General features: G+C 37.1%; 1 pseudogene; it reads left to right on the forward strand.

Moving 5' to 3' along the window:
• The first annotated feature begins 37,543 nt into the window (after positions 1 to 37,543).
• LOC111916211 (hexokinase-3-like) lies at positions 37,544 to 38,737 on the forward strand (annotated as a pseudogene).
• The last annotated feature ends 33,352 nt before the right edge of the window (positions 38,738 to 72,089 follow it).

The following is a 72,089-nucleotide window of genomic DNA, read 5'->3' on the forward strand; positions in this document are numbered from 1 at the left end:
CCAAATTTAGTCATATTAGTGAATAACTATTGAAGATTTTGGTTTTAAATTTTGTTGAAATATCACGGTCAAATGATCAAACTATTAGTAAAACTAACTTTTCCTCTTATTTTTTAGTTTTGTATATTTCTAGTTGTTTTATATGTGTAAGGGTTAAAGTAACAATATTGAATCCTAGAAGGGGATGTGTGAAATTCATGGTATATATAGAAGACATGGCTGCATATTGTTGTTTTAGTTTATCACTTTCATTTTAGGGTTTATATTCTCTCTAGAGAGTTTGTACATTATTTCATTTTGGGTTTGAGTTGTGTTTTGTAATATTAAGAGTAGGTTAGGAGTTCTTGTAGTGAGACAAAGTTTTAATGGTCCTTGAAAACGAACCGGTTTTATTTGAAATAAAGTTGTTCGTGTTGGAAATTATTCGTTCATTCAAATTATCAAAGTTTAGATGGTATCAGAGTATGGTTAGTGTTTGATCTCCTCGTTTCCATCTCTTTATGTCCAATCCATCGTGTTAAGGTTTTGGTCCGTTGTTTTTAGAACTGCTTCATCTTTCGTGTTAGGGTTTGAGAACTATTTTGGTTATGTTTTTTAGGGTCTGATATTGAAGATTTAGGTCAGATCTGGTCCTTTTGTCCATCATCTTCATCAGTTTTCTTATGTTGGTCTTCTATTCTAATTGTTTTATTGCATTGAATTAGGATTTCGAGTGGCGACTAGGGATTCATATGTTCAGCTAGGGTTTCGAGGTGGTTGTGATAGGGTTTCCTTTACACTATATCCTATGGACAATGTAGTATAACCGAGGTTTATTGCTTCACACTTATTTTTCCAGCGTCATCTCCTATGAATCAAACCTGAATATGAGGGTATCAAACCTCAAATCTCGAGTATGTCACCTTAGTTGTGGCTAAAACCATCTGAGTCGTTCAAACCTCGATCTGAGGGTATCAAACCTCGATCTTAATCTTGTCACCCCAACTTGAGGATAAAAGCCTTTCTGAGCCTGCGATCTCTAAAACTAACTATAGGACCTCAATGAGATTTTCTTCCCTTCTTTTCCTTCTTTACTTTGAAGGTATGCGGTTGTTCAAGCTTCATCTAATTGTAGGTGTTGTCTTGATCTCTTGAATGCCTTACCTTAATATTTTGAAGGATTGCGAGTATTTGAGTCTCACCCTACCCATGGTGTGTTCTTGATTATTCGATTGCCTTTTGCTTACTATTTTTTGAAGGTTTGCATTTTCATTGATTCTCACTGTCAATAGTGAGTAGTTGATTAATTCGTCTGCCTTCACTTGTTATACATTTCTGTGCTTATTTTCATAAGATTATCTACTTGTGTACTTGATTAATTTTCGGATTTCTATTATATGTTTAAATTTGTTATCTGATCTAGAGGTCTGTTTGGCTAAGTTTGGGACCCAACATATTGTGGTTCTATCTTATCTTGGTCCTTCCAATTTCTCTAGTTTAGATAGCACCTGAAACTCTGACTAGAGGTGGTACCAAGAATGAGAATGTGGAGTTTGATGATCCTTTTCATATCCACCCTTCTGATAATCTTGTAACCAGTGTTGCAGAAATTGGGGATTAATCGTTTGGCGGTGTAACAGCCCGGAAATTCAGATATTGATATAACTATGTTTTGGGGGTGATTTAAGAGGGGACTCGGCGAGTTGGAGTCTAGACTCGCCGAGTAGGATCGCAGACTTGGTCGCGGGTTCGCGACTGGACTCGACGAGTCCAGATATGGACTCGGCGAGTCGACGCTGTTCAGCAGAAACCCTAACCGTTCGGTTTTGGATCGTATATAACGCCCCTTAGGCCGTCATTGTCCGTCTTTTGGTTGATTGAGAAGAACCCTAATCGTTGTGGACGTCTAGGGCAAGGGAGAAAGCTATTGGAACTTGGAAGAACTTGTTAGGCAAGAAGAAGAAGAATTTTGGCCAAAGGAATATCAAGAGGATCGAGTTCTGAGGTTTGGAGACACAGAGAGGGTGTTATTCAGGTAATAATTCGAATTATCCTCTGCTATGTTGATGTGTTATGGAATTAGGGTTTATGAAACCCATTTGGTGATTTGATGGATTAGTATGTTGTTATACAAGAGTTTATACCCCAGTAATAAGATGTTTAGAAGTCCAGAAAGTCCCATTATTGTATATCTCGGGACCATTCGTAATTCAGGAAGCAGTTGCTCGTCTGCATGGCATGGACTCGCCGAGTTGTTCTTCAGACTCGGCGAGTAGCTTGAAGATTAACTGGGACTCGTCGAGTCGTTCTTCAGACTCGGCGAGTTGAGTCGGGGTGGCCCCACGATTCTTCCAGGAGGAACTCGTCGAGTAAAAAGGGGATACTCGACGTGTAGAAAGGGAATCTTAGGGAATCGGTGAGTCAAGGGCGAGTGGACTCAGAGTCATTGAACTCGGCGAGTCTTGGGGTGACTCGGCGAGTTAGTTCGCGGGTTAAGCGAAGTTCTGAGTATGGGGACTCGGCGAGTCATGGGGTTGACTCGGCGAGTAGGGTCAGTCAGGGGTTGACTTTGACCTTGTCCTTGACCAAGGATTTGACCAGTTGTCTTCCAGGGGTATTTTGGTAATCATGGGAGTTTATTGGGTTATTGTTGATTTCCAGTGGAGGAGTTGTGTCAGAGTTCGGAGCAGCGGGATCTTATCTTTTCAGCCGTCAGTTCGAGGTGAGTTATCCTCACTATATCAACAGGGTCTAAGGCACCAAGGCCGGCCCTTTATTGTATTGAGATTTAGTTACGTTTATCATGTTAGTGCTGGTTGTGTCTGCATCCTAGTAGTTAGGATGGTACATGCTAGGTGACCTTGTAAAGGTCAGTTCTCGATATGCTGAGTTATGCTATGCTAGTGATCGAATAGGGCGGTAGCCGGTTATGGTAATGATATGCTATGTGATCTGTTTACCCTGTTTGTTGATTATGACTGTTATATGACTGTATGTTTTGTGCACATGGTTGTTTGGACTAGAGATGGGTTGAGGCGGGTCCTGCTTCGTGCTGTAGGCCAAGATACCCAGGGCGGACCGGTTGTTCCGAAGGCCCAGCGAGCGGTCCGGATAGGCTGTAGGCCCCACGAGGGCGGACCAGACGTGCCGAGGCTCGGAGAGTGGACCAGGATGACTGAAGGCCCGATGCTGGCAGACCAGTCACACTGTAGACTCGGAGAGTGGACCAGGTGGGTTGAAGGCCCAATGCGGGCGGACCAACCCCACTGTAGACTCGGAGGACATGATTAGAACCGGAGGATGAATCCGACGGACTGAAGGCCTGATAAGGCGGACCAGTCACGATAGACCCGATATGCATGACTGTTCTATGATCTGTTTTGTTATGTATGATTTATATGTTTTGGACCGGAAGGTTATGGCCTGGAAAGGCGTATGCGTGGTTGGTATTTTGGGGGTATCTCACTAAGCTTTCGGGCTTACAGTTGTGGTTTAATGTTTTTCAGGTTCTTCAGGAGACTGTGGCAAGGCGAAGGCGCGATCGTACCGTTCCTCATGATTTTGTAACAACGTGATTCTGGGAATACTTAAATGAATTATATTGAAAACCTTTTTTGTGAACATTTTAATGAAAATCGGGTTGCTTTGAAAATTTTAAATTGGTTGTGTTTTTCGGATGTTACAAGTTGGTATCAGAGCCTTGGTTTGAGTGAATTGGAGGAACACTTGTGTGACTCCAGTCTCAAATCGAGGAGAGTTTTCAAAAAGAGAAATTAAAATGGTTTTCAAAACAAGTAAAGGAGGACGCGGAGGTACGATCAGCCGGAGCCAGTAAGTAACCCCAAAATATCATACATGACAATTGTTTTATTGAGCTTTGATAGAACAGCATGCTAGAGTTAGGCTAGGGATCTTCAGGATTTATTGATGAGTTGCCTGATTTATGATGCCTGCTAGCCTAGGGTTCCTTGCGAGAGATTTCTAGTGTTCCTCTAGTGGTGAGGATAGAGCGTTGTTATATGTGTCGCTAGGGTGTTGTGGGAGTACTTCATACAAATATGGGTTGGTGCGGAAGGTAGTATGGGCCCGTACTACTGAAAGCACGGACTCATACGCGTATCAGGGAAATCATGACCTCTAGGGTTGGGATGAGAGCTGGTTCCCGATTAGTGGAATATGTCTGAGATTGGTGTTTTATTTTCAGTATGGAGATTCCAGGGCACGCTGAGGGTGGATCCGGGTCAGGATCAGGAGCAGGAGAGGGAGCTCCAAGTGGGTCTGCACAGCCAGAGGATGTCAGTCAGATGAGTACGCACGAGTTGGATGCGAGGATTCGCGAGATTCTGCATGATGAGGTTGCCGCATTGATTCGGGCTGAGCTGCCAGAGTTGTTTGGGTCGATCAAGACCGCCATGGTGGAGTATTTTGATGAGCGTTATGCGGCTCTCACGGAGACGGCTGCCGCGGCGGCTACCGCAGCAGTAGCGGCGGCAGGAGGAGGAGCCAGTAGAGGTTTTCAGTATCGGGACTTCGATAATACGAAGCCTCCCACTTTTGATGGAGTTAAGGATCCGATCGTTGCTATGAGGTGGTTATCAGATGTGGAAGGATGTTTCTTCACTTGTTCATGCCCTGCTGATCAGAGGGTGAGGTGTGCTTTGAACCTGTTGAGGCTCGGAGCAAAGGATTGGTGGAGATTGACCACGGGATCGTATTCGGATGCGCAGAGGGCTGCGATTTCATGGGATCGGTTCAGGGAGATGTTCAGTACTCGCTATGTTCCACAGGTCGAGAGGGAGAGGTTGGCTCAGGAGTTCTTGGAGCTAAAGCAGGATTCGGAATCGGTGACGGAAATCACCAGGATGTTTACTGAGAGGGCGATGTTTTGTCCTGAGTTCGCTTCGGAGCAGGCTCAGATGTCCCGATATCTGAGTATGCTAAAGAGGGATATCAGACAGTTTGTGTCAGCGCAGAGGTGTGAGACTTTGCTGGAGTTGCAGGAGGCCGCCAGGCGGCGTGAGTTAGAGATTGAGTTACAGATGCGTGAGCTGAGGCAAGCTCCGGTTCAGTCGCAGCCGGCGACGAAACGGTCTAAGACCGTTGATTTCAGGATGGGAGATCAGGGTGGCCACGTCTGTGGTAAGTGTGGAAGGGGTCATGCCGGGGTTTGTCGGTCCGGTGGAGCATGCCGCAAGTGCGGGAAGGAGGGACACTATGCGAGGGATTGTCGGCAGTCGGTGCCGGTTCGGGATTTGAGGATATGCTATCATTGTCATCAGGTTGGACATTTGAAGGTCAACTGTCCACAGATTGCTGCAGGATCGGTGCAGGCTCCAGCACCGGCTACGCTGAGGATCACAGGTGGAGGTCAGGGTGGAGCGGAGCCCCCAAGGGCTTAGGGTCGTGTTTTTCAGCTTGCTGTTGCGGGTATGTTTCTTTCTGATGTTTTGATTATTCATGCTTGTTGTGGAGTATTGTTATCTGCTAGTTTCGTTGGTTGGCTATGGAAATTGCGTTTCGGGTTTCTTGTGGTATTCGTTGTTCCTTGAGGGATTGACGAGTTGTGATCGAAATTTTGGTTTTAGTATCTTGTGTCCCTTGAGGGATCGTTATGGTTTTGGGATTGTACTTCGAGCCATCATTGATTATCTTTGAGAAGATTGGTGGCGGATGCGGTGTTAGTATGGAGGCTAGTTGGATTCTGCAATCTGAGGATTGGAAAGATGAAGATTGAGTCGCTTTCGAGCGGGTTGTACGGCGTGGGAGCATGATTTGTATGAAAGTTGTCGATACTGGTGAAACGCACTTGGAGTGCATGTGCTGATTCCTACGAGGTGCTTTGGGAGATCGGTGATGGCGACCGGTGATTTTCTGTCAGCGTCTTAAGTGGGGGAGAATTGGAAATTCCCTGGATGGTCGTTGGGCATGGGAGGTTGTTTAGCCGCTTGGGAATTCAGCGGTATTTCTATCAGATGAGAGCAGGCTCGGATGGGTGAGTAGTAGGCGTGCGGGGCGAAATACAGACCTAGAGCAGTTGATTGAGGAAGGCATGGGTGCAGGCCGGGATCGAGTACGTATGATGGGGGTAGAGTTCGGAACCCCTAGAGGGCTAGAACGGTATGCACGGGAGGATTTCCCGAAGAAATAATTGGAATGATGAGTGATTGTGGAGCGGTCCGGATAGACTGAAGGCCGGTAGGCGTACCAGTCAGGCCGAAGGCTCGGAGGACGGTCCAGTCAGATTGGCTGAAGGTTCTGAGAGTGGTCCAGATTGGCTGAAGGCCCGGGGAGGCGGTCCAGTCATGCTGAAGACTCTGCGGGTAATATCGAATCGGTTAGAGGTTATGGGTTGCGTATGTCGCGATGGGATTACATTGGAAGGTCTGGCCCCGGCTAGCGATCTGGAGCAGTGAAGGTAGTGCATGGGCTTGAGAGTCTTTGTGCTAAGAGCCAGAGTAGCGGTAATGCATGGATATTGGGTACACCCTAAAGTGGTAATGTGGCGTAGGATGAGCACCATGGTGCCTGTCATGGTGGCTGGGCAGACAAGTGGGGTTTCACGGAGGTGAAAGCGGCAGTGCAGAGTTGTGATCGCAGTGGTCCGCCGATGATCTTTGAGTAGTGTGTTGCGGCGGCGGAATATGAGTTTATTCGACTCGATATGTTGCTTTGGGCGCAGAGTGAATATCGCGACGTGGAGTCAGGGAGAGGAGTTAGGAAGGGATGCAGAGCAAGAGTTTTGGACTCTCAGTGAGATCATGACCAGGGTTCTGGGTATGTATCAGTGGTTTATCCTGGAAGGATGTTGAGGATATCGTCTATACATCAGGTTATCCGCACCTGAGGGTGCTAGAGCTAGATTGGCATGTAGGTGTGATTGCGATAGGAGAACTCGGGGGAGTTGCTCCGAAATGGAAGAATGCGTCTTTCGGTCGTTATGGTAAGGGTAGGGTGGAATTTGGATCGGAAATCCGAGGGTGCGTGGCTTTATAGCCATGTGAGTCAAGTGGAAGATGAGAATAGGAGCAGTAAGGCATCATGGGGTAATTCTCGGTTATTGAGTGTGGATATCGGAGGGTACAGTGGGTGCCGGTTTGAGTAGGTGGTGGGAACACCGTATGGGATGAGAAAGTGAGCTTCTGGTTCTATGGTTGTACTTTGAGGGGCTTGGTTCGGTCAAAGTCAAGTGGCGCAGAGTGGGAAGTAGATTGAAGATGAGATGCCGAAGGCTTCGAGGGCGAAGCCTAATTTAAGTGGGGGAGAGTTGTAACAGCCCGGAAATTCAGATATTGATATAACTATGTTTTGGGGGTGATTTAAGAGGGGACTCGGCGAGTTGGAGTCTAGACTCGCCGAGTAGGATCGCAGACTTGGTCGCGGGTTCGCGACTGGACTCGACGAGTCCAGATATGGACTCGGCGAGTCGACGCTGTTCAGCAGAAACCCTAACCGTTCGGTTTTGGATCGTATATAACGCCCCTTAGGCCGTCATTGTCCGTCTTTTGGTTGATTGAGAAGAACCCTAATCGTTGTGGACGTCTAGGGCAAGGGAGAAAGCTATTGGAACTTGGAAGAACTTGTTAGGCAAGAAGAAGAAGAATTTTGGCCAAAGGAATATCAAGAGGATCGAGTTCTGAGGTTTGGAGACACAGAGAGGGTGTTATTCAGGTAATAATTCGAATTATCCTCTGCTATGTTGATGTGTTATGGAATTAGGGTTTATGAAACCCATTTGGTGATTTGATGGATTAGTATGTTGTTATACAAGAGTTTATACCCCAGTAATAAGATGTTTAGAAGTCCAGAAAGTCCCATTATTGTATATCTCGGGACCATTCGTAATTCAGGAAGCAGTTGCTCGTCTGCATGGCATGGACTCGCCGAGTTGTTCTTCAGACTCGGCGAGTAGCTTGAAGATTAACTGGGACTCGTCGAGTCGTTCTTCAGACTCGGCGAGTTGAGTCGGGGTGTCCCCACGATTCTTCCAGGAGGAACTCGTCGAGTAAAAAGGGGATACTCGACGTGTAGAAAGGGAATCTTAGGGAATCGGTGAGTCAAGGGCGAGTGGACTCAGAGTCATTGAACTCGGCGAGTCTTGGGGTGACTCGGCGAGTTAGTTTGCGGGTTAAGCGAAGTTCTGAGTATGGGGACTCGGCGAGTCATGGGGTTGACTCGGCGAGTAGGGTCAGTCAGGGGTTGACTTTGACCTTGTCCTTGACCAAGGATTTGACCAGTTGTCTTCCAGGGGTATTTTGGTAATCATGGGAGTTTATTGGGTTATTGTTGATTTCCAGTGGAGGAGTTGTGTCAGAGTTCGGAGCAGCGGGATCTTATCTTTTCAGCCGTCAGTTCGAGGTGAGTTATCCTCACTATATCAACAGGGTCTAAGGCACCAAGGCCGGCCCTTTATTGTATTGAGATTTAGTTACGTTTATCATGTTAGTGCTGGTTGTGTCTGCATCCTGGTAGTTAGGATGGTACATGCTAGGTGACCTTGTAAAGGTCAGTTCTCGATATGCTGAGTTATGCTATGCTAGTGATCGAATAGGGCGGTAGCCGGTTATGGTAATGATATGCTATGTGATCTGTTTACCCTGTTTGTTGATTATGACTGTTATATGACTGTATGTTTTGTGCACATGGTTGTTTGGACTAGAGATGGGTTGAGGCGGGTCCTGCTTCGTGTTGTAGGCCAAGATACCCAGGGCGGACCGGTTGTTCCGAAGGCCCAGCGAGCGGTCCGGATAGGCTGTAGGCCCCACGAGGGCGGACCAGACGTGCCGAGGCTCGGAGAGTGGACCAGGATGACTGAAGGCCCGATGCGGGCGGACCAGTCACACTGTAGACTCGGAGAGTGGACCAGGTGGGTTGAAGGCCCAATGCGGGCGGACCAACCCCACTGTAGACTCGGAGGACATGATTAGAACCGGAGGATGAATCCGACGGACTGAAGGCCTGATAAGGCGGACCAGTCACGATAGACCCGATATGCATGACTGTTCTATGATCTGTTTTGTTATGTATGATTTATATGTTTTGGACCGGAAGGTTATGGCCTGGAAAGGCGTATGCGTGGTTGGTATTTTGGGGGTATCTCACTAAGCTTTCGGGCTTACAGTTGTGGTTTAATGTTTTTCAGGTTCTTCAGGAGACTGTGGCAAGGCGAAGGCGCGATCGTACCGTTCCTCATGATTTTGTAACAACGTGATTCTGGGAATACTTAAATGAATTATATTGAAAACCTTTTTTGTGAACATTTTAATGAAAATCGGGTTGCTTTGAAAATTTTAAATTGGTTGTGTTTTTCGGATGTTACAGGCGGTCTACAATTGATTACAATTAGGGTGCTTGGCAGAAATTGGTCAATTTTGGTCAAATGCGAGCTAGACGGTCCTCAACGATTTGCGGCGGTCATAGGCGGGAAAATTTTTAAAAATTCAAATTTTCAAATATGACAACAAAATTTACAAAAATTTTAAATTTTTAAATATTCAAATATTATACCAAATAATTCAAAATTTAAAAATTTTATGTTTTCAAATGCTAATTTTCTTTAGATATATTAAGCTTTAAAATAGTTTTATTAGTAATTTAGGGTCCTTAATAAATCCCCGCCAAACTGATTAATCGATTAACCCCAATCAACATTCAAGCTATCGATGAACAATTTTTACAACCTTGGTTATAACTAGTATCATTAATTTTAAACTTATGGGAAAAAAATTATAGAGTGTGGTGTAGTTCTATGATAAGTGCTTTAAAAGCTCGTAACAAACTTGGATTTAATAATCATGCAAAATTAACGAAATTAATGCAATTTTTAAATGTTTTGGATGATTATTTTACCCAAGTTAGAAGGAACATTTTACTTATGGATCATCTCCCGAATGTTAAAATTGCCTTGTCTTTTGTTTCTAGGGAAAAGTCCAACCAAAAGCATTTCCCTCTTTCTAAGTCTAATAACAACTTTTGTTAGCAAGTTTCAAAATCAAAAGAATAACACTAAAGGAATAAATCATATCCCTCAATGAAAAAAATTGTGCTCTTAAAGGCCATTATATTGATAAGTGTTTCAAAATAATAGGTTATCCAAAAGACTATAAACCTAAACTTGATTCTAACAATCAGAATAACCAAAACAAAGTCTTTCTTGCTAATTCTTCCATTGTAAATCAAAATGAATCCATAACTTCCTCTTAAAACAATAATAATTTTGGGTTTCATTATCTTACTAGAGAACAATCTCTCAATTCCTTAATCTCGTCAGTGATAAGCAGGGAACAAATGAAGGATCTACGAGTGCAAATATGACAAGTATTTCATGTAACTCCATTTTCAACTATAATGTACAAAAGCGGGTCATTGATTTCAGAGCTAATCAAAATATGACAGCCTATGAATCTTGTCTTAACGACATTGTTGATGTTTCTAAACTAAACCTTAGAGTTGGACATCCTAATGACTCTTTAGATCAGATTTCTAAAATAGGGAACATGCAAGTGTCAAACAACTTAACATTGTTTGATGTATTTGTTGTTCTAGATTTTAATATCAATCTTTTATCTGTCCATAAACTATGTAAACATAGTAAGTGTGAGATTTTTTTAATGAACATCTAACGAACCAAAAATACTACGTACAAATTTCATTTCTCAAAAACCAAAATCATTCATTCATTCATCTATAAGTAATCATAGTATAAAAGTATTCAGTAAACATCAGTGTAAGATCATAAAACAGATACTGCGAAAAAACTCCAGGGGATGCAATATGATCAAGCCTGACCCTTCCTTTTGGAACTAGAAGTACTTGAAACATAAAAATATCAAAACTAAAGCACAAGGCTTAGTAAGTTCCCTAAAATACCACATACCATACATAAAAGTGGGCCCATCCCTAGGGATATATTTCAACCCATGTGAATGTTATCATCCAACCATAGTTTTACAATCACTTCTATTGTAGCATCCGAATTGCAGTCTTTCTGCCATGATCCAATCACAATCTTTCATATAAGTGATGTGATCCAACCACAGTCTTTCATACAAGTGTTGTGATCCAACCACAATCTTTCATGCAAGAGTTATAGAGATAGTCTAACATCCTATATAGTATAGTGAGAAGACTCACCTCATAAATGCAATCGAAAGTAACAAATCTCTCACTTACAGTAAAATGGTGCTACACACCATCTAATGAATCATTCGATGTCAAACCTTAGACCACCATCAAAAACTAATAAGTTGACCAAAAGTCAACCATGTCAAAAAGTCAACGGGTAACAATCACCATATTGTGGCCATCCACTAGCCACGTCGTGGCTATTCAACATAGTCGAGACCAACTCTGCCAGCATCTCATGAAAGCAATCCAATAAAAATTCATGATGCCCTCTTTCACCACATTGTAGTGAACATCTTTCCAGGTCATGGTTTCTGGCTGAAGACAACTTAATTAATTAAGCTCTTAATCTGATAAGCCCTTTGCTCAAACATTCCAATAAGCTTCTAAGGAACCTAAAGGTTCATAAAAATCTATATTTTATGGAAATTCATGACCCATACATGTCCTCCATTCAAACTAGGACATAAAGGGTAAGAAATGGAGTTTAAATCCATGTATTGCCCCAAAACTTCATAAGAGTTCAGATCTGGATCATATAAGGCATTTGAGACTCATAAGACCCATAAAGTTGCATTTGAGACTCATAAGACCCACAATTGATCTAGTGAAGTAATAAGCAAGATAGAAACTTTATACCTCCAAAAGATCACAAATGTGATGAAGATTATGGATCTAAGCTGGAACCAAACACCCAAGAAACAAGAGATGCTTCTTCTTCTCTTCAACCTTCATAAAATTGGATCACACACTCAAAACACACACAAGGAGGCTAGGGTTGATTTATGGACTTAGAGGGTGATGAAGAATGAGGGTGAATGAAACCCTAGACATCACATCCTTTAAATAGGGCCTTAAGCCCAGAAAATTAGGGTTTGAGCCTAAGATGCCTCCACGTTGTGGCCAAGACACTGTCACGTTGTGGCTACTTAAAATGTTCACAGACCAAAAGTGGTTTCCACGACGTGGTGACCTTCCCCACCATGTTGTGGCCACGAACTTCCATAAGATTTAAGCATCGGAAATTATACTCGAAATCCGATGTTATTGAACATAAGAGTTTGGTTTAGGATTCACAATCTAAAGGGATGGTTGAGAATGGTAGTTAATATGGTGGCCTCTATTATCTAAATAGTCTACCTAGAGGTGATTAAATTAATAATAGCAATGTTACTAAATGTAATATTTTAAATTTACTTGGCATAATAGAATTGGTCACCCTGTGAACCAAGCCTTGAATATCTTAAGAGACAAATTGAATTTTAGTAAAGATTCTTTGTCCCCTTGTGATATATACCATAAAGCAAAACAAAAAAGGGGATCTTTTCCTATAAGCCAATATAAATCTAACAAACTTGGAGATCTCGTTCACCTAGATGTTTGGGGCCTTATCGTGTGACTTATTTAACTGGTTTTAAATATTTATTGACCATTGTGGATGACTTTTCTTAAACAAATTGGGTTTATCTTCTAAATTCAAAATATGAAGTGTTTAATTGTTTTTTTAAAACTTTTTTTAGCATTTTGAAAAATAAGTTTGAAACTACTCTTAAAATTGTCATGTCTGATAACGGTACTGAGTTTGTTAATAATAAAATTAAAGTTTTTTTTGTAAAGATAATGGTGTTTCACCAAACTTCTTGTTTTCATAAACCACAAAAAATGGATTTGTGGAGAGAAAACACAAACATATTCTTAATGGATCACTTGTTTTACACTCTAGTCTTCCCTTGAGATATTGGGGAGATGCCATTTTAACTTTTTTTTAATAAACATATATGAGTTAGTTTATAAAAAGCCTCATAGTTTTAAAAATCTAAGAGTTTTTAGGTGTCTTTGTTTATTTTTTACAGAACTTAATATAACTGGTAAGTTTTCTGAAAGGGTTGAAAAGTGTGTTTTGTTAGGCTATTGTCTTGAAAAAAGAATATAAATTACTTAGTCTTTATTCTAATTCTATTTTTGTTTCCAGGGATGTCAAGTTCTATGAATCAGTGTTTCCTTTTAAAATGAGAATTGGTCAGTCTAATAAGTCTTATGATAGTTCTATCTCTTGGGAATCGTTTTTCTATGATAAGCCAACTCTACCTAGGCTAGTTAATGATGACTTAGGACCTGGTAGTGTGAGTGATGACCATCAGTCTGGTGGTGCTACTACAACTCATAGTAAAAATAAAAGAGATACTAATTGGACATATACTACTCACATTGAGGATGCATTTGTGCCACAACTTGATTGGACTAACTCCTATAAGCCTGACCTGATTGAGGAAATGAGTCAAGATAATATCAAACTCCTTGAAAGTCACTCGATAGGTCGTAGTAGATCTTGGAGAGAAACATGTGTTCCACTTAATTTTAATGATTATATTGTTGAAGACAAGTATAAACATGGAATTAAGAATAAGGTTAACTATTCACACAAAACAAAAGAAACTAATGTTTTGTAACTAATTTTGATAAAGCTTTAGAACCTCAATTCTACTATGAGGCTTCTCTTAATCTTGAATGGGTCAAATCCATAAACCAAGAAATGGAAGCCTTGTATAGAAATAGAACATAGGAAATAACAAAATTATCTAAAAATAGAAAACATATTGGTTGTTGTTGGATTTATAAAATTAAGTATAAATCCAATGGTGAAATTGAAGGTATAAGGCTCATTTAGTTGCCAAAGGCTACAATAAAAAGAAGTAATAGATTACGAATAAACTTTTTAACCAGTTCCAAAGATTGTCATTGTTAGAATCATAATAACTTTAGTTGTTAATATTAACTAGAATTTGTATTAATTTGATATAAACAATGCATTTCTGTATAGAGATCTTGAGGAACATGTCTGTATGACACTCCCTCAAGGTTACTATAACAGTAGGGATAAAAGAGTTAGTAAGTTGCTAAAATCTTTACATGGTTTAAAACAAACTCCTCGAAAATGGAACCAAAAGCTTTGTACATCTCTTTTTTCTTATGGTTTTAAACAAAGTCTTAATGATTATTCTATGGTTGTTTAAAATATAGACAGTTTTGTGGTTGTTCATTTGGTTTATGTGGATGACATTATTCTTATAGGTAATAATGAAGTTGAAATTTCTAAAGTGAATAGTTTACTTAAGTCTAAGTTTTCAATTAAAGATTTGGGAAAGATGAAATACTTTATAGGAATTGAAGTTGTTGATATTCATGGTGTCAGTTTGTCATTCACAAATAAAATATTGTATGAAATATTTGCATGGATTTGGTATGTTGGGGTGTAAATCTATCAAGGCTCCACTTGAAAACAATTCTTTTGTTGATCGTGTTTTTGATAAAACTACCGGCAGTTTTCTGGAAAAATATAATTGATTTTCAAAAGCTTATTGGGTAATTAATATATCTTACTATCACTAAACCTAATATCTCGTATTATGTTCAAGTTTTAATTCAGTTTATGTACAAACACATTAAATACCATTTAAATATTGCAATGAGATCGTTAAGATACTTAAAGAACAATCCACGAAAAGGTGTAAGTTTTGTAAAATCTAATTCTATTGATCTTAAAGGATTTCTTAATGCTGATTTGGCTAAATGTTTATTTTCAACAAAATTCGTTAGTTGATATCTTGTGTTTTTTTGGAAACCCTCTTATGTAACGCCCACCTTTCTGGCTAAGCATTATTATAATGATGTAATAGTTAGGATCAACAATTATAACCTATTTTGAAGTAATAAAGAAGAATTATTTGAGTATTATATGATTTATGTGCAACATATGTGCTTATAACGATATAATAAAATAATAATAAAAATATGCGTCAAAAATAAAATAATAGATAGACCAAATATCTATGAAGAAAGTTGAAGTAGTCGTAACAAGGATTTCGGGGATCTAAGGAACGCTGAAATCCCACTTATAACGAAGAAGTTATGGCTCGTCGAAGTTTTGCAACTAAATCGGCACAAAGTCACGTATCGTAAAAAGTAAAATTTTGATAAACTACGCTTTAGCCATAGCAATCTAAACAAAAGTCTTAGTATATATTAAACCAAGAACGGACATAAAAAGAACATCAAAATCTGACTTTGTTTGAGGAAGTTATGATTTTTCTAAGATTTAGCATAGCAGTGCACAGCCCATTAATCGAATTTTAGATCGATCAAATATTAGCCGACACAACCTAAACGAGAATTGAAGATCCCGTTAATAGGAGCTCAATGATATAAAGACAGTAAAAGACGGACGTCGGATGACAAAGTTATAAATTTTTAACGGACTTTAACTGTCTAAGTCTGTTAAAATAAAACTTTAATAAGACATTCAAAATTAACCGATTGAGTCTAAACAAAAGTTGCAGATCACATCGCTACTTACGCGTGGATATAAAGAACATAAAAAACGAAGCTCGTATGCGAAAGTTACGGATTGTAGAAAATAATTAGTTTTCTATTAAGTTTTAGAGGTGAAACGTGGCACCATCTCAGCCTAGTACGCCCATCGTACTGCATAACGCCCCACGTACATCAAAGTTACACCCAACGTAACCCGATCCTCCAACCTATAAATAGAGGCACAAATCACTCCATTTCTCACACAATTCTCATCCACTTCTCTCCGAAACACCCTAAACCTTCTAAGTTTTTACCTAGAACCTCCTAGGTGCTAGAAGTGAGTCCCAGAGCGCCAGAAGGCCCTGAGAAGAAGAGTATTTGGCTCACAAGTTATGCCCATGCAAAGCCCGCTTCCTCGCTAAAGCCCCCTGTAAGTGAGTTATGCTTAGCCTACTGTAAGTATAACTTATGTTTAAGTTCCTTATTGTTGTTAGGAACCTATAAACATGATTTATCGTTGATTCAAATTCGTTATACTGATTGATCTATTTACGGGGATGATGTCCAGGCTATGATTTAGTGAGGTGTTTAAAGTGCGATTTCCAAACAGTATACTTCGTATACTAAATGGACCCTACCTCTGATATGATCCTACCTGGTTGTTCCTTACTTGATAGATCATGAAAGTATACTTTGAGTTAATGATAAATCTAGACTAATAATTAGTCGCAATAAATATTAGACTAAAATCTAGTAATAATGATACTAGGTTTTGTCAAAGGAGAAGAAAATTTTTAGAAGCGAAGCGCTGCCTGAGTTTCGAGTAATCATTTTAACAAGGGAGTGCATAGTTACTTTCATCTTACACATAGATATGAAGTATTTAATATAAATTACGTGATATATGTGCATATTATTTGTGTTCTTGATATCTATGCTAGATAAATGATGTATACATGTTTTACTTGATTTAATCTGATATACATTTTATACCTATCAATATGTTGGGAAAAGATGGGTAGATGAAATAGATGATGAAAGATGAAATAAAATGATGAGAGACCTCGATGTTGAAAGCTGACCCAGTCATCTAGCAGAGTATGGATGAAGACCAAGGGTATTCTAGACAATCTAGTGGAACGCTAGCAGGCTCGCGACCTGTAGGTGTTTGTGAACGATGTGTTCACCAGGTGTACTCCATCCCCCTCGTGGTTGCCTTACTGACATATATTGCTGAGGAATACCCTAAGCAGTATTGTCAATCCCGATGAAAATCCTTAGGATGAAAGTCCTTAGGCTAGGTCCCTGAAAATTAGATGTTGTAGGGAAAGAAAGTGAGGATAATGAGAATGGGTAATCGGGTTGAATGATTTGATGAAATTAAAGAACATAATTATTGTGGGTTGAAAACCCTATGTGCTCACCAGGCTCCCAAGCCTGACCCACTCGGTTTCTTGTATTATAGATAGTGACAAAAGAGCATGAGTGTGATAATCTGATGAGAGATCAAGGGATTATAGGTCAGTATAATAATAGATGTTGTAAGGGCTATGTTATTTTTGATGGGTTTTGGTCATAAGAACATCCTATGTGCTCATACAAACCCTAATGCTTGGATCTAGGTTTCTCTATTGTACATGCAAGTTATCCAAGACTATAAACCCTAGATCTAGAATATGATAACCAATATAACATATAATTAGGGTTTAGATCATACCTTGATTGTTATATAGCAATAACAATCCCAATTCCTCCTTATATTGACTTTAAAAGCTTAGAGTCACAAATGTCACTCCTCTAATGGTTCACAAACACCAAGAGCAAAAGGATGAAGAGGAGAGAGGATGGAGGTTGCCCTAAAACGTGTGAAACCCTAGAAGAAGTCTTAGCCATGTTTTTTGGTCATAAGGGGTCTATATATATAGGAGGCCGTTAGGGTTATCTAATAAGGAAACCCTAATTTGGATGCTTAAGCCCTAAGCAACCCATGGATCCCTTTCCTTAAGGCCTTGGACGATTTCTTATGGGCTTCCCCAAATAATTCGTCCACTCCTTAATATAAGGCAATCCATAGCCCAGATTGCAATTATCTTATAATTAAAATTCAAGTCCCTTAAGTTTAATTAATCTCTTTTAGTCACAAAACTAATTACCAATTAATTATTGACTAATATTAATTAAACAATATGATTTCTTCTTTAATATATTATTCTCATAATATATTAATAAATCATATTTAATCCTTTCTCTCCATAATTCATCCTATCAAGTTGCTTTGGTGAAGGCAACCCAAAAGGACCATGCACCATCGGGTCAAGTACATACCAAAATAGTTATGGACTTAGACACTAATCCAACAGTCTCCCACTTGGATAAGTCTAATAACTATTATGCGTATGACTTCAGATCCTGATCTGCAATCGTAGCTTTCCAAAGCTGTTGTCAACTCTGATCCTATCAGATACGCGTGTCCTTTAGATAAGGGATCATATATTCCTCCATTCTAGATATCGTAAGACGTGATTTCAAATCAGTATCTTTGTACTATTTCTCGACTTCAGATTTATGAGGACTGACTAATTGAACAAATCAAATTATTCCTAGCCCGGCCGAGCATTTACGTTCGTCATCACTAAATCATCGAGGGGCCCAAAGATATCGCTTTTATCCTTCTTTGGATAAAAGGAACGGATAAACTTTGATTCAATGCTCGCTTGCACTCACGCACCGAATCACACACAACACTATGTTTTATAACACCAAGTTACTAGTGCGTTTACATATTATCAATGTGCAACCGATTCGCAAGATACAACTCACACATCTCGGTTTCAAGAATATAAGATGTTATCCTCTCACTAATCACTCGTGATACAATTCATAGAGTGATCCAAGTGAGCGTGGGTTTAATCCAATGCTCAAATCATATTCATAAGCACTCATGAACGTTGCAGCAAACATTTGCTTATGTCTAATACACTTTAGACAATCCACACACCAATTCACGACAGTCTTCTTTCATATCTACTTCCAACATATGAACGACTGTGGCCCGTTTGAATAATTTGACTGTTCTCAACCAATTAAATTATTCAAAAAGTCAAAACATGCAAAGTGAAACACAAGAATAATACTAATCCTATATGGCCTCAAACCTTTGAGTATAAATAAAACTCCTTTTATTTATCACCATATCGATTACTCATTATTTGTCGTTTCGGGTAATCAACTTCTTACTTGAATTATTACACTTGTCCCACGCTCCTAGCATGCACACAATGTTTACCTATGGTTCTTACTTTGTGAAATAGATCAAATTGAACACACTTCCAATCATTCTCATTTCACAACTCCAAATCCTTTTTCATAAGTGAAAGAACATCAAATTCTTGCTACTTATAGAATATGCTAGATTCTGACATTCTATGCAACGATCCTTTCGTAATGTCACTGCACCAAAGTCACAAAGACTATTGCCAATGATATTACAAAGTCTTCTATCGGAGATTGTTACAAGACAATTCCTTAGATATGATGTCTCTCACTCAAAGTACATTCCTTTGAACATCCTTTTGCATAAAAGTTTCTAATCTAGACATAGATTTTTTTTTTAATATTCAATTCCCAATATGGACACGTTTCCATATTTCCATATGATAACTCATTCTTAATAGAATCTTATCTATTCGTAATAATGTCGATATGGTCCATCCAATACTATACTTCCAACTACTCACAAGCGACCAATCCTCGGTGAACTTTGGATTGTCCTTTGATAGTTGTTTAATTATTTTAGTCAAAACCGATTCTAGTCCTTTTTCACTCTAAATGCGCTAAACATTTGGAAAATTTTAGAATGGTCAAATATTATAGCATTTGCAATCAATCCTATACCCGAAGCGTATGAGACACGATGCATAATGTCTTACACGAAGATTCGATACTTTATCAATCTTCTGCCATAATATTTTATGTGCTACGTTCTCAAAATTCGAACTATGAAGAGGAATGCCGTAATCATAATCGGATTTTTAAGAACGCACTATGTTTCCTTGACTAAATTATTAACATTCCACAACCTAAGCCTTTAGATTTGAAATGAAGCATAATATTCTCTCCCTTAATTATAGCAAAACAACTATTCCATCCTTACGACTTTGCAAAGAATGACTCTTGTTTTCTATAATTAATATTGCCAACTTGCAATACTTTCCATAATAATCATACAATCATAACTTTTATGCTCCCACTATCATGATGATTATTATAAACATAACACTTATGCTCCAACTAGCTTTGACATTTCTTTAGAAACATCTTAACTTTCAAACAAACAATACTTATTGAATTTCTTAAGTTCATGTTTCTAATACTTAGTGCTTTGATAATCTTTTATCAAGGCTTCTTGAACTTATACACCTTTGCCTTAGATAGTTTATTTGTGCGTCTAAACAATTAAGACTAATTGCCAAACCTCACAACTCAAATTATGGAAAGGGATACCGTAACCATAATCGAATTCGAGAATGCAATTTTACAATCACTATCTTCTTAAAAATTTTCTTAGTGAAAGCATTTCCTCACAATCATTTTCATGAAGGATGAAATCTTATGGCACTTAGATTTAAACGGCGTATGTGTTCCTATCCATGTGAATTTGTCAAAACCAAAGTTTACGACAAATTCAAACTCATATGGACCAAACTTCCTTAATCTTGATTTCTTGCCTTATGGTAGTACAGCTGCCCACCATGTCTTCCAAGTAGTTAAGAAACTCACCTTTTCCTATCAATGTACTTTTCATTGATCAAGGTCCTTGCCTTTTATACATTCAAATGAGAACTCATAGGACTCACATGCATAATTAACTCAATTGGAACATCATAGAAACAAAATAATGTCAACACGATAGGTTGTAAACCTCAACTCATGTGCTAGTGATGATCGATAAGGTTTATTTGATTTGTTCTTGTAACCTTTCAAGGCCATTAAGACTCCCACTGACTCCTTGACATATAAGATTCTCTTGTCAATAAACATTTCTTGACAAACAAATATTCAAGAGTTAGTGTAGCTTTTATCAAAACATTTCATAAATTGGTCCTAGTTGGTCTTTGTCTTATCCAAGACATCACAACTTTCCACATTTGATGAATGTTATAAACCTTCTTAATACTTATCCACTCAATGTCACAATCTTAACTCTAAGACTTGTTTTGGAACGAAGTATGATTTACTTCTTGATTTAACCATTTCTTCAATTCTTGATTCCTCTTCTTAGACATACAATTGTACTAAGACTCACTTAGAGGATCAATTGAAATATGGTTCTTAATCATTAAGACCTATCATAAAGCATAAAACTACTCTCCCTTCTTATTAGAATGGAGAAACTTTTATCTTTCTGCCTACTTGATTCTTCTTATTCGTTTTGCTATTGATTTAAACCCTTTTAATCAATTCACAATTACACTTAATCTTATAAGTGTAATCATATTTACTAAACCTTTAGTAAATTATGACGAATATCTTTGTTACTCTTGTGGTGGACTTAATTAACATGCAACTTTGTGTGCTCGATCTCCTAGTCCTTCACTTGACACTTTGTCAATGAATTAGTCTAATTTCCAAATATGAAATTTCTCATTCATCGTGCAACCAAGTTGCATGATTCCAAGTTTCTGTCCAAATGAAACTTGAGCGATGAGAAACTCTCCCTATTTGGTAAATTCTCGACATTTCCACAAACAACATAATTAAGAATCAAATCCATTATTGCTAATATTAGAAACATTCAACCATCAATTTTTCATACACGCCATTGCAAGGATAAATAAATAAATAAAATCAAAATTTATTTTATTGTGGAAAAAAATATGTCCTTACAATGCAATTCATTGAAAAACTATGCTAATACATATCTCTTAGCAATTCAATTCTAACTCTAAGTAGTAGCTCAAGAATCTAATCTTCAAGTAATGCGATCGAAATCCATTTCTTCACGGTTAGATTTCGCTCACTTCTTCCCTTAAGCTTCCTTTCTTTTCTTCGATCCTACAAAACATCAATTGTAATCTTATCACATTATGTATTAAGAATCTAGAATAGAAGCTTAAAAGAGTTAGTCAATGGATTTTACCTAAAGCAGAGCCATACGTTTCGACTCTCCCATCTCTTAGATCTCTTAGGTAAATAGGGCAGCTTCGTCTCCAATGCCCCTTCTCTTGGCAATAAAAGCAAATCGACTCTTTTGGAACAGCACATGGAACTACTTCAGACATTGCCTTTCTCTTATGATCAAACTTTTCGATCATAGCATGTCTTTCCTTGCCATTTCCTATATCCATAGAGGCCTGGAAGGCAGATTCACCAATCAACTTTGCTTCTCTAATGCGCCAAACCATTGCTGATTCAGCATCAATAAGCATATAGGTGAGATCTATAAGGGTCACGTCGCGGTTGATCATATAGTACTCTCTTATGAACTCACTATATGAGTTAGGAAGTGACTGAAGAACCCAATCAACATCCATCTCCTTACAGACAACGGATCCCAACATTCTTAGCCTATCAATGTGTGACTTCATCCCTAGGACGTGTGCACACACCGACTTTCCTTCTTTATGTTTACTTGCCAAAAGGGCTTGAGTGAGCTTGAACTTTTCAAGCCTTCGAACTTGTGGGTTAGGGAGAACAATTGGAGGAGGTGGAGGAAGTGAAGCATGATCTCTTGTTCCTCGATCGAATCGTGGAATATCATCTTCATGCGGAATGCTTGTTCCACGGGATTTGGGAAGACCATAGTTGTCGAACTTTGACATCTACAAAACGGGAGAAAACGAATTCAAGTTAGTTGATTGATTGAGTCTTTAGTAAATCACCCAAATGAGATACTAAGGCTAGGACCCAACACAATATTCTACAACTCGGGAGAGGGATGCCGTAACCCAAATTGCAGAACATTTGAAGGTAAATGAATGATGATTCACTAATTTCCACCATGAAAAACGAAAAAGAAATTTAAGTTTTAAATCTATGAAAACTCCTAGATCTTATGAGATTCATTGAACATTTCAATGGCATGTTTTAATCTCGATATGCCCCTCTTGTTTGTGACTGGGATGCCGAGGATCACAAAGCGGGTGTGAATAACCATGCAAACTACATGGTGCCCCCACATGTTACAGTCACCTATTCGATGTGCCGATAAACCACACACGCTCCACCGAACTATGACAAACATTGAGTCACCCTTTTCTACCTTTGCTTAGAACCATTTAGTGTGCCGGTAAACCACACACGCTCCACTAATGTCTTCGCAAGGGCACAAAGTGTAATTTCATGGAATTGCATCAATTCACTTTTGCCTAAGTAACTAAGATTGGGAATTTTTAAAAAAAATTTAGTTACTTTAGTAATTCATTATACTTATAATGGAAGGTTTCGTCCTATCCTACCCGTTCGGCTAACGACCCTCCACTAATTCAAGAGTGCGGTGGGTAAGAGTGGATACCCATTCAATCGCCATTTTATAGGCAATTTTCTTAAACACCCCTTATAGACCAGCTTCGTGAATGAGGCCTACTAACGGTAAGACTGACTTTTACTCATACATATATATAATGTTAGACTTTTAATGTTATATATAGTATAGGGTGTATTTTACAACTTTTAAAATACTAGGTGGTCAAATTTAATAATCATACCTTTAATTCAATTAAATTGTAAACCAAAACTTTATGGATTTATTAAACTTCTTTTAATTATACACCTTAATTAATTAATAAAACCATAAGGGTGTGATTTGAACTTTTCAAAACAATACTAGGGTTTTAGAATTTAACATTCCTAATTAAACCTTTAATCAACTTTTAAATTTCAAAACTTGAGGGCAAGTTTTGAAACATTTCAAAACATTAGGGTTTAGAATTTAAATATACATCAAAATTAAACTTTTAATCAAAATTTAAATTCCAAAACTTGAGGGCAAATTTTGAAACCTTTTTCAAAACAATAGGGTTTCAACTATTTAAATTTCAAAACAACAAAACTTTTGAGGTCAAATTTAAACTATAAAACCTAAAGGGGAAAATATGAAACATTTCATAACGTAAGGATCAAATAACAAATAATCTAAATTAACATTTAATCACATAATTATCCATATTTGATTTATTTAATGATTTCTTGCAAAAGAATTTACCAATTTAATCAAAATAATTAATCAATTATCACATAAGGAAACAAATATTTTATTAATTGATAAATATCTTCAATTAGATCAAGAATATAGTCATATATATCAAAAAGTCGGATTTACATTGATCTAATATGATAAGACAACTATCCTTAAGCAAAAACAGCAAGAAATCCCGGTTTTCCCTCCTTCTGACCAGCCGACTCGTCGAGTCAGGCATGGACTCGGCGAGTTCATCTAGAGACTCGGCGAGTTCAGCAAGCAGAATCACAAAAAATGAATTTTTTCAACATACAAGGCATCAATACAATAGAAACCAATCTAGGCTCTGATACCACTGATGGGTTTTGGTCATAAGAACATCCTATGTGCTCATACAAACCCTAATGCTTGGATCTAGGTTTCTCTATTGTACATGCAAGTTATCCAAGACTATAAACCCTAGATCTAGAATATGATAACCAATATAACATATAATTAGGGTTTAGATTATACCTTGATTGTTATATAGCAATAACAATCCCAATTCCTCCTTGTATTGACTTTAGAAAGCTTAGAGTCACAAATGTCACTCCTCTAATGGTTCACAAACACCAAGAGCAAAAGGATTAAGAGGAGAGAGGATGGAGGCTGCCCTAAAACGTGTGAAACCCTAGAAGAAGTCTTAGCCACGTTTTTGGGTCATAAGGGGTCTATATATATAGGAGGCTATTAGGGTTATCTAATAAGGAAACCCTAATTTGGATTCTTAAGCCCTAAGCAACCCATGGATCCCTTTCCTTAAGGCCTTGGACGATTTCTTATGGGCTTCCCCATAGAATTCGTCCACTCCTTAATATAAGGCAATCCATAGCCCAGATTGCAATTATCTTATAATTACAATTCCAGTCCCTTAAGTTTAATTAATCTCTTTTAGTCACAAAACTAATTACCAATTAATTATTGACTAATATTAATTAAACAATATGATTTCTTCTTTAATATATTATTCTCATAATATATTAATAAATCATATTTAATCCTTTCTCTCCATAATTCATCCTATCAAGTTGCTTTGGTGAAGGCAACCCAAAAGGACCATGCACCATCGGGTCAAGTACATAGAACAGTAAGAGAAAGGAAACTTTAGTCAGACTGTCAGTCAAGTTGAGCCACGTATGGTTATAAGAAACCAACACAATGGAGGTAATGACGGACGTGGATATAAATACAAGGATTTCATGGCATCCAAGCAACCGAGTCTTTCTGGAAGCGCAATGCCGGTAGAAGTCATGGATTGGATCTCCGAGATGGAGATGATGTTTGAAAATTGCGACTGCAACAACAAACTGAAGACCGCCCTCACAGTTACACTGTTGAAGACTGGGATATTAAGCTGGTGAAAGATACTAGCTGATACCATGCCCAAGGGAGAAGCTAGCAAGATGTCTTGGGAAGACTTTTTGGTGCAATTAAAAATCCAGTATTGCTCTGAGCAGGATCTACTGGAGATTAACAACGTATTTCAGAACCTAAAGTAGGAAAGAATGAGCATCACTGAGTATGCTACAAGTTTTACAGAGAAAATGAAGGTTGTTCCTTATTTAGTTCCAACTAAACTCTCCAAGGTCAACAAGTTTGTCAATGGATTACCAACAGACTTTGATCCAATGGTCAAACAAGCAACCACCTTGAAAGCCGCCAACTGGGCAGGTAATTGATTCTTCAAATCAAATTGCATATATATTGACATAATCTTTGGTTTCCACTCAGTATGAATTTTTTTTTGATAAAATGGGTATGATTGATCCTTTTTCGAAATATTGTTTTTGGATAAATGTTAGTTCGTGTGGGGGTGTTGAAATATCATTGTCAAATGATCGAACTGTTGGTCAAACTAACTTTGTCTCTTATTTGTTAGTTTTGTATATTTCTGGTTGTTTTATATGTGAAGGGGTTAAAGCACCAATATTGAATCTTGGAAGGGGCTATGTGAAATTCATGGTATATATACCGAAGACATGGCTGCATATTGTTGTCTTGGTTTTCATCTTTCATTTTAGGGTTTATATTCTCTCTAGAGACTTTGTACATTCTTCCATTTTGTGTTTGAGTTGTGTTATGTAATATTAAGAGTAGGTTAGGAGTTCTTGTACTGAGATAGAGTTGTAATAGTCCTTGAAAACGAATTGCTTTTATTTGAAATAAAGTCGTTCATGTTGTAAATTGTTTGTTCATTTAGATTTTCTAACTAGAAATTTAATTTTATAAACAAGTAATTAGTATTGAATTTCTCATTTTCCCGTAAATTTTTAGCAAATAACGAGAAGTTGTTTTGTAATATTGAATTTACATATTATCGATCTAAAATATTTTTACTGTTTTAACCTTCATCTCATTTTAATTGTTCTTAGATATAAATGTTAACATTCATCACATTTTAATTGTTTTGGGATATTAATGTTAAAATCTTGATAAAATACTCAAACTCTATAATATAACATTTTCTTAGCTTTTTGAAATAAGATAGAAGGGATTAAAAGCTTTATTTGGAAAGAAAATGACATATTTCAATAAAACAATTAAGTTTTTTTTTCTCAAAAAGTAGTCGATTAGGACATTTATCAAAATCGAGTTGATTTGTATCCAAAAGTTTTTTTTTTCTCTGTATACAACAATTTATGTTTTAAAATATTATAATGTACAATCTTATAAATTATAAATTGATGTGTATGAAAAAAACTGTTGTGTACGAATTAATTTCTTTACAAAAAAAATCATAATTTATTATAGTTACTGGCAGAGAAATGGGTCCTAAGGTCTTTGAAATTTGGCCTCCACAACACAACCCTTTTACTTAAAACAATTATTTTTTCAAATCTTCCACTTTCAATTTCGCAAAGCCTTACTATGAAAAACATGTCATGAGAAAATATGTTTTTATTTTCTTAAAGGCACAAGCGAAAATAACAAGATTATACTTGCGATACAGGTATTTTCGTAAGTACTTCTGTGAAAATATCTTTATCGTAGGTGCCATCTGCAAAGATAACATAATATCATCAAAATTAGTGCTATTTTTTTCCTTTGTTACAACATGTTATCAAGTATTTTTCATTGGTAAATGAACCCAAAGTGAGTTGTGGATCATGATTATGAAGATTTAAATTATTTACAAAAACATAGAGTAATATCAGAGATGACATGTTTAAGATATTGGAACTTTACTTATTCATGACTTGATGTTCTATTCGTTCAAGGCATGCCATGGTGTTGTAGGTGTATTGTTTTTGCCATTTTCTTTGTAAAGGAAGAAATGGTAGAAAGTAATAATAGAATGGTAATATTGTTACTTATCAAAAATAGAATTGCAAAAATCGATACAACAAGATTGAAATTTGGTTGGTTCCTATCATATTTGAATTTAATTTGAACTCAGATCTATATATTAAAAATCAAAATCCATTTAAATTTACTTGATTAAAAATGATCGTAAGTAGATCTGACAATGAAGTGGGTTTGGAGCGGATCGGTCTTGATCCAAACCTGTTAAGTGATTTTCAAATGATAATCCAAACCCGACCTGTAACCCGCAGCGTTTTGAATGCATAAATTCATACCCTTATCCACATGATCAACGGATTTCAACCCTTTTACCTGAATCATTTACAATATTAAGTTTATGCTATAATTATTCATTAAAACACACAAATGGAGTTGATTTTAAAGATTCTAGAGTTGATTATATTAGAATATTAGAAAACAAACTGGATTGTGGAATGTTGATAAGTCGATTACAACAGTTTTTTCTTGTTCTTGAATCTTGATTGAAACCCTTTTCTTCTTGCTTTTGAGTCTTGATTGTGGAGTATCGATTTCACAATCTATTTCCAAGATTATAGAGTCGATTATAGTGAGAGTCAACTGCAACCGGCTATTTAGATTAGAAACTAAACTGGGAGGTTGAAGTGGAACATCTAACAGTCTAACTCCTTGACTCATGTACGTGAAGATTGATAAATATATTATAACTTATTAATAATTATTTATATATCATAATTTTAGACTGGACGGATCATAAAAAGATCGGATCGATAGTGATCCATACCCAACCTTTTTAATAAAAGGGTTAACGGATATGGGTCGTTAACGGGTATAAAATATGATCCAACCCTATTAATTTTGCATAGGTTTGAAGTGGATCAGGGTCAAACCCCGCTCTATTATAAGGTCTAATCATAAGAATCGTTTAATTCTAATGAATACCCTTATTTGTAATTAATGTTCATTGTTTGTTAGGTGAGCTACATCTAGATAGTATAATTGCAAGGACAACGTCTATTTCTCTAAACAATGTAATACGAAATTTATTAGTGAAAAAATCTATTTTATTTTGTCTAAAATTTGCACCAAAAAGAAAAAAAAAACCTAGATGTTTTAGTTGGATTTTTCTTTCTCTTACTCAGGAGACATCTTATTTGTTATTTATGGGTAAAAAATGAGTTATGATATATAATCCCTAATCCCTTATCAAGTTTATATAATAAATTAAAGAATAAGAGGAATGATGTGTGGAAAGGGTTTTGACTACAATGTCCTCATGGCTGACTTCAGTGGGACCACCTCCCACCCTCTCCTCATAATCCTGAAATTAAATTCCAAATAACAAAAATAATTCAAAAAAAGATAAAATAAATATAAACCAATATTTCTTAATAATATTGATACAACTGCTTTTGTCTGTATATGTTTGGATCCGCTCACCAAATCTATTCCCCCTTGCAAAAATAGAATACTTATTCCAAGCTGTAACTATTATTTCTTTGAAGACTTTGAAAATTAGATAAAACTTAAGAGCATCTTTAATTATACTTTATTTTTGAAATTTATTTTAGAATGTAAAATAGTTTTTATAGTGGTTTATTTTCAATCAAATTCTAAACTGTATGTTATATATAATCTAAATATAAAGTATATGAGAAATGGTATAATTTACATTCCAAATTTAAACTATAACTACTCTTTTTCTTTTATTAAAAATTAAATATCTTCCTACTTGTTCTTATACACCCCCTATCATTTTTAAATGATAATGTCATCAAAATTTATTAATTTTATTAAATATTCTAAATATTGCAGCTTTAGATGTATAAGAAGATGGTAAGAGAATATATATATATATATATATATATATATATATATATATATATATATATATATATATATATATATATATATATATAATTTCTCTTTTTTATTTATAGAAAAAAATTAAATATTTTCTTACTTGTTCTTATACATCCCCTATCATTTTTAAATGATGACAAATGTCATCAAAAGTTATTAATTTTATTAAATATTATAAGTGTTGAAGTTTTAGATATATAAGAAGATGGTAAGAGAAAAAAAAATGATATTTGATTTCTCTTCTTTTATTTATAGAATGTACAATAAAATTGGGGCTTTTACATTCCAAATTTATGATGTAATTGTTCATTTCTCATGTTTATAAAATGCAAAATAGAGTTCGGTTTGAGCCTTGCTCTATTTTACACCTTAGATTAATGTCTATGCTTAGTGAGGAAACTTCGGAATGTTTGGACACTTGGATAATGATAGGCTTGGCTCCGGATGGTGTCTTCCTAGAAGTGTTATTTTGGAGAGAATTGTTCATTGCTCATTTGAGTGGTATACGTCTAGGATTAAAAAACATTCTCTAATTTGGACTTTGTGGTTACAAAAACATTGATCGTTTTATTAATCTTTTGTTGTTAAAAAAGAAAGGGTTTTGAGATGCTCAATAAGATGTATATCAGTAAATATACACAAAAGCATTATATCTGAATTTTGATCATGTATAATTAAGCAATTTGTTTCCTAAAACGCATGACAGTGACATTTTTATATGGGTACTGTCATAATAATAGCGAACTAAGATATTTACTTTTTTTTAAGAAACATAACGAGAAAGAAGCATCAGTGTGATATGGGGTTTTTCTTTGTCTAGTATTTATTTGGACTGAGTATAGTCATGCAACTTTTTTCATTTTAAATGAACTATTTGTGTTTGTACGTGTGGATGTCTATGAATGGTGGAAACTTTAGTAGTTTCTTGTGGATCATGATAGATGTGTTTGTCTTTTAACCTAATTTTATATTGTTTAAACTTTGATTGAGCAAATAAAAACCGATAAAATATAATGACTAAATACTTCAAATTTGTATTCTGAATAAACAAAATCCATGATAATGTAGTACGTAACGACGTAACGTTGTTAAGTTTAAAGCTAATTAAAGTAGAATAATTTAATTTATTTCACGTGCTAAATAAAGAAGATTATAAAGGTTATTTCATAACTAGGTAAGAACTCCATATAGATAAAATATAATGGATAGTCGTTTTACCAATGTTTTCAAAACCGGTTTTAACCGGCTGGTCGAACCAGTTACACCGGAAATCAAGGAAGAAAACGGTTCAATTATCACCGGTTTTATGTATATTTCTGAACCGGATCGAACCGGCCGGTTTTTACAACAATCCGGTTGAACTGGTTCAATTAAACTAGTTGAACCGGTTAAATTGAATAAAAACACATGAAATTGAAACATTTTACATAATAAACTTTAATAGTTTTTTTTACATTTATTAAAATTTTTCTAAATAAAAACATATGATAAATGTTACGAAGTTTTTTGATGCGTTTATATTCATCTAAGACTTTATTTTCTTTTTAATGCACGTGGATTGATGTAAAACTTATGGTTATGAACTATTTTAATATATTTAGATTGATCTATAACTTGTTTTCATATGTATTTTATTGTTTGAAATTGTGAACATCAAATTCTTGATTTGTGTATGTGTGTATCCGTATGAAAATACGAAAAAAAATGAAATTTATAGAAACCGGTTTACTCAGCGGTCGAACCTGTTAAACCGGAAACCAGTAAACACACCGGTTCAATTAAAAAAACCGGTTTTTAAAACATTGCGTTTTACATCAACACTAGCAATCATAACCTATTATATATATATATATATATATATATATATATATATATATATATATATATATATATATATATATATATATATGCTTAGGTTATTCTATTCTAACTAATTATTGTATGGATGTAAGATTGATTGTGAACCAACCATTTTAGTTATTTTAAGAAAAAAATTTCTTTCGGAAAAAGCATTATTAATTGTGATAGATTTTCAAAAAAAATTCTACTTAGGAGTTCAACAAAATAAGATAAGTACCTCGAACAAGAACTTCGGTATAACATGCAAAATAAACTTCTAAAAGACTGAAATAAAAAAAAATTGAAAACTGAACATAGTATTTAACATGGTTCGATCAATCTAGCCTACAACCAAGATATATATATATATATATATATATATATATATATATATATATATATATATATATATATATATATATATATATATATAGAGAGAGAGAGAGAGAGAGAGAGAGAGAGAGAGAGAGAGAGAGAGAGAAATAATTTTATTAAATTTCAAGAAAAAATATAGTCACTCACAAAGTTGCACATCACTTGAGTTTTCAAAACAAAAGAATCTCTCTCTTTTTTACAAACTGTTCCAAAAGATGTGTTCTCAACCTGAGAATTAGTGTTCTCTTGAATGTACTAAAAAAACTAGCATAAGGAATAATGAATGGGTGTGTACTATTTATAGGAAAGCATGAAATACACTAATATGGTGGGTCAGGAACATCTAGAATTAGCCTATAAAGGGGATGCACTAATTATCAACCATTCTCAGGACATCATATATATGTTTCTAGAACATTCAACCTTGATGGATATGTATGACCACATGCCATGTATATGGGAGTGTATCATGCCTGCCAACACTATGAGCGCTTTTAGCTATATCTTGAGCACATTCTAGGCTTCCAGAATTGTTGGAACACATTCTCCAAATGCCCCAACAGATTTAGGACTTAACTTATTTTCGCCAAGGGGAGCGTTATGAGCGCTTTTAGCTATATCTTGAGCACATTCTAGGCTTCCAGAATTGCTGGAACACATTCTCCAAATGCCCCAACAAATTTAGGACTTAACTTATTTTCGCCAAAGGGAGCGTTCTCTCACTAAGGTAGCACCTTTTCGCACCATGAGCACCTTTGCTGAAGTCTTCACATCCTAATAATCTTTAACATAAAGGCTTAAAAAATTAGTCTTCATCTGTCATTCAATTCTTCATCATTCCTCAATTACTCTATCTATTCATCCCTTTCTCTCTCTCTCTCTCTCTCTCTCTCTCTCTCCCTCCCTCTCTTTTGTCAACATTATTCCTTAAAGTCATGGAAGGGAAGTTAAATCCATGCATAACTTCAAATTCTTAATGGTAACAAACTTGGTACATTCATGTTTTGAGTTCATCATAAAGACTTTCATCAGTTTAGCAACCCCTTAGTTCACCATCTTGAACTCTCTAGAAAACTACATATTAAGTTAGTTGATCTTTTATGTGTCGAAGTCATCAATCAACATGACATTAACATTCAACATGAGGATGGTATAAAAGGAGCTGCACTTCATCACGTAAGAATAATGATCCACCTCATGTCTTCTGTACTAGCTCCTCTTCATAAAGTTATCGAACTTCAAGTACCACTGCTTTGAAGCTTGCTTCATGATATACATAATTTTCTTCTTCTTTGACACCAACTTTTTTTACCAACCATAAGAGAACTCTCTAGATGTCCCTTGTAGATGTCATCTGCAAATTTATTAAGGTGAAAAGTTTTTTTCACATCTATATGATCCAAATATAGATCTTCAAAGGCTACTACATTTAAGACTGATCTAATTGTTGGTGTTTTCACAATTAAAGAATCAACCTCTCATTTTTGTTGGAATCTCTTGATCACCAATATTCCTTATGTAACACCATAAAATTTAAGACTAGGTTCTTAAATTAATAAAGTAAACAAAAGAAAGAAAATTTATATATTTAAACCATCAAGGAATAATCATATCATTAGTTGAAATCAAGTTTAGAAAGTTAGAAGTAGAAATAATGGTATTTTAAAAGTTAAAAGGGACAAAATTGGCAAATTGGCAAAGTGAATTGACCTGAGGGTTGACTTAATTAATGGAAGAGACTACAAAAGTTATATAATGGATAAAGGACGACTTGTTATGTCAACCTTTTAGGAAAATATGAAAATAAAGGAAGTACTGGTAAATTTGGCAAAAGATGTAAACTAGAGCGACCAAATATAGATATTGTTTAGGAAATAAGATGCACACACTCCCCACATTCACTTCAAATCATGATTTGCAAGCAAGAAGCCATCTCATGGTGATTTCTTCATCTTATTCCATCTTGGGTTGATTCAAGTGGATAATTAAGTAACCAAGAAAATAAAGGAAGGAGCAAGGGCTTACAAGGTATAATTTCTCTTCCTTTCAACCTAGAAATCATTTTTGTGAAACTGATAGAACCTCACTATCAATTTTGGCTTCAGTTGATGATCATGATTTGGTTTTCTAACCTCCCGTGAGCGGTTTCCATGTTTCTAATCTCAATCCAATTATCTCCATGAACCCTAAAAATCTAATTTGTGTATTTTATATATGTAAGTTATTATGGAATGGATTCAATGACCTACATGATGCTTGATGACAATGAATCCAATTGGAATGCTAAAACACATCCATGATTATAGACTTATTGAGCAATTGTAATGCTCAAACATATCTATGATGACACCAAAGGATTTAATGAATTATGGTATGTTTGTTGAGCAAATGAAGTTCATAACCTTGAATAGATGTTATTAGAATGATTTGGATTGTAAATACTATGTGTTGATTGATTATTGGTTGAATCCATGGAGTTTGTGATCTTAAGGGCAAAATGAGAAATTTAGAATGGAATTGGACATTCCATGACCCCATTAAGGACTTAACATGAGATTTATGTAAAAAAATAATTTCATGTAGAGTTGAACTGGAAAGTAGTAGCAATCTACATTAGTGACTTAGGTGAGTACATGTTGGCATATTTCCATTTTAAGTAGACGGAAAAATGATCTAATGATCATGAAATACCAATGCTTTGATATATGAAACGTTTAGAAAAGAACCTATTAAATACTTTGGAAGGAATTTTTTGAAAGAATGTATTGAAAGCAAACACGTTTGAAAACAAAGAATGTTTTAGAAGAACGAATGTTTTGAGAACATGTTTATAATGTCCTAAAAGTACCAAGTAATTTTTTTTTTATTTTAAACCACCTAAACCATACAACCATTTATTCAAAATTGAACAATGTATATAAAATTATGAAAACATCATACTATATCAAAGAGAGTGCAGAATAAATCTCTGGGGGATGCAGTACGATCGAGTCGGGTCCTTCCCTTTCGAACCATAAGTACCTGAAACATTTTAAACATGAAACCATAAGTACAAAGCTTAGTGAGTTCCTCAAAATACCACAAACCATACATAACATGATGGGTCTATTTAACCCTAGGTGAATGCTATGGGAAAAATTATTGTCTTACCATCATTTCCTACCATGGACTAAATCATGGTCTTTACTTGTACAAGTCCAAAGGGCCAGATTCTTGTCTTCCATATAATTTCCAGGGGCTAAACCCTGGTCTTTCATACAAATGCCAGGAGACAAATCTTGGTCTTCCATGCAAGAGTCACAAAGATAACTAGCACCCTATGTAGTAGAGTGAGATGACGCACCTCACAAATGCAATCGACAACTAGGAGGCTCACACAGTCGAAAAGTGGGTAATACACACCTCCTATGAATCATACAATGTAAAATCTCAAGCTACCTTCTAACACTAGCCCCTTGAATAAAAGTCAAACCAAGTTAAAAGTCAACGGTTAAGATCAACAATCAAAGTCAACTCCAGCTGCCCTCCATGTCGTGGCCAACTAATGGCCATGTTGTGGCCATCCAGCTTGATCTTGATCAAAATCCACTATGATGTCGTGGCAGGCATGCTACGATGTCGTGGCAGGGATGCTACCATGTCGTGGCAGAGTCCAACCAAAACAATCACAAAATTCCATATTGCCACGTCATGGCACCCATCTCGCCACATCGTGTCTACTGTATTGGGAAAACTTGATTGATTAAATCCCTAATTTGAAAAGCTCCTTGTTCATACTTTCCAGTAAGCTTCATGGGACCCTAGTGGTCTTTAAAATCCCAAATTTATGGACATGCATGTCCTTTACCCATCTAGGTCAAAATGAAGATAAAATTACCAAGGTAAGCTATAAAGTTACAAACTTTATCTCATCTATCCAACCCAAACTAAAAAATGAGCCAAAACATGAAGCAAAATCTAGATCTAAGAAGAGAGAGCCAAAACGATGGAAATACGAGGACATAAAATGAGCCCAAAAGATGCACACAAATAGAACAGACAAGTTTCTTGAACATCTATGCACAAAAACACCTTATTCTTCCTTCTAAGATCACAAAAACACCAAAAGTGAGCCAAGTACTTCAACAGGAGGCTAGGGCTTATCAAGGGTGCTTTGGGAGGCAATGGAGGTTGAGGGAGGAGGAAACCCTAGCCATAACTTACCTTAAATAGTGCATAAAACCTAGAAATTTAGGGTTTGCCAAAACCTAGTCACCACGTTGTGGAAATGCATGGCTATGTCGTGGCAACCATTTAATGCAAACGCGACCCTGGCAGAATGCCATGTCATGGTGATACCTTCACCAACTCGTAGCCAATTGAAATTCCACAAATGAAATGTAGAAATTATACCTAAAATTTGGGTGCTACAATTCTCCTCCACTTGAATCATATTTTTTCCTCAAAATCCGTTGTCGCAATTAACTCAAGGTAATGCCCCCTCATATCCTCTTCAGATTCCCAAGTCCATTTAGAGCCCTTCCAGTGATGCCATTGCACCTTCACCAAACCCACATCATTGTTACGTAAGGACTTCGTCTTTCTGTCTAAAACGGTAACCGGTCTCTCCACATAATTCAGGTGCTCATCAACCTAAATGTCATCCAAGGATACTATTGTGTAATCATCAGCCAAATACTTTCGAAGCAGAGAGGCGTGAAATGTGTTGTGAATATGACTAAGCTCAACGAGTAGATCTAAACAATATGCGACCTTGACCACCCAGGAGACAACTGTGAATGGTCCAATTAATTTTAGGCCCAACTGTACCTGCTTCCAAAACCAGATGGAACCTATCCAATATGACTCCTTCAAAAGCACGAGATCCCCCACCTAAAACTCAAGGTCGAAATAGCATCGATCAAGGTAACTCTTCTGCCTACTCCGTGCGGTCTGTGACCTAACCCACACCTGTTGAATCAACTCTATGGTCTTGAGCACTACTTCAGCGCTCCCCATCACTCACTAACTGACCTCACCCCAACAATTCGGAATCTAACATCTCATACCATAAATTAGCTCAAAGAGAGGCATACCAATGTTGGCGTGGTAACTGTTTTTGTAGGAGAATTCCACTAAAAGAAGGTAAGTATCCTAGTTCCCAGCAAAATTCAACACACAGGCACACAACATATCCTCAAGTGTCTGAATTGTCCGCTCACTCTAACCATCACTCTGCGGCTGGTAAGCAGTAATGAAAAGCAATCGAGTACTCAACTCCAAGTGAAACTTCATCCCACTACTAGAATATATGCCTTTAATGACGCGCAAACCACGACACGTACTGATTTATGTTACACAAAAGAGAGTAACCTTACAATAGTGTCATCTCTTCAAAAAATTTAAGGATTTACGTCACACATTTTTGCGTGACCTTAAATTAATGTCTAAAGAAAAAAATTAAAAACATGGAGGGTGCTTTATCTTAAAAACACGTCTTCTATGTATGTTGCTTTATAATTTTAATGTAACGCGCCTTTCGACAGGAGGGAAATGAAATCCCCAAAATTTTAAAAACCCACCTTCTACCTTTTTTTCTATCCTTCATCTTCTCAATATCCTCTCCGATCCGCTTCTCCCCTACTCATGTCCTCCTTCTTATCTATCTCATCAAACATCACATTCCTCACATTTGCCGTTGACCACTGGTCCTTCCCTATTGGCCATGCTCCTACTGAATTATCATTTATCCAAGCACAATCGGTGGTGTCTATCTACTTTTATTCTCCTGTTAATTTATGAAACTCGAATCCTAGTTAAATTGAGTCCAAATTCTCTTTGCACCCTGAATATGATGACACCTTTGAAGCCATTTTCTACACCTCTGTATCATCAATATTACAACCCTCCTGGGTCAAAATCACCGATTATTGGATCGATTGTGATTTGTCTTTTTAGGGTTTTTTTTTCAAAAGAGATTGGAGATCCTATACTATCAGAAAGATTGGAGCTTTTGATGATGATAAGTCGGACCCATCCACACTCATTCTGCTATCTACTAAAGTTGATCTTCTTTCATTCTGCTGATATTCTTAGAAAAGAACCAGAGCACGAAACCTTTGTAAGGATGAGAATCAGTCCATCTGGTAATCTTCTCTCTCTCTCTCTCTCTCTCTCTCTCTCTCTCTCTTTCTCTCTCTTTTCAATTTCATCTGAGTGGGAGTCCTAGGTACCGATCACCTTCATAATCATTCATGCTAAAGTCATCAATTGATCGGTGCTTGTTGACATCCCATTGGTTGATGAGAAATTTCCAACTCAAGGTACCTGCTATGACTGTATATAGATCTTTCCAAAGTTGTCTGAGTATCATTTTTAGACTACAAGAACTCAATTGATTTTTACCTTGTTTCCAGTTTAGTGTGATGCATGAAAGAGTCCTACTTGTAAGGACTTTTGTTCATTGTTGTTATGTAATTTTGTATAGTTGTTAAGATTATTAATATGATTTTAATATAGTGTGTGTGTATATATATATATATATATATATATATATATATATATATATATATATATATGAATGATAGTGTTGGGACATTAGCTCTTGGACATTTCTATGATAAAGATACAGTTGCAGCAGTTGTAATTGGAACAGGAACAAATGCATGTTATTTGGAGAGAGTTGATGCTGTTATAAAATGTCAAGGTCTTCTCATGACTTTAGGGGGCATGGTATCTTTAGTCTTTCAATTATCAATGAATTCATAAAAAATAATAGTTCAATTCACTTATGTAATGTAAATTAACTTCAATTAGGTTATAAACATGGAATGGGGTAATTTTTGGTCCTCACATTCACCTAGAACATCATATGACATTGATCTTGATGCAGAAAGTCAGAACCCAAATGATCAGGTTAATTTAGTTATTTTTATCCAAGATAATTTTTATTCTATAATTTCCATATTTTTTTACTTGATATGATTTTTGTGATTAATAATACAGGTTTTGAGAAAATGATATGAGGAATGTACTTAGGTGACATTGTAAGAAGACTAATTCACAAAATGTCATTAGAATCAAATATTTTTGGACCAGTTTCCTCTAAGCTTTCAGCAAGATTCGTGTTAAGGTATGTCATAAAACGAAAACTCTTTACTCTTTTTACCAATATAGGGGTAGCAATGTAAAGTACATTGTTTAGATTGATAAAAAGTTTTCAACAAATGGGAGTACAAAAATAAATTTATATTTTGTTTCTTGAAAATACTCAGTACACTATTAATGGCTGCTATGCATGAAGATGACACCCCAAACCTGAGTGAAGTTGCCAAGATTCTAGAAAAAACCCTAGATGTAAGATTTTTCCTAGTTTCTATATAAAAAAACTTTTTTGAATCGGGGTTTATTTTATTTTTTGACAAAAGATGTGTTCTTTTAAATTAATTATCAGATAAACGATGGTCCACTGAAAGTGAGAAAACTGGTGGTGAAAATATGTGATGTAGTGACAAGAAGAGCTGCAAGGTTAGCAGCTGCAGGCATTGTGGGAATTTTGAAAGAGATTGGTAGGGATGGGACTGCAGGGATTACAAGTAGAAGGGTTAAAAGTGGAAAAAGTGGGAAATGAGAAGAACAGTTGTAGAAATAGAAGGTGGATTATATTTAAGCTACAAGATTTTTAGGGAATATTTGAATGAAGTAGTTGAAAAAATATTGCAGAAATCCCAACAAACATTATTTTTAAAGGATCTTGATGGAATGGAATGACTCTCAATTCGTATTTTGTTAGAGTGTGATTTTTATTGCATCATTTGCTGCAGCACTTAAGTACCCTGATTTTCACCCTCTTTACCACACATTTTTTTTTTCTTTTTGAAAATGCAGCAAAAAATAAGGAAGAAGAGAAGGGCAGAATGGTAATTCATGCCATAGGAAGGGCAATTGTGTTAGGTTGAGAATTTTAATGGGGTTTTCACTGTGGAAAGGTATGATTGTATACTACATTTTTTCTTTGTTTTCCTATCCCGATTCTTAGTTTAAGTGAGTTGTTTATCCCATTTTGTTTGATGCTGTCATGAAATGTTTCAGCACATTGCTGCAATCTGTCCCTATCTTATAAAAATCATACAAGACTATCAGATTGTCCAAAAATCATGAAGTCTAGTTTTTTTGGAAAGGTTAGTGTATCTATTTTCACTAAACTCTTGACCACTTTTCCTAATTCCAATTCCTTTAAGGGTATAAGTACCAATCTTTGCAGACTGGTCCATGCAACCCACTGTTTGCATCAATCAACTTCAAAAATTCATAAAGACTCCAAATGCCATGAGGTAAAATCCTATAATCAGGTATGGAAGTCTATTTTCATCCTTACCAAGGGCTTAACTTAATTCCAAGCACAAAAGTGCAGTTTAATACAAGAGTGCAGACTAGCCTGAAAATTCACAAATTTCATGTGCTAACTTGTCATGTGCACAAGTAATTCCACGAAGCATAATTTATGTAATAGTGAAAATGATCCAACATTTCATTTGAAATGTTTGCAGATCTTGAAGTGAGTAAATATCAAGTGATTTTTGAAATCCATGTTATATATACACATTCCTTTATCTGTTTTGTTTCATGTATGACACTTACACTTTAAGCTTTTACCTTTTGATAGTGGTATGTATGGCTTAATCCCCATAAGATTTTTGACTTAATGTACAAAGGACAACTTAATAGAGAAATTTAGCTCATTGTGTGATAATTTCTTAATCTTTCTCTCATTCATTATAGGGAATTTTTGGAAGATTAGTTTCCAACGATTTTGCGCCCAAGGTACCCTTTTGTGTTCTTTAAGTATTAACACTCCTTGTGAACTATGATTTTAAATCTTTCAATAATTGATTTTCTTTTTTATTGGATTTGACAGTGGGATATTCCAAATTTGGATATTCCTACTTCTGAGCCTGAACTAAACTTGCCCATAGCCTTGAGAGAGCCTTTCATGTGAACTTTTTAGGTTTATCATAGGAATGTCCGAATGACAGTTATGCCCTTCCTACCATAAAAAACTATTTATCAATTGATTTTTGTATCATGCAATTTATATTACCTAAAAATTTCAATTTTGGGATTTGTAAATTTAGTTTTTTGAGGTGAAATATTCAAGTCACAAAAGATGATAAATGATGATGGGTTTCAACGCGCACTTTGTATGATTGACAGTGACCAAAATGACATTGTTGATGCATTTGCCAAGAAGTATTCATATGCCCAAGTTGGAAAAAGAATGCTATCAAGGTGAGATTAAATTGTAAAAAAAGGACATAAATAGCCCAAACAGTTAAACTTTTGACTCATTTCCATTTTATATTTATTTTTTTGTCCAGAGTATACATGATAATTGTGGCAGTAAATTTTGAGTTCCCAATACCGATTGGTTTCTTGTTATGTTCAAATCTTAACATCTATCATGGCAACCTTCAACAATAGTTTTGGATTGACACCTTCTAGCAGAAGATATCGTGTACGTGTTCTTGTGCTGCTATTGTGGATTCGGGAACATCCTTGCTTACTGGTCCAACTGTATGTATCTCACGTGAAGCTTCTGTAATAACTATTAATCTCAGGGATTTCAGGTTTTTCATATTTCTTGTATCTAATTAGTTTGTAAATTTATGTTACAACTTCTATTGATTTGTTTTCTATAATAAATATTATGCAATATTAGCAATGTGTTACATTTACTTACTATTGGAATGATTATTTGTATTTGACATATTAGTGTAATGAATTATCTTTATTGTTTATGGTATTTTATTTTGTATTATTAGACTTTTAGTGTGTTATTTAATTTGAAAATTAGTAAATCTATCAAAAATATATAATTTTGAAAACATTTAAAATTATGACACGCAAAATGCGTCTTTTCTTCCTTTATGATAGGGGCTTCCTTGATACACATTACATGTCATAAACACACGTGTCGTAAGGTTACAACACGCAAATGTGTGTCGTCTTCCTTTATGACAGGGCCTTCCTTGATATGCATTGTGTGTCATAACCGTGAGTCGTAAATGTGTGTCATAAATGTGCGTCGTAAATAGGCGACACGTAAAAGCGTGTCGTCTCTCGTTATGACAGGGCCTTCCTTGACACACATTTGCACGTCGTCTGAGCATTTTACGACACACATTGCACGTCATAAAATGTTGTTTTTCTAGTAGCGTCCAAAACCTAGAAGTAAATCAGGCGTTGGGGTTGTAAACAAATGAAACCGACACTCCATATGATGTGTGACAACTAGCAAATTTTGGGTCAAAAAAGGTATAAAGTGTATCTATGTATAAGTAAAGCCATATCATGACTTTGTTGCAATAAATCCTTGAAAGCCACAAGACCTCATTTATTTATATAAGTAAAAATATATACATACTTTGAAAACCATGTTCGTAATGAACCTTTGAAAGACAACATTTAAGAACAAAAATCATAAATTAAACCTTTCTTTATTGTTTTCGGCCTAGGACACCAAACAATCTTGTAATTTCGGTTTGTACTAGAACCGAAATCACCTTTTAGTGGGTGATACCCAACTGAAAACACCATTTAAGGATGGCTTAGAACTGAAATCATGCTTGACCGACCCACTAGACCGAGATCCATCTAAACCGACGACTTTAGTGTTCTTGGTTTCTCTTGGACAAAAATCAAGGTGATCTTGGTTGATGCATGGACCGAAATCACATATGATTTTAGTGGTTTCCATGGAGAATTCAGCTAGAAAAGTAGATAAGGAAGGTTGACTTTGTGACTTGATGTTTCATCCTTTTCCAATAAAAAATATTACCCAACAGTTACCCACGTAATTATCCAACAATTAACTAGGAAAATATCCCATCACCATTTCCTCCTTATCTTTGGCCGAAATCACCCCATAAATCCCCCACCATTTCCATCTTACTTGTTGTTACTTTGTTTTCTCTCAAAGAACCAAGTCCAAATCCTCAAAGTTCAAATTCTCCAAGCTTGTTCTTAGATTTTGGTAAGCTTTTCTTGTTAATCTAGTGTTTTTATACACTTTCATGTTAGTTTCATCTCATTTACACACATTATTATATGTTAAAACTCTTAGGATAATATCACCTTCAAAGAGTTCATTAACCACATTCAAGTGTTTTCGGCTTGAAGACGTTCATAATTATCTATTTTATCCAATCCCAACCACACTCAAGGTGAGTTCATACCCCCACATTTTTTGAGATTTTCATGTTTTAGGAGAGGGGGATACAAGTAAAAGTTGGTTTATCATACAAATACTTGCTTGTTTCTTCACAATGTTAAATATAAAACATTATTGCATTAAATATGACTATCACTAGCTTTTGGACAATGATTTGTGATATAATAGTTATGAGATGAAAAACTAACAACAACAAGATATAAACTATGTTATTTAATCATAAGCAAAATTATGATTTCAATACAACCAAATTTTTTTTGGAGCTTTTTACCAAAATATAGTTTTTCTAACAAAAAGGGTACATTTCAATTATTTCACCATTTTATGGGTTACAACCCAAACATATGATGTTTGACCTTACATTTTGAAACTAGACAAGATAATCACTATGTATTTATATAAATGATTATATAAATGTTGTTAACAAACAAACACGACAAATTATTATTGGTGTAGTTTGGGAGTCACAAACACTACACTATCATTTTCGGAAGAAACATATAATTATTTAAAGGTATAATTATTTCATTTACAAGAAAAAGAGGTTTTCAGTTCATGTAAATCGGTTGATACAATTTTTGTGAGACATTTGGCTTCACCGTACCTACCATAGTACACAACAAGTCTTGCATTATAACCAGAGTCTCATGTAGGGAGAGCGTGACACTTGTGTATAGATCTATATAGGATTGATAACCCCGCACCTCAGCTCTTAGCTACAGCTAGATCGGCCAGTATAGGGTGACAAATGTCGTAACAGTTCTGACGCTTGAAGAACGTCGTAGCAGGCCACTAGTGACATTAGTATGGTTATAATAACTCACATGAAGTATTAACAAAACATTTGGTTTATGGGTTAACATACATTCAAGTAGTTTTATATAAAGAGAAAACTTCATAATACCATTTTTTAGTAATACATTACTTACAATTTTAGTCTTGGGATTTACAGTTCATTTTTCAAGAAAATATTGGATTTTCTGAAAGTATACAACTATCATTTCTCACGAAACTGTTACAAATCCTTCTCAAACAAAACACTTATGAACTCACCAACTTAATTATTGACACTTTTAAAAATCACTTGTATTCTCAGGAAATCAGTAATCAGGTAATCAAAGAGTTTCTTGGAGGATGGGGCTTCGTCGCATCACGTTATTTATTTTTGTCATATGTATTTGATATCATGTAGACAATGTTTTTTAGCACATTGTAAACTTATTAGATATTTAATACAATGGTTGTAATGCTTTGATCGATACTATTCAATTGTTATGATACTTTACATGAAAGTCATCCACCCCAGACATTTCCGCTGTTCTGGTTTGGAGGTGTGACAGATTGGTATCAGAGCATTGTTTATAGTGAACTAAGTATATCAAACCATGTAAGATATACAACTATAAATACAATGGGGCTAAAACACTCTGAATAAGAAGTGTACTTTTAAAATATAATAGTATTTTTATAAAAAGTATACATAGATGCATGCATACTAGAAACAATGTCATAATAAGAAACATATAAAAAGTATTTAGAGGAGTTAAACACTACGGTTAAGCCTAGACAGTTATGTAATCATATCTAGGGTAAATATGGCCTGACCAACTATATTTATATGAGATATGACTAACTTGTGTTTAGGAATGGTCATGGTGGGAAATGAGTCTAAAACTTACCAACCATATATACCAAGAAACTCTAGAATCAAACATAAAGATTAAAATACTATAAGAGTATTCTAGAATACTATAGGATCATACACTTAATCCTTTCATGTATTTCTCATATCTCTATTCTTGCACAGACGTTATGGTAGGATTTTACATGCCTGGAGACCCCTATTTCTTTAACCAGGGGAATGGTGGGTGGATCTAAGAGGATCCCGGAGAGGATCATGAGGAAATAGTGGAAGAAGAACCTGAAGAGGATCCAGAGGAGCAGGAAGAAGACGAGGAAGAAGAAGAGGAGGACTCGGATGCAGAGTCCGAAGTCATAAATCCTCCTTACGTCACATGAGTTCCCGCACATCGTTTGGACTACCAGCGATCCATGCCCCACTGGGCGGAGGACCTGGAAAGGTGGAGCCGGCAGCAACATCAGCGTTCTCCATACGACATGGAGCAAGGTTTCTATAACCTCAGTCACGGGGGACCGGTAGACAGTTCCCTCCCTATTATGGTTCAACAAATCACACACCTTGGAGATCAAACCAGGGCGTCGGCGAGTCGGATCATGGAGCTGGGGGCCTCTGCTGACACACAGACTCGACTACTGGAGAGGGACTATCCTTGGACATGTCACCTTATTGACCGCCTCCATGAGGACCTCACCACCGCTCGAGCGGAAACAAGGGAGTATTAGGAGAGGTACTCGGTTCTCTAGGAGAGGGTGACTGCAGCTGAGCGTCGGATAGTGGAGATGCAGGCCTCCATGACTTCATCCCATGGCCCATAGGAGACTACCCGCGACGTGTAAGGCTTATCCTACTCATGTCTTTATTTTATTTACGAGTAACAGTTGGTGCTACTCTTTCATGTAGACCTTCTTAAAGGTGAATTTTCACAAAACTATGAACTAGTACCATAATATGAATGAAATGGGTATGCATTTTTATCTCATTGGATGTTGCAATTTGTTATGCAATTGTTTACATATTATAGTAATTTTCATTTGTGAATTGCTTACAAATTTCAATGACAATGAGATTTGATACATACATAAACAAGGCATTCCATTATGGTAATGTCCGATTCATAAACTCTTATAAGAGACTTATCGTCATTCCACCTTTAAATTTTATGGTAGAAAAAAATGCCACACCGGAAATCTAACAGGCGCTTCAACAATACATCAGCGCCACAACCACCATCACCTCCACAAATGGATTCTACTGTGTTCTAGGCTACCGCCGTGGCCCAAATCAGCAGTAACAACAATGGAAGCGGAAACGGGACTAATAGTTCCAACTAAGGGGAGAACAAAGGGCACCAGTGAATGTGCTCCTACAAAGAATTTATGAACTGCAAGTTGAGGACCTATCATGGTGACGACGGAGTCATCACTTTGACAAGATGGTTTGAAATGACTGAGTCTATATTCGAAATTTGCGCATTCCTGGATGAGTACAAAGTCAAATATGTTGCATGTACGTTTGCAGACTCAGCCTTGTCATGGTGGAACAACCACATTAAAACTTTGACTCTAGTCGTTGCCAATGCTATGAGTTGGGAGGATTTGAAAGCAATGATGCTCGAGGAATACTGTCCAAGGAGCGAGATGCATAAATTGGAACAGGAGTTGTGGGAACACGCCATGAAGCGCTCTGACATTGCCATCTATAATGCCCACTTTAACAAACTGGAAAACTCTGTGCCTGGGAATGGTCACCCCAAAGGCCAAGAAAGTAGAATATTACATTTGGGGGCTATCTGGTCATATCCGCCAACCCAAGCACCCTCGACAGTGCCAAGCGTTTGGCACAAACTCTTGTCGACCAGGGGGTTCGTCAAGGCATCATAACCACTATGCCCGAACAACCAAAACAGGGAGACAACAAGTGGAAGTTCGGGAATAAAAAAAGAGCCAACCCGCTCAAGACCCGGCCAAGAAACAACAAACTGTGGCTGTCCATGCCATCACCTCCCTTACCACCCCTGTACCAACCAATCAATATGTTGGGACTCTTCCAAAATGTGACAAGTGCAGCTACCACCACCATGGACCCTGCCGAGAAATGCAATGTAACAATTGCAACAAGAAGGGGCACATAGCCCGTTTATGCAAAGCACCGACACAAAAAACCACCCAAGCCGCTAATGCTGGGGTGAGTCGCGCATGCTACAGTTGCGGTGAAACCCAACATTTCAAGAAGAACTGCCCGAAGGCACATAATAGAAATAACGGAGGCATAGGAAGGGTTCTAACGATGGGGCATGAGGAGGCCATGAGGGATCCCGCCGTGGTTATTGGTAGGTTTCTCCTAAACAACTCATATGCATTCATACTTTTCGATAGTGGTGCGGAGAAAAGTTTCGTGAGCCACCAGTTTAAACACTTACTCAAATAGAAACCCCAATCGCTAAATGAAACATTCACCGTAGAAATGGCCAATGGAAAAACTGAAAGCACTAAAGATATATTCGTAGGGTTCATACAAACTCTAAACAATCATTCCTTCCAAATCGGCCTGATGTCAGTCGCAATAAGTAGCTTTGACGTTATCATTGGCATGGATTGGTTAATTCCTCACCATGCCGAAATATTCTGTTATGAAAAGGTTGTTCGCCTTAACCTACTAAATAGTGAAAACCTCGTCATTTATGGTGACAAGCCCAACATGAATCTACAACTGAACTCTTGCATCAAGACTCAGAAGTATCTACACAAGGAAGACCACGCCTTCTTAGCCCACATGGTGGATGAGAAACAAGGAGTGAAAGACATCAAAGATATTCTCGAGGTTTGTTAATTTCCCGATGTATTTCCAAAAGACCTTCCGGGAATACCACCCGTATGCCAAGTCGAGTTCAGAATCAACTTGATTCTTGGATCCAACCCCATAGCCAAATCTCCATACCGCTTAGCACCTACTGAAATGCAGAAACTGTCCAGTCAACTGAACGAGTTGCTTAGCAAAGGATTTATCAGACCGAGCTTCTAACCTTGGGGAGCACCGGTCTTGTTCGTGAAAAAGAAGGACAGATCTTTTCGCATGTGTATAGATTATCGAGAACTAAACAAACTCACTATCAAGAATCGTTATCCCTCCCTCAAATCGACGACTTATTTGATCAACTACAAGGATCTAGCTACTTCTCAAAGATTGATCTAAGGGCGGGGTACCATCAACTGTGAATTCAGGAGGAAGATATTCCTAAGACGACATTCTGAACTCGCTACAGTCACTACGAGTTTGTAGTGATTCCCTTTGGCTTGACAAATGAACATGCAGCGTTCATGGCCCTAATGAACTGTGTGTACTGACCTTACCTGGATAAATTCGTGATAGTGTTCATCGATGATATACTAATCTATTCACGAAGCAAGGAGGAACATAGTCAGCACCTACGGCAGGTCTTGGAGATGTTAAGGGCAGAAAAGTTATACGCAAAGTTCTCGAAATGCGAGTTCTGGATTCGAAGAGTAGATTTCTTGGGGCACATAGTCAGTGAGGAAGGGATACACGTGGATGCCTCTAAAGTCAAGGAGATTGAAAACTGGGCAACACCAAAAACACCGACAGAGATACGCCATTTTTTGTGCCTTGCTGGCTACTATCGAAGATTCATACAAAACTTCTCTAAGATCACAAAGCCACTCACTACCTTAACTCATAAGGGAGTGACATTCAGATGGTGGAATAAACAAGAAGCCGCCTTCCAAACGCTTAAACAAGCCCTGTGCAGTGCTCCAGTCCTTTCTCTCCCAGAAGGGACCAAAGACTTTGTGGTCTACTGTGATGCATCCAAGCAGGGCCTAGGATGTGTGCTCATGTAACGAGGAAAGATCATCGCCTATGCCTCAAGGGAACTAACGACTCACGAGGTCAGTTGCACCATGCACGACCTCGAATTAGCAGCAGTGGTGTTTGCCCTAAAGATCTGGAGACACTACCTATACGGCACAAGGTGCACCATCTTCATAGATCATAAGAGTCTACAACACATCCTCAATCAAAAGGAGCTCAACATGAGACAATGATGATGGTTTGAGTTGCTAAATGACTACTAATGTGAAATTCATTATCATTCAGGCAAGGCCAACAAAGTACTAGACGCCCTAAGTCGGAAAGAATACTCGGGCCACCGAGTAAAATCGTTGACCATGACCATTCATTCACACCTGTCCACACAGATCAAGGAGGCGCAGCTAGAAACCTTGAAACCTGAGAATGTAACAGGTGAGGCCTTACAGGGAATGGATAAAAACCTTGAAGGTAAGGATGACGAGGCTTATTATCTCATGAATCGAATCTGGACACCGAAATTCGGCGGACATAAAGACGCTGTCATGAACGAGGCTCACAAGACAAAATACTACGTTCATCCCATTTCAGACAAGATGTACCTGGACCTCAAGAAACTTTATTGGTGGCCACACATGAAGGCAGAGATCGCTAACTATGATCGCAAGTGCCTGACTTATGCCAAGGTCAAGGTAGAATATCAAAAGCCCTCAGGTTTGCTTCAGCAACCGGACATACCTGAGTGGAAGTAGGAGCGGATAACCATGGACTTCATAACCAAGTAACCCAAGACGATGGATGGAATTGACATCATCTGGGTGATCGTTGATAGGTTAACCAAATATGCACACTTCCTACCAATAAAAGAGAGCGACAAGATGGGAAAGCTAACAAGGATGTAAATTAAAGAAATCGTGCGACTACATGGGGTGCCAATATCCATCATCTTCAACTGGGATAGTAGATTCACCTCATTGTTCTGGCTGTCACTATAGAAGTCCTTGGGGACCAAACTTAACATGAGTACAACCCGTCATCCTCAGACTGACAGACAAAGCGAGAGAACAAGGCAGACGCTGGAAGACATGTTGAAAGCATGTGTGATATATTTTGGTAAAGATTGGGATACCCACTTACCACTCGTCGAATTCTCCTACAATAATAGCTATCACACTAGCACCAAAGTCGCACCTTTCGAAGCCCTCTATGGGGGCAAGTGTAGATCCCCTCTGTGATGAGCTGAGGTGGGTGACATGTAGCTAGCAAAAAGACAAGTGCCTGATAGCACACTCACAAGCCCGAAGATCATACGAGAAACTACAGAAACGATTGTTCAAACCCGTGAATGATTAAAGGCATCCCGGGATCGGCGAAAGAGCTATGCGGATAAACGATGAAAAACCCTTGGAGTTCCAGGTTGGTGACCGCGTACTGTTGAAGGTCTGACCCTGGAAGGGTATGATACGTTTTGGCAAACGTGGGAAGCTAAATCCCAGGTATATTGGGCCATTCGATATCCTTGCTAGAATCGGCCTGGTGACTTACAAACTTCGACTACCATAAGAGCTCAACAATGTACATCCCACCTTCCACGTGTCCAACCTGAAGAAATGTCTATCCGACGAGACTCTTGTAGTCCCCCCTCAACGAAATCGAGGTACACGAGAGACTACACTTCATAGAAGAACCTGTGGAGATCATGGATAGGACGTCAAAAGGAAGAAAAAAAGTCGCATACCCATAGTGAAGGTACGTTGGAACGCCAAACGAGGGCCCGAATTTACTTGGGAATGAGAGGACCAAATGAAACAGAAATACACACAACATTTCTTCTAGTTTGCAAGAACCCATCCAAGATGCAAATTTCGGGACGAAATTCCCTATAATGGGGGGATGATGAGACAATCGGAAAATTTTGGGTCAAGTAAGGTCTAAAATGTATCTATGTATTAGTAAAACCACATCATGACTTTGTTGCAATAAATCCTTGAAAGCCACAAGACATCATTTGTATAAGTAAAAATATATACATACTTTGAAAACAATGTTCGTAATGAACCTTTGAAAGTCAACAAGTTAGAACCAAAATCATAAACTAAACCTTGCTTTAGAGTTTTCGGCCTAGGACCCCAAACAAAATAGTATTTTCAATTTGCACTAGAACCGAAATCACCCTTTAGTGGGTGATACCCAACCGAAAACACCATTTAAGGATGGATTAGAACCGAAATCATGCTTGACCGAGAACCCACTAGACTGAGATCCATGTAGACCGAAGACTTTAGTGTTCTCAGCTTCTCTTGGACCGAAATCAAGGTGATCTCGGTTGATGCATGGACCAAAATCATATATGATTTTAGTGGTGTCCATGGAGATTTTGGTTGGAAAAGTAGATAAGGAAGGTTGACTTTGTGACTTGAAGTTTCATCCTTTTCCAATACAAAATATTACCCAGCAGTTACCCACATAATTATCGAACAAATAACTAGGAAAATATCCCATCACCCTTTCATCCTTATCTTTGGCCGAAATCAACCCATAAATACCCCACCATTTCCATATTACTTTCTTTTACTTTGTTTTCTCTCAAAGAACCAAATCCAAATCCTCCAAGTTCAAATTCTCCAAGCTTGTTCTTAGAATTTTGGTAAGCTTTTCTTGTTAATCTAGTGTTTTTATAAACTTTCATGTTAGTTTCATCTTATTTACACACATTATTATGTGTTAAAACTCTTAGGATAATATCACCTTCAAAGAGTTAATCAACCTTATTCAAGTGTTTTAGGCTTGAAGACCTTCACCATCATCTCTTTATCTAACCCCAACCACACTCAAGGTGAGTTCATACCCCCACATTTTTTAGAGTTTCATGTTTTAGGGGGGGGGGGGGGGAATACAATTAAAAGTTGGTTTATCATACAAATACTTGCTTGTTTCATCACAATGTTAAATATAAAACATTATTGCGTGAAATATGACTATCACTAGCTTTTGGTCAATGATTTGTGATATAGTAGTTTTGAGATGCAAAACTAACAACAACAAGATATAAACTATGTTATATAATTATAAACAAAATCATGATTTCAAAACAACCAGTTTTTTTTGGAGCTTATTACCAAAATATAGTTTTTCTAACAAAAAGGGTACATTATAGTTATTTCACCTTTTTGTGGGTTAAAATCCAAAAATATGATGTTTGACCTTACATTTTGAAAATAGATAAGATAATTACAATGTATTTATATAAATGATTATATAAATGTTCTTGACAAACAAATATAATGTCACACCTCCAAACCAGAACGACGGAAACGTTCAGGGGCGGAGGACATTATATGTAGTATCACAACACATGCATCATATTAATCAAAGTAACAAACAACCATTGCATTAATATTAAAGTGTTTACAAAGTATGTGATTCATAAAAGATTGACTTCGAAAGTAAATAACAAAACAAGACATGAAGCTACTATACTCCATCTTCTGAATCCGAGTATGCATACCTATCTACTAGTTTCCTGAGAATACAAGTTGTTTTGAAAGAGTAGATCATCATTTAAGCTGGTGAGTTCATAAGTATTTTAGTGATGAAAGTATACTGTAAGTTCTTTAGAAAATTTCGTCTGTTCCTCCAGAAAATCCTATATTTTCTAATGTGATGAATGATAAGTGAAAATGACTCTACAAATCCTTCTATGAGTACTAAATTGATACAAGTTATATACAATCCAGAGTAAACAGACAATCGATTGTGTGAATCTGCCCTAAGCCCACAACCAAACAAGGAAAATGAAGTAAGGCGGAAAGCATACATCCCATTGTTTGTTAGGTCTTAATTTTATATAACCTTGGCGTATTCATTTGGTACTTACGGAGTTAATTGTAATAGTTCCTTATATTTGATGAAAACATTCTTTAAGAAAATCATATATTTCCTTTAGTAAAAATGGTAACCAAAATAGTTCCTTCTATAATCACTTAGTTTATAATAGCTATATATAATCTAATATCGAACAGATAGTTAAATGGGTGAATCTGCCCTAAGCCCACAACCAAACAAGGAACAGGAAGTAAGGCGGAAAGCACACATCCAACTGTCTATCGGATATTAATTATATATAACCCTGATGTATAAACTAAGGTATTATTGAATTAACCACTAAATGTCCTTTAAGTTATACTGATTTAATAAAATGAATTAAACCTTTTACTAATAAGTTTCTAGTTTAGCCTACTAAATGTTCTATCTGAAAAGTATGTTTTTGTACTAGAAAGTGGTATACTGAATTTGTATGTTATGACCTGACTCATACCTGATACTCCTTATGATTTCTTGGTGTATACAGGATATATATAGCTAAGATCGAATAGATAGTAGACTGGATGAATCTGCTCTAAGCCCACAACTAAACAAGGAACAGGAAATGAAGCGGAAAGCACACATCCTACTGGTTGTCGGATCCAATTAATATATATCCCTAATGTATCTACCAAGGAATCATAAATTTAGCATTATAGGTCCCCTTCTAACTGAATGTACTAACACTCGACTATTCTGTTTGTCTTTTGTAATGACGTATGTTTTCCCAAGTTTAAGATAATCTTTACTAGAAAATAGTTTGCATTACCTTTTATGTGAGAAGATCACTATATGAATGTAATGGGAAAATGAAAGTGTACAGTAATCTTGTATAACGTAAATACTGAATTACTAACTACCTTAAAAGTAATTTGTTAATTAAGGTTAAAATGTGAGGTGGTTATAACCATACCGATTGACGAGTGTTTAACACGACGACCTGCTGGTGTCGAAACTGATGCGATATTTGTCACCCCTTGGCCTGCCGGCCGAACTGTAGCAAACAGTTGGGATGCGGGATTTTCAGTCCCGTATAGATCTATACACAAAATGCTCATTCTCTCTCCAAGAGACTCGGGTTACAAAACGCAACATAACAGTTATATTGCTAAGTCGTGAAGTAGTGGCTTCACCTTATTGTTATCTTGTTCTTGTTATCGTATGTTCCTTCCTGTTCTAGTTATAGTATGTTCTGAACCCCTAAACTATACCTATTATAGTTTAGTAGTATGTTTGTTTTGTATTGTCCCTGATTTGAAGAAAAGACTCGATTATTTACTTAGTTATGCTTGTACTTTAAAAACAGAGTTTTATAAACAACAAAGTAACATAACTTAAAAGAGTTTTTTTTAAATTGATTTGATCACTTACAAAAGCACAAGAAATCATTTAATGCGATGGTTATCATAGGTAAATATTTACACAATATCATTGTGTTCAACTTGTATCCCCCCCTTAAAATCATTTAAAACATTTAAAAGATTGATTATAGGGGTATGAACTCACCTTATGTGGGTGTTTCAACTTGGAGATTCGAGTAAGGATGAGAAGTTCCACGAATGAAGTCTCGAGGTACAAACGAGTCCTAAATGACATATATTGATACATATATGTATATAGTTAGTGGTTTTACAACTAACATTTAAGGGAAACAACCTTAGGAACTAGGAAACACTTGCTATGAAGTGTTACAATCACAAGTGATTGATTGAATGGAGTTTATGGCCATATCAAGATCACTTGAAGGGTTTACGGCCATGGGTTGAAGGGTTTACGGCCACCACATGATCTATGAAGGGTTTATTGCCCAATGAAGGGTTTACGGTCGTAAACTCTTGAAGATCATGCATAAAGTGGTTGTTTCTTGGTTGGAAATCAAGAGCTTCTAATGGATAACAAGTGTATGGAAAGGATACTTACTTAATGGAAGTCTTGAAAATGTTTATGTCCCCAAGAACAAGTGTGTGTTCTTGGTGAAAATATGAAGATTTGAAGATTTAAACCAAATAGAGTTGAAGTCATGGATGAAATCAAAGGGTTTCACTTGAATAAGAATGATATCAAATAAGAAAGGAAGAATCATTTACACTTTTGAAGATCAAGGAGGATATCCTTGATGATACTTGAGAGAGAAATGAGAGTTCTTGGCTTGAAGATGTGAGAAATGAAGGATAATGAAGGATCTTCATACTAATGATGAGGGGTTCATGGCCAACATGGGTTTACGGCCGTAAACCCTAGTTTGCAGCCGTGAACTCCATGTGAAGGTGGTTTCGGCTCAATTGCAACTCAATGAACTCAAGTAAATACATCCTAAAACCCAATCCTTGAGTATACTAGGTTTAGAACTCTCAAACAGGCCCTTAACAAAGCTAAAAGTCAACATAAACAAGTCCAAATTTTGATTGAATTAAATTGACTTTACAAGATAGAAACTTATGGGTTGTCACACAGGATAAACTATAATTGGTATAGTTTGGGAGTCACAAACACTACACTATCATTTTCAGAAGAAACATATAATTATTTAAAGGTATAATTATTTAATTTTCAAGAAAAAGGGTTTTCAGTTCACGTAAACCAGTTGATAAAATTTTGTGAGACATTTGGCTTCACCGTACCTACCAGAGTACTCTCCAAGTCATGCATTATAACCAAAGTCTTTTGTAGGGAGAGTGTGACACTTGTGTATAGATCTATATGGGATTGACAACCCCGTACCTCAGCTCTTAGCTACAGCTAGACCGACCAGTCTAGGGTGACAAATGTGGTAACAGTTCCGACGCTTGAAGAACGTCGTAGCAGGCCACTAGTGGCATTAGTATGGTTTTAATAACTCACATGAAGTATTAACAAAACATTTGGTTTACGGGTTAACATACATTCAAGTAGTTTTATATAAAGATAAAACTTCATAATACCATTTTTCAATACAACATTACTTATATTTGTAGTCTTGGGATTTCCAGTTCATTTTTAAAGAAAATATTGGATTTTCTGAAAGTATACACTATCATTTCTCACGAAACTATTACAAATCCTTCTCCAACAAAACGCTTATGAACTCACCAACTTAATTGTTGACACTTTTCAAAATCATTTGTATTCTCAGGAAATCAGTAAATAGGAAACTCCCAGACAATATGTACAACATCCATAGTTTTCTCCTCCACAAACCGAGTATCCATAACATATGCCAAAATCCAGAGCATCCCTGCTAAAGATACCTCCTATCCCTCACAATTGAGCAAATAGATGGTGCTCGTTGAGTGCCCTCACCATGAATATCCAGCTCTCCCCCACATTGGGTTCAAACTCTCACCAGATGATGCTAAGAATTAGTCATATCCCAATTATGGATCAACCAATCCATGCCCATAATAATCTTCGTCCCTCGCAGAGGAATGGGGACCAGGTGTACCAAATACTTCTGATGGAACAACTCAAGAATGCAATTCCGGTGAACCCTCAAAGCACTCACAATATGATCATCAACAATATCCACCTCCAATGGGTAGTCCAACACTCCCGGAGCGTCACTTAACTTCTTGCTAAGCACAAGAGATACAAAATATCGGGTAGCCCTCGAGTTGAAAAAAAAACATGAGGAGACACACTATTGCCTGGAAACATCCCTAATTATAAGCAGATAAACCATAAGCATAATTAATTAAAGTAGGAAAAAGATATAAGATGGATACATACTTATTACAACATCCGGTGCTGCTCGACCTCCTCAGCCATCAACTGAGAATCTGGGCTCTTCACCATTGGAGCATATGTCTTGCCATGGCAGCCATCTATGATCCTCAAAGTAGCCGGATCGGGTGCCCTCACTGCTCCTCCTCATAACCTTAGAAAATATGCCTTCTTATGTCCCGTTTAATTTCAATGGAAGGAAATCAGACCCAATCCTAAAGTTAAATCCCTGATAATATGATCGATCTTTCCACACCTATAGCAGCCCGAACTCACTGATCGACAGACTCCGTCGTGTGATTTTCCGATGTAACATCTGTTTTCCAGAATGGACCAGCTCAGGGATTAATGGGATACAAGAAGGGCTTAATGGTATGAATTTTAAAGTAAATAATGAGTTTATGGATGGTCACGACATGGTGGAAGTAACACCACAACGTGGCATGGACCGCATGAGATACGTATGTTGTTTTAGTGTAGAAGTGATTAGTCTAGTATATGAAAGAAATCAGAGTAATCAAATTATATGAACAACGAGAAGTAAATAAGATCTTGTTTCAGCTCGATTATAGGAGAACTGAAAATACACAGAGAGTATTAGATATAAAATACATCCAAAAGTTCTATCTATCTCAGAGTACATCTCCTATTTATAGGAGAACTGAAAGTACACAAAAAATACTAACGACTCAACATTCAGACTTCGTTACTAAAAGTGCCTTAGTAAATAGATTACAAAACATTCAAAACTAACTCAACAAACTTTGAAACATTACAAAAAATATGACTCAACACTCTTCCCCTTTGTATTCAGTGTCGAACTTCAGTTTGTGAGAATTTGAGCAGCAAAATGCATCATCCTTTGAATTTCGGTGTACCAGCTCATCACCTTCTTCAATTCGGCTTTATCACCTTCGTTGTTCGGTTTAAAAATTTTCATACGAACAATAAAGTTTGTATATTGAGCTGTAGTATACCTTTCAACTTCAGAAGATTGACATAAAAATCTCTTCACTTTTCCCTTCTTGTCTTTTCCTGAAAAGACTAACCCCAATGGCTTTAGACAAGTTTCTCCATCAGCAAACTTCTTATGTTCAACTTGTGACTTCACAAATTCCATATATACTTTTACTTCTTTTTCCAATGCAGAAGATAGATTTATATCGGTCAAGGCTAGACAATCATAGTAATTTTCTATGAAAATTTTGATATGACCAAGCCCAAGTCTCAAAATTTCCATGCTTGTTACTTGTAGTTTCAAAGCATCCATATCCTTAAGAATTAATGTAACTTGAATAAGATCATTCAAGTTCATCAATGGAAAATCAGCAACAAAAAAATCAGATGGCACTTTGTTTTCCCTGACCACATGATACTGAAAATTTTGGATTGTGTTTTCAAACATAACATCCTTTGTCACACTTATCACTTGAACTATCTTGATAAGGGACCATACCTCCTCCTGTTCTTTTCCAACCACAACATGAAACCTTAATTTCATATGGAAAAAATCATCTTCATTCTAAAACCTCTCAATAATTTTGTATGGAGTTGTGATGAACATCATTTCGTTTATTGGAAAATCAAGTTGATTCATATCAATATTTTTGATAGAATAGCTTCTTCTAGGCTTCTTTTCGAATGAATACACGTGGTTGTATCACACTCTGGGTTCGATATTTTCATAGCTGTGAAGTTTACTTGGATCTCCTTTATCCATTTTTGGTGGATCATTTTCGCGAAGCCTCATAATACTTTGTATCTGTCTTTGCTTTTCCATTTCTACTTCAATTTCTGTCTTCTTTTCATCTTTCTACTTTTCAACAACAATCCCCTTTCCCTTATCTCTATTATATTTAGTTGTTTTTGGTTTCGAAGAACTTGAACTACCTCCAGCACCTTCCGAACCAATAACTATTTCCTTCTGAATGGGTCTTGTCGTTGTTTTTGTTGCCATCACTATATTAACTTTCGAAACAATGAGAATTGGATTTGAGTTAAAATCACATTGCCAACTGTTTTTTGCTTTCTCCTCTCCTCCTTTGCTTACTTTCCCTTTCTTACCAACTAACTCCCTTTCTCCCTCTTGCACCCCTGTGACAACAGGTGGGGCACCAGTTGGTAAAAGAGTTGCAAATTTTGATATAGGAGCCACTGCTTTCGTTATTACTGCTTCAAGAGAATTGAATTTCTAAGATAAAAGATCAGGGGTGAAAATAGAATTTGTAAAAGGCTTTGACACAATTTTCTTCAATTCTCCAAGTAAAACTTCGAGCTTTTCGAAATTCTGAACATCTTCACTCGCCTTTGCTTCAGCCTTAGGAAGTAATGACGGATAACATTCCACTACTTTCGTAGCAGCTCCAACAATGGTATCAATTTTTGAATGAAGAGAAGAATAATTAGTATTCAACTCTTGGATTTCTTTTGAAACTTCAACCTTCATTTCCTCAAGCTTGCGATTCACATCCTCTCATATAGTCTTGACATCTTTAACAAATAGAACTTGACGTTTTTTGATACCAGCCTAAGATCTTTGATTTCAGCATTGAATGAGTCAGATTGAGCCTTGAGTCTGAGCTCATTGTTTTTATTCAAGATTCCCATCTTTTCTTGAAGATGTAACTCCTATTCCTTAAGCATTACATCTACCTCTATACCCGAAACAGAATGTTTTGCCCCTGAGTTACCTTGGGATTGAAGAATAGAGTTGAGCTTTCAACTAAGGATCTTGAATTGTTTGTCAGACATTAGCATATGATCTGAAATGTTTTCTTCCTTAGAATCAAACTCTAAGTTTGCAAATACTCCTCCGAAACCTCCTCCATCAGTTTCATCATCGGAAGTAGGTTTTGGTGGATTAGTAGATTAAGATGTGAAAAATGTATTGAAGGGTTGTTGTAAGATGTTTTCGAAAGTTGGTGAAGTTGTGGTGGTAAGAACTTTTGAAATAAATGGGGGAAGTGAAGTGTTAATGACAGAAGTGGGTTCGACAGTAGATGAAGTGATTATACCTCGAGAACTAGCTGACTTCATGACATCCTCACCCATGTTGACATTTGCACCCGTATCAGATAGATTTGCAAGAATGCCTGAAGTTGGAACCTCCGCAGTAACTGACTTGGTAATCACAATTTCAGGTGAAATAGCAACAACTGCTGTAGGAGTTGATCTTTTGATTGGTGAATTTGATCCCAAAGGTGTTTCTGGGACAATCTCACTATCCGATGACTCTTCTTGAAGGACCAACTTTCTCTTCTTTCTTTTATCAGCAATATGTTTCGCAACATTGTCAGCTCTTCTTTTCTTTGATAATGGAGAAATTGGTGCTCGGATTTCACGAATAAGAACTCCCTTCCTATTCGATTGTGCTTTCCGAACTAAAGGAGAGTGATCATCAGAAGATACTTTGGACTTGTGTGAAAACTTCCTCAATCATTAAAACACCCCTGATTTCGAAGGTATTATTTCCTTCGAAGAACCAGATTTATTCACTTCAATTTGCGTGACCAATTTCTTTGAAACTTTTTCCTGATGATCGGCCCGCTTCTTTGGTGATTTATTTAGGATCTTCTTAGGACTTTCTTTCGAAGGAATTTCTTCAGTTTCCTTCTTTGACTTCTTGGTTTTCTTGGAAGACCCCTCATCATTACTTGGTAAAAGAACTCCAGTTTCCACTGAAGGATTAATCTGCTTCAAATACTCCACCAATATAGGATTCGACAGATCTATCTTTTTGAGCATAGCATCCGTAGCATATACCAGCCACCATAGCATATACTTCCATACGACCCTTGTCAAGACCTACACTTTGACCAGTTAAGCATTGAAGGTAAATGCCAAAGTGAAAGTTCCAAATACAGGGTAAGCTTGATTTCTTGAAGTCACTGATCTTGGTAAGAGGTGGTTGATGGCCCCATCTCATTGAACATATGGATGACATGAGCACTCGTAACCTTGTAGAATGGTGGAGAATTAGGGATTTCATGAATTTGAGTGAAAAGCTTCTTGGTGAGACGAATCTTCTTGTCAGTTACCAGATTGAAGGTAACAACATCCATACCCTTGCTATAAGTCACAGTAGAACTCGCCATTGACAGCCAATGGGAACATCGAAATATTTTAACATCACAGTCGACAAGCCTAAGTGATGAAGAGCAACAATTAACATCTTGAGTTCATCTGGATACACTCAAACATCATCTTCAACTTGATAATTAGTGCTCTGAAGTTTCATGATTGGCTGAGATGATAAATCTTTAGTGGTATGAGTTTGAGTAGCGGCCATTGATTAGGGTTTTGAAAGCTTTGAAGAACAAAGAGAAATTAGGGCTTAAATCATCTGAGAGAATTTTGATCGCGTAAGGTGCTAAGGATAAACCAATTTCCTTTTATATGTATCCTCATTTGAATACCAAACGATTTAATCAAAGCATTAGCCACGTCTCTCCTTGAAACTTGCACCACTAGCCGTTATTAATGCCACGTCAGATAAAGCACCCATGAAACTCGCACCATGTTGCCAAACGATCACATCAGACTGTTCGTGGGTACCAAGTAGATAAGAACAAAAACATTCAACATAGAGGTTGCGCTCTTTCACTTTTGGGTTTAGAAGCGAAGTCATTTTCCAGATTTTCTAAATCTTCAGCCTGAGCTGGTATTGCTTAGAACCTCAAAGATTTTGTGACTGTAGTGTGCCAATGAAAGAAGATAAGAAGCAATGATAAAAAAAAATTTGGATCTGTGATGTCAGAAAAAAAAAATCGACATAAAGGCACTTAAATCCCAGGAAAAGATTACTTTGTTAATTATCAAGAGATATAATCAACTACATGTGTGCTATACCGTGAATTACAATCGATTAGTTGTAAAGAAGTATCGAATGGCTTCTTTTATATGGCTTTATAGATGGTTAGGAATTTCGTTACATTTTAGCACTCAACATAAGTGTGATCAATTATAACCGAAATGACTTGTATGACCAGTGTAGTCAGTAACAAGTATGCTTTGGAAATTTTTTTTTGTGACAAAGAAAACGAATCATACTCATACAAAAATTATATTCAGAAAAATAAAATTTTAATTGGATCCTGTAGGGAAAAAAATGTCGTGGGTTTCAAACATTTGATCAAGCTCACTCATCACGAAAGAATATGATTTTGAGTATTGAAAAATTGGTGCTGAAAAAAGTGTTTCGTGAAAATCTGGAACAAAGTTCCCCTTAATTCCTTAAAAAGTTTCCAAAATATTGGGTTTCACATTCATCACGACCTCATGAATCCAGATCATAAACACAGATTTTTGACATGTCTAAATCTCGATTGGTTTCGATCAAAGATCTCTTGGACATACGTCTTTGTCTGTGAATGTGTTAGAAATTTAGGATGAAAAATATTGGTTTTCGAAGCAATTGTACCTCTGCTATGTTTGGACCAAGCAGTAAACTCTTAACTCCTTTGAGAAGAGTAAGGTAGCTCAGGGACTAATGTCAATACAGCCTGATTGGGAAGAAATTTTCGTCAGGAAAAATTTCATTAAGGCTTTTCGAAAATACACATTGAGTCAATGGAGGCTTGGATCGACATGTTGCAGCATGCTTTTCGGGACAACTTAACTAGTTCAAAGTTTTTCGAAAGAATATTTGACCCCAGAACTTCAAGCATGATTTCTGAAAATCTTCATTGTAGACTGCATGAACAAACAAAAATCTTTTTGGATTTTATATTTTCGAAATGAAAAACAAACAAAAAAATATTTTTGGTATTTTTGATTTTTCAAAATTAAAGAACAACTAACGAAAATATTTTTGTGGTTTTTGATTTTTCGAAAATAGAGAACAACTAACGAAAATATTTTTGTGGTTTTTGATTTTTCGAAAATAAAGAACAAATAACAAAAATATCTTTGTGGTTTTCAAATTTTTTCGAAAGAAGAAAGAAAAAATAACGAAAATTTAAATGTACCAAACTCGCGAAAGTTTTTCATTCTAGATGTCGAAAGCGAAGCATGTCGTAGCGCTGAATATGAACAATAACCTTTGAATGATTAACCATTACCTCTAAATCGACACTTTTCCTCAATACCATCTTTTCATTCTTTCGAAATTTGTCCTGGAACAGAACTTGCTTCTATCATTCCCAACCCTGTTAAAATTCGAACAAATGACTTTTCATCCAAGGGTTTTGTAAAGATATCAGCTAGCTGATCAGTTGTCTTTACAAAATGAATTTCAACATTTCCATCTTCCATATGATCTTTTATGAAATGATAACAAAGTATAGTGTTTGTTTTTGAATGTTGTACTAGATTATGACATATGCATATCGCACTTTGTGAATCACAATACAATGATATATTTTTCATATTTATTGCATAATCACGCAATTGGCTTTGGATCCATATTATTTGAGAAGTGCAAGCATTAGCCGCACCATACTGTGCTTCAGCAATTGAAATTGTAACACAAGTTTTCTTTTTCGACAGCCAACTAACAAGCTTCCCATCCAATAATTGACATCCGTCACTTGTACTTTTTCGATTAAGATTGCAACCTCCAAAATCTGAATCTGAGAATGCTTGAATAAAAAAGCCTGATTTCGAAGGATACCACAATCCTAACGAAAATTTTCCTTTGAGATAACAAAAGATATTTTTCACAACAGTTAAGTGAGGTTCTATAGTATTTTCTTGATACATAGCACAATTACAAACAAAAAAACATGATATCAGGTCGACTTACAGTAAGATAAAGCAACGAACCTATCATGCTTCTGTATAAAATAAGATCAACAGCAGGTTTATCTAACGAAGGTGTAAGTCTTGTTCCAACCGCCATTGGTACTCTTAACTTTGTGCTATTCGTCAATCCAAAATTTTCAACCAAATTCTTTATGTATTTTTCTTGATTGATAAAGATGCCTTCTCTGCTTTGACAAATATTTAACCTCAAAAAATTGTTAATCTTCCTCATCATACTCATCTCAAGCTCACTTTTCATTAAACTTTCGAATTCACTAGACAAAGCATGGTCAGTTGAGCCAAAAACAATATCATCAACATAAATTTGAACAAGCATTAAATGATCCCCAATTTTCTTTCGAAAGAACTTGGGGTCAAATGATCCTTGTTTAAATTTCGATTGTTTTAGGAAATTTGTAGAGTTGCATACCAGGCTCTTGGTGTTTGTTTTAACCCATAAACAACTTTATCTAAGATATAAAAATGATCAGGATATTCCTCATTAATAAAACCTGAAGGTTGTTTAAGGTAAACTGTTTCTTCAAGTTCATCATTGAGCAAAGTACATTTGACATCCATTTGATATACAACGAAATCCTTGTGAGCTGCATAGGCTAAAAATATTCGAACAGTCTCGAGTCTTGCGATAGGGGCAAAGGTTTCTTCATAATCGATACCTTCTTGTTGCGAATAACCTTTAACTACAAGCCTAGCTTTATTTCGATCAATGTCGTCATCTTTATCGGTTTTATTTTTAAAAATCCATTTTAAATCAACAATTGAAACATCTTCAGGTTTAGGAATTAATCTCCAAACCTTGTTTCTTTCAAATTCAGCTAGTTTAGATTGCAAAGCAACAACCCAATCTAAGAGTTCCATAGCAAACTTAACCGTCTTAGGCTCGATTTTGGAAATAAAAACATTAAACATGCAAAACTCTTGATGCGCATTAAATACCTCATTCTTTGCACGAATTTGAGCTCTTGTCAATACTCCATCTTATGGATTTCTAATGACTTGTTCTTTTGGATGATATCTTGTCCATTTTTCCATTGGTAAATATGTTGGGTCAAAATCCAATGGTGCATCTTTATAAATTTCATCATTTTCTGAGCCTGGAACAAAAACATTATCAGTTGAGTCAAGAAAAAATTCATCTTGATTCACATTCGACATATTTGTATCAATAAGCTCCCCCTCGACATTATTATAATCTTGATGCTCCCCCTCGATATCGTCATTCATTCTCCTATTCTCTTGTGACAACCCGAAACTTCTAACCCATGTAATTGATCTAGCACTAAAACCCTAGTTCATTGTCTTTTATTAAATCTTGTGGTTTCATATGGGTGCTCTAGACTTAGTATAATCTAGATATGAGTCTTAGGAAGGGTTGGAGAGTGTTTAGTATCACAATATCAGGCCAAGCTCACTAAATAAGGTGTGTGCGGTCACACACTTGTGTGTGTGGCCACACACCTGTGTGTACGGCCACACACCCAACCACAAACACCCTCAACCTCACACCCAATTCAATTTATGGATGGATACCCCCTTCATTCATTCATTTAGATTTTTCTCTTCCCTCTCTACTTTCTCTCTCTAAATCATCAACCAAGAACACTTGGAAGGCTTCATAATCAAGATCTACTCCATCTTCAAGCTAAGTATAGTGGTAAACACTTGAATCCCAATCTTAAAACTAATTATGTTCATCATATTCATCATCCCATGAAGGTGTATAGCCGCACACCTTCATATGGGGGCAGCACACATTCAAAACTCCCAAGTATGAAGAGCATTCACTTCGAAAATCAACATATGGACTCAAATGAGGAGTGTACGGCCGCACACTCCTGTGTATGGCCGCACACACCCTCTGTACAGCCGCACACTCTTGTGTGCTGCCTCACACACACTCCTAGTTGCACTCCCCAGCCGCACACTCAGTTTCAAGACCACACACCCACTCTAATACCCATATTTGGCCCTAAACTTGCATAAATCATTGAATTTGGATCATAGGACACTTATTCTTAGTAATTCCAAGCCCTAAGGATTTTTTCCCATCATGTTTAGTCATGAAACACCTTAGTTCTAACTCATTTATGTGTCGTCACATGAAAAATAGGGCCATAGGAGTTCAGAGCATCCGTTGACACTCGAACTCTAGATTAAGCGGTGAGTTCATACCCCTACCCTTTTTCATTGTTTTTCACTGTTTTCAAGGGGGAACACAAGCAAAGTACAAGGGATTACTTGTACTCAAAAACTTGTTTTCATGTGTGTATTTCACACTATATATGCTTTTAACACTGATTGTTACAACTGATAACCGTTTGAACATGCAGATCACGTAAACATATATTCATGAAATGGATTTTTAACTGTTATGTTTTATATATTTCACAAATGGTTTTCCACATTTTATCAGTTAAAAGCATGACATTAGAACCTTTGAGCATAGAACTTGTACATTGTTTTGTCCTCGGTAACACTCCACCGAGATACGCGAGTGGAGGATTATCATATTATTACTAGTAAATTTGTTAGTCCTGTATGATTGGAGACACGTCCTTAGTGAACACTCCACAGAGATACGCGAGTGGAGGACTGCACCCGTAACCGGAATCTCTGGGATTAAAGAGTGTGACTTGAGTGTATAGATCTATACGGGGCTGACTACCCCACACCTGGCTGTTAGCTACAGCCGAACCGAAATGGTTCAAGGGTGACGAAAGTCATAAGGTGATGTGGACTACTTATTGCCATATCTAGTCTATCGTATGGTTATGGAACTCGCAATTAGGATAACAGAGATTTACTTAATAGTAATAATGAATAACGTAATACATTTTACAAGATAACCAGGCTTTCAGTATACATCTTTCACATTGGTAATCAACATTCAGGAAAGTTTGGGACTTTCCTGGCGAAACATTGTACATAACCATGTTTTACAGAATACATCTCTTACATCTTTTACATTTGATAACCAACAATCAGGAAGGTATGGGACTTTCCTGGGAAACATTATACATAACTGGAAAAGTGTAACAAACCGGATAACTTTACATCTTTCACAATTGGTAACCAACAATTCAGGAAAGTATGGGACTTTCCTGGGAATACATTTGTACATAACCAAAACAGTGTAACAAAGCAGATAACCTAACTATACATTTCCATAGAAAATACATGTTTTCAGTGTACAACTTTACTTTACATGTTGAGAAACAATAACCAACCTTTTTAAGAAAATATGGGATTTTTTTGGTGTGTGTAACATTTTCAGAAACAGAAAGGAAACTCGAAGATTTTCACAAAACAAAAACCACTTATGAACTCACCAGCGTTATGCTGATTTTTAAACCGCTTGTGTTCTCAGGTCAGCGTTAGACAAGTACCCGATGATTCCTTTTTGCAAAGACGAAGTGCGTTGAAGACTCGTCTTAATTTTTGTTCATATATACTATGTATCACACCTGTACAACTTCACTTTCAAACAAATGTAAACTTTATTATATGTGATTTAATGGTTGTTTACTTTACTACTATGTACATTGGATTTGATACTCAACGTTGAGTCTATCTCGGAAATGTTTCCGCCTTCGGTTTTCGGGGTGTGACAGATTGGTATCAGAGCCCTTGTTTATAGTGAATAAAGTATACCAAACCTTACATGGTATAAAACTATAAACACTAAAGGGCATAAGTGCTCTGAATTAAAAGTATCTTCAAACTATAAGTATTTTCAAAAGTATATAAGTATACTGAACCGTCGAGATCCGTAAATACAAGTAGAACAAAACATAATTAAATGGGTGTTGTATACTGTGGTTAAACCTGGGCAGTTATGTAGTCGTGTCTAGGATCAATATAGCCTGGCCAACTATATTCATTCGAGACACGGCCAACATGTGCTTGGGAGTGACTGTGGTATGCGGCATGCCTAAAACTTACCCTAATACCACAAACATCGAACCAGAATCGTAGAAAATCATGAAATACTATGGGAGTATTTCTGGAGCCAACCCTTTGTAGAAATCCTCGTGCATGCATTGATCCTTGATCATTCCATTAGCGATAGTTTACCTGCTTTGATAACTTTTCCTGCCTTATCGCTTATTCGGAATATATATATATATATATATATATATATATATATATATATATATATATATATATATCTGTCATATCTCTCGATTCGATTCAAAGGACTTACCATCCTCTCTCTTTTTCTTGATCTTATTAGATCAAGATACCTCCCAAAAGAAGACCCAACTCCAACAACCCTCCACCACCACCTCCTCCTAAAATAGATCCCGTGGTATTCCAAGCAGCTGTTACCGCCGCGGTGGCAGCTGCTATGTCTCAACTAAACACCGGTGGTTCGAGAGGTGGTACTCAAACTCAAGATCAAGAAAGTAACCAGGGACACCGAAAGGAGGGTTCCTATAATGATTTCATGAATGCGAAGCCTACATCATTCGATGGCACAGGAGGTGTCATTTCCTTATCCCGATGGTTCGAGAAAATCGAATCCATTTTTGAAATTTGTGCCTGTGCTAAGTCCGATAAAGTCAAGTTCGCAGCATGTACCTTCATTGATAAAGCCTTGACTTGGTGGAATGGCCGAGTCAAATCCCTGACATTACCCATAGTCAATGCCATGGGCTGGGAAGCCATGAAAGAGCTCCTCCTTGTTGAGTACTGTCCCCGTGGTGAAATGCAGAAGCTAGAGCACGAGTTCTAGAACCTGAAGACGAAAGGTTCCGACATTTCTGCATACACTTCCCGATTCGATGATCTCGCACTTCTCTACCCTGGATTAGTCACTCCTGAAAGTAAAAAGATCGAAAGGTTCATTTGGGGGTTAACTCAACCGACAAAGGGTCATGTTTTGGCTGCCCGTCCGGATACCTATGATAGTGCCAAGACTTTAGCCGAAACCCTAATTGATCACAGTGATGACATCAAGGAAACCACCAGCGCTTCTGAGCCGACTAATAGGAGTGGAGAGAAGAGAAAGTTCTGGAAGAAGAAGAAGGGTCAATCTTCCAAAGGATCCTCTAAGAGACAACAAACTGTAGCAGTCCATGCTGCTACTAGCAGATATGCTGGTAATCTCCCTCTGTGTGACAAGTGCAAATATCACCACAACCCCGACCCCTGCCGAGAACTATCTTGTACCAATTGTGGTAAGAAGGGGCACACGGTCTGATTTTGCAAAGCTCCGGCCCAATCGGCCAATCAATCATCTGGAGCAGGCGTTGGTCAAGCCTGCTATAACTGTGGTGAAGTTGGACACTATAAAAGGAACTGCCCCAAGAAGTCTACAGCCGATAACACCGGGAGAGTCCTAGTCATGGGACGGGAGGAAGCAGTCGCCGATCCCACTGTTGTCTCGGGTACGTTCCTTCTCGAAAACTCATATGCTAGTATTCTTTTCGATTCGGGTGCTGAAAGAAGCTTTGTTAGACATTCGTTCAAACATAACCTAAAACATAATCCCCAACCTTTAACTGAAACGTTTACCGTCGAGATGGCTAACGGTGAGAAAGAAAGCGCCAGCAAGGTGTTCGTTGGTTGTACCCTTACTCTGAACGACCATTCATTTCCTATCGATCTCATGCCGGTTTCCATAAAGAGCTTTGATGTCATCATTGGCATGGATTGGTTGAGTCCCAATTATGCAGATATCCTTTGTTTTGAAAAAGCCATCCGCCTCAACCTTCCTTCGGATCAAACTCTCATAATTTATGGCGATAAACTCAGTTCCAATCTTCGTATCATTTCATGCATCAAAGCTCAAAGGCTCCTGCGAAAGGAGTGCATTGCATTCTTAGCCCATGTAATCAACGAGAAACAGGAAGTTAAAGACCTCGCGAGCATCCCCGAAGTCTGTAACTTTCCTAATGTATTTCCCGAAGAGCTTCCAGGAATTCCTCCCGAGTGTCAGGTCGAGTTCCGTATTGACCTAATTCCTGGAGCTACCCCTGTAGCGAAGTCTCCCTATCTCTTAGCTCCGGCAGGAATGTAGGAGTTATCCAGTCAACTCAATGAGTTGCTCAATAAAGGATTCATTAGACCGAGTTCCTCACCTTGGGGAGCTCCGGTATTGTTTGTCAAGAAGAAAGATGGATCCTTCCGGATGTGTATCGATTATCGTGAACTGAACAAGTTGACCGTCAAAAACCGATATTCTCTTCCGCGAATAGATGACCTCTTCGATCAACTCCAGGGAGCCAGTTACTTCTCCAAGATAGACCTTCGGTTAGGGAACCATCAGTTACGAGTTCACGAGAGTGATGTTTCCAAAACAGCTTTCAGGACTCGGTATGGACACTACGAATTCGTAGTGATGCCCTTTGGTCTAACCAACGCACCGGCAGTGTTCATGGACCTGATGAACTGGGTGTGTCGTCCTTATCTGGATAAGTTCGTCACTGTATTAATTGATGACATACTTGTCTACTCCAGAAGCGAAGAAGATCACAAACAGCACTTAAGGCTAGTGTTGGAAACCCTTAGATCCGAGAAGTTGTACGCGAAATTTTCCAAGTGTGAGTTCTGGATTCGGAAGGTAACTTTCCTTGGTCACGTGGTAAGTGAGGAGGGTATTCATGTAGATCCTTCCAAGATTAAAGCGATAGAGAATTGGTCAGCACTGAAGACACCCACAGAAATCCGACAATTCTTGGGTCTCGCCGGCTATTATCGGAGATTTATCTAGAACTTTTCCAGAATCGCCAAACCCTTAACCACTCTAACACAGAAAGGTGTACCCTTTTGTTGGAGTGATAAGCAAGAAACTACATTCCAGACGCTGAAGAAAGCCTTGTGCAGCGCGCCTGTTCTGTCCCTACCTGAAGGGACAGAGGACTTCGTTGTCTACTGCGATGTGTCTAATCAAGGCTTAGGCTGTGTGCTTATGAAAAGAGGAAAGGTAATTGCTTATTCTTCTAGACAGCTGAAAGCACACGAGGTTAACTATACCACTCATGACTTGGAATTAGGAGCTGTAGTCTTTGCTCTGAAGATTTGGAGACATTATCTCTACGGAACCAAGTGTGCGATCTTCACTGACCATAAGAGCCTGCAGCACATCTTTGATCAGAAAGACTTGAACATGAGGCAACAGTGATGGGTAGAACTACTCAGTGATTATGAGTGTGAAATCCGTTACCATCCCGGCAAGGCCAATGTGGTAGCAGATGCCCTTAGCCAAAAGGAGAGTTCAAACCGAAAGGTGAAGACCCTGACGATGACCATCCATTCCAACTTATCCATGCAAATCCAAGAAGCCTAGTTAGAAGCCCTCAAACCCGAGAACGTGTCAAACGAAGCCTTGAGAGGAATGGAAAAGAAACTTGAAATCAGAGGTGACGGAGTCTACTGCTTCATGGATCGAATCCGGATTCCAAAGTCCGGAGGATTCAGGAAGATTGTCATGGAGGATGCGCACAAGACCAGATACTTTGTTCACCCGGGTTCGGACAAGATGTACCTGGATCTCAAGAAACAATATTAGCGGCCAAGAATGAAAGCTGAGATAGCTATGTTCGTGGGCAAGTGTCTGACTTGCGCCAAGGTTAAAGTTGAGCACCAGAAACCCTCGGGTCTGCTCCAGCAGCCCGAGATACCCGAGTGGAAATGGGAGATGATTACCATGGATTTCATCACCAAACTACCTAAGTGTCTGAGTGGGTACGACACCATTTGGGTAATTGTCGATCGTTTGACAAAGTCCGCCCACTTCATTCCAATCAAAGAATCATACAAGATGGAAAGACTCGCGTGAATCTACATCCAAGAGGTAGTCCGACTGCACGGTGTACCTGTGTCCATTATCTCTGATTGAGATAGCAGGTTTACCTCCAGATTCTGGCAGTCCCTTCAGAAGGATCTCGGAACCAAACTAGACATGAGCACGGCGTATCATCCTCAGACCGATGGACAAAGTGAGAGAACGATCCAAACCCTGGAGGACATGCTTAGGGCATGTGTCATTGATTATGGAAAGTCGTGGGATACACATCTACCTTTGATCGAGTTCTCGTACAACAATAGTTACCACACCAGCATCAAGGCTGCTCCATTTGAAGCCCTCTATGGTCGCAAGTGCAGATCCCCTCTGTGCTGGGCTGAGATAGGGGACACGCAGCTAGCCAAGAGTCAATTCCCCGACAGTGCTCTCACTGGTCCTAAAATCATTCGCGAAACCACTGAAAAGGTCATCCAAATCCGGGAATGATTGAAAGCTCCACGAGACCGCCAAAAGAGTTATGCTGATAACCGCCGGAAACCTTTGGAATTCCAGGTTGGAGACCGTGTCCTGTTGAAGGTCTCGCCCTGGAAAGGCACAGTACGCTTTGGAAAGTGTGGGAAACTTAAACCTAGGTACATTGGACCCTTCGAGAACCTCGTCAGGATCGGTCCGGTAACCTATAAACTTCGTTTACCCCATGAGCTCAGTAACATTCATCCCGTCTTTCACGTCTCTAATCTTAAGAAGTGTTTATCAGATGAAGTGTGGGGTTGGATAAAGCTAGATTGGAGGTTTATGTTATGTTGGCAGGAATCTACTATGATTTATCAGTGGACTAAACGACTTAACTTTGGGATCGGTTTGTGAAGAATATTGGGAAAACAAATGTTGTTGATGGGATATCATGTGCTCGATACTGGAGCCTAATTCTTCAATTTGTCTATGAGAAGTAAGGCATTATGGTTCCTGAAAATGAAAAAACAGCCGAACTCTCAATATATCATTATCCTAAAATTGTTGAAGATAATCTTGACGTATATCCAACTGTTGCTCATATCCTAGATGCGATGCTTCGAAAAGTTGATCCAACGAATCCTATATTGGTAGCTTACTTACAGACTATCAATCCATCAACTAAGATTGGGGTGTTGTTGTCAAAGTCTAATGAAGGTCCTTAGAAGAAGCGTAGAGGATCAAAGAAGGATGATCAGGCTAGTCCCTCAAAATCTAGTCCTGTACCAATTCAAAAGTTAGCTAAGACTCCCAAGAAAGCTGTTAAAGGAGAAAAATCTTCGAAGAACAATCCCATGCCATCTGTTGAAACGGTTGAAGAAAATGGCTCATAAACCACGCCATTCACCTGAACGATCAAATTTTTTTCACCAACACTTACTCTCAAGCCTCAGGTTAATAGAAAATAGGTTGTCTTTCGTGAAATTCCAACACCAGCATCTCCAACATCGAAGAAAAGCATGGCTAAAAGAATTTTGTAGAAGCAAAAGAAATAGAGGAAGTTACTAATTATTGAAGACTCAATGGATGATGAAGTAGTTCCAAAATCTCCATTAGGAGATAATACATTGGGAATTCTTCATCTACGAGGGGTTCTCCAATCAAGTCGAATCTCGAGGCGATTGGAAATCCTGGTGGCAATGTGGAAGCTTCTAAATTTGACACAACCATCAATCAAGGTGAACAATCGAAGAATTCTACTCCTAAGTAAACTATTGTCATACCACTCGGAGTGTCGACTACCGAATCAATTTTTGAGGAGGTTCGCACTTCAGGCATCACTGCGAACATATATGTTGGGTCAAAATATGGTTTATACTTTGGTTTTCTGGGCAATTGTATTTTTCTGTAATATTTTTGGAGTTTACGGTCATGTTTACGGTTGAGTTTACGGCCGTAAACCCATTTACGTCCCATGTTATACGACCCATATTCTCCAAGTATAAATATAGGTGTTAGGGTGAGGAGTAGAGATTGATGAACACGAAGACAGTTTACGGCCAGAGAGAGAGAAGAACTATTGTGTGTTAGTGTGTCTGTAAATATCTTGTATCCGGATCATCATTCTATTCATTAATACATTGAGATTCATCATCTTCTTCTTCTCCATCTCTTCTATTTGATCTGACATCATCCGTTTGATTGAGATTCCACACCATCAGACATATCTGATTGATACACAGGCAAATTAGGGACTTACAATTGGTATCAAAGCCAAGTTGTATCAGTCAATTTTGTCATATTTGGACCATTATTTGATCTTATTTTCGAAATATTCTTGCGTTTTTGGATAGATCTCTGAAAATTAAAGGGGGTTTGTTCTTCGTGTTTTTCATAA

This window comes from Lactuca sativa, chromosome 2 (genome assembly GCF_002870075.4).
Source record: "Lactuca sativa cultivar Salinas chromosome 2, Lsat_Salinas_v11, whole genome shotgun sequence".
Taxonomy (NCBI): Eukaryota; Viridiplantae; Streptophyta; class Magnoliopsida; order Asterales; family Asteraceae; genus Lactuca; species Lactuca sativa.